At 39.6% G+C, this 66,318-nt stretch overlaps 1 protein-coding gene across 1 annotated transcript; it reads left to right on the forward strand.

Moving 5' to 3' along the window:
• Nucleotides 1-9,054: 9,054 nt before the first annotated feature.
• Nucleotides 9,055-43,710, forward strand: MMP2 (matrix metallopeptidase 2). The gene is made up of 13 exons (XM_042876935.1): nt 9,055-9,402; nt 13,572-13,798; nt 15,549-15,697; nt 17,803-17,931; nt 19,465-19,638; nt 25,737-25,910; nt 27,721-27,894; nt 29,010-29,165; nt 30,863-31,016; nt 36,207-36,343; nt 38,163-38,322; nt 41,855-41,964; nt 43,215-43,710. Exons 1-13 carry the CDS (start codon nt 9,259-9,261, stop codon nt 43,316-43,318), a joined length of 1,992 nt encoding a protein of 663 aa, XP_042732869.1. The 5' UTR covers nt 9,055-9,258; the 3' UTR covers nt 43,319-43,710.
• Nucleotides 43,711-66,318: the final 22,608 nt, after the last annotated feature.

Raw genomic sequence — 66,318 nt, forward strand, 5'->3', positions numbered from 1 at the left:
TAACAGTGTAAGAAAGTTTGAGGCAACAGACAGACTTTTCCCTTCATGACCCTTACAATGACTGGGTTTCCTTTCATAGTTATCTGAGGTGTAGTGCATTTTGTGAAACTAGGACAATCAAATACACCAACAGTTTGTTTTGCCAGCTCTGCTGTCTTTATATAAGAAAGCTAAATACTACTTTTGGGTAAAGCAATCAAAGAGTTGATCAAGGGTAGAAGGTTTGTGCAAGCACTGAGGTGAAAACCTGTGAAGTCTTCTGGAGCACGTGCAATAAGCTATATCCATACATGTTTCATGGGTTCATATTAGCTTATTCAAATTAATAACAAAAAATTGCTATGAATCAGTTCTAATTATATCTGTAATAAACCAGGAAGCAACGGAAACAATGCTGAGACTTTTTCCTGAAACACTGTATTAGGCCAGAGATGCACTGTGATGAGGTCAGGATCTTGTAATCTGCAACACTTCGGGTTATTGGGATTTCATCTGACCCAATGAAAATATATTTCCTTGATTAGAATTAAAACCAGAAGGGTAGGAATGATTTTCTTTTTTCTTTCTTCCTTTTTTTTTTTTTCCTCCATGTCAAAACTTTGAAATCCTGAGATATGACAAACCAGGTAAATACAGCTCCAGCTCCAAACCCTGTGCTGGGAGCCTTAAAGATCATCTTGGAATCATCTCCTCGGTCTTATTGAAAAGACAAATATGATGAACTTAAGTTAAACAAATGTAAATGGAAGTTTCCATAGATACAAGCTAATGTACCTATGATATAGCTTAGCACAGAACAGCATAGAAGTAAAATATTGCAAGATTGAATTAATGACCAACATCCATGCAAATATTCCTTAAAATGGCAAATTCTGTGAAAAATTTGGGTCTGTTCTCTTAGGAGCTGAAAATTGGAAAAGCTAATATGTAAAAATATCTAATGGACACACAATGCAAAAGCTAATATAGCATTGGAGCCGTATCATCCTCCAAACTCAAGTATTATAAATTTGCACAACAGATTAATTCTATCTGCACAAAAGGTATTGGATCCGTTCTTTAAGGAATATGTTAAAGATAACTTTGCTGGCAGTAGCAAATGTCAAGTATTTCTATACTCGGAAGGAGATAGTGGATATGAAGGCTTGGGTCTTGGACCCAGAGTATAAAAAGAACACCCAGAAACAGAAACAAAGTAAACTTCCATTTAGATTTCAGAGTAAAACCTTAAGCACTTTACACCTATCAAACAGAAAACAATGTGATCTACATTTTGTATGGAGCAGTAGCAGTAGTATTTAAAGCTGCCTTAAAATAAGGAATAAAAACCTGTGCAAATGGCCCAGGAATCAGTCTCCCTGATAGGAAAATGTAGACTACTCTATGGCCTATCAAGTTGCTCCTGGAAGTAGTTTAGCCATTTATTTGCCCCCTAATGATAATGGTCAAGCATGAAATAAATGAACACCCGATAAAGACCATAGGAAGAATAATACAAATGTTGAACGACAAAAAGATGGAATTTAATCTCTTCATAGAAAGTCTCATTGACCATTCAAATGCTGCCTTTATTCTGTTATCCCCATTAAGAGCCAACGCAGACCACTGAGAGACAGGCACGTGGTGCTGCTGGTTCAGGCTTTTGCTCTAATGGAGATCTCCTTTGCACTCAATAGCTCCCTTGTAACTATGGAGAGCTGTTAGACTTTCCTCACTTCTCTCCCTTGAGATTCTCACTGTTCCCTTATATTTTCTCCTTTTTGGCATCTTTGAGGTTGTGGCTTTGTTCCTGAGAGCTCTGTGATGGACCAATGATCTAGTATATCTCTTTAAATGAAAGTAAGCTGGCCTTGATATCTAGTAATACAAAGAAGGCAAGCTGCTAAATAAAAGCCATGAAACTGGTGTACTTAACAGCCTTTTCAAACAGTTCCTGCAACACATACAGTGCCTGTAACCACCAGAACTACCTTGGTATAGACACTAAGCGTACTCCCTGCTGATCTGATCTTGAAAGTTTTTTAGAAAAACTTTCAAAAAAAGGTTTTCTAATACGATGCCACAAACTGCTGCTCAATATGACTATGTTGAAAAATAGTGTTACTGTGCTCTTTTTATCTGTTGTAGTTTCCATGGAGATAAATAGGAGGCATTACTTTCAGAGCAACAATCACAGACTGTCCTTCACATGTGGGATGGGGAAATTCAGCAATTCCAAACAATCAACTATTGCCACAGACAGGAAGACCCAGCACTCAGTAGTTCAGACAGCAATCCTTAAAATACTGCACACAGCTGTAAAATCAAAGCCACAAGCATCTTCTAAACCTTTACCCTAAGAAGGCAGAGGGACCAGCAAGACAACAAAGTCCATTCAGAGGACTTATGGAAGTCGGTGCAATAACATGACAACATACAAGGCCCCTAGATAAAAGCGTATTTGAGAAGAAATTTAAGTGGCTCATGGGATACAGTAAGATCAAACTGAAACAAATTGAACTGCCCTAATAAAACCACATTCCCCTGTACTACCTGTTAATCTATGAGCAATGTACTGTTACATATTTGCTCAGGTTCAGCTACCATAACATAGTTGAGAAAAAGATATAATTGATCACTGCACCTCTCTGAATTCATTAAAACTACATTAATTTCCCCTTCACTGCCTAAAAGCAGTGCATTGGACTCGATGATCTCTGGAGGTCTCTTCCAACCCCTACAATTCTGTGATTCTGTGATTAGTTTCCTTTTGTGTGAAATAAGAATTTGCCTACTGCTTTAACAAGTCTTTGAGTGAGTCCCTGATACATATACAGCATTTTCACACACTGTCTGTATAAACATCAAGCAAATCTCTGTCCTTCTATCTTGTTTCTACTAATACAGACATGTAAAATATATGAGCATTTTAGAAGGAGAAAAGGGGAACTGGAGGATGAATCAAATGACTGCAGGCCTTTTGGCCTTACTGTTTTCCAGAGTCTATAACAACAGGGACCAATCTGTTTCAGAAAAAGCCCTTTCTGTTCTCTGACTCTGCTGTGATGAAATGGAATTTGCATTCAGCATACAGCACTGGTGGTCAGAGGGAATCACTTTCTCTATCAAAGATTGTGCACTTTAAATCCTTTGCTAGTTCAACTGCTGTATATTTGATTTTAATTAAAGTTCTGTCATGAATTATAAAAGACCAGATCTTCAAAGTCATTAATTAAAGCCCCTTGGTGTCTGAATACTAACATTATAATGACAGGCGAGATGTACAGTGCCTATCAACAAGCGGCTGCTCAGCAGCAGCAGCAAAGCAAGCAGAATTATTCTGACATGTTTGGGACTGCACTAACTGGTTGTTCCAACAAAGGTATCTCTCATGAAGACAAACAGCAGAGCAGTGGGAATAGCCCAGCTTTGGCATGGCCCTGCTTGCAAGCACTATGCATCCTCCCAGTGCTTGATAAATGGGTCACTCAGCGAGGTACTCCTTTCGAAATCTGAAATGCTGAAGTTACATAGCTCACTACCGTGTGCCTTTGGAGCCCATCCCAAAAACACATCAGCTTAGCTCTCCTCTTATTAATGTGTGCAGTAATATTATGGCTGCCTTACCAGCTATGGGCTGGGCAACATCATGCTTTCTCCCATCCTTCACGACAAGGTGCCTCATGAAGATCAAGAGGGTCACTGACAAAATATGATGCAAGCTAACGTCAATACAGATTAGTGGCAGGATCCAGCCCAGTGCTACTTAAAACCATGCGGAGTTTACCAAGCTTAAGCAAATACATAACCATCAGGACTTCACTCTTCTGTCAAGCTCCCAGTGATGTGGAGCTTTAAAGGCAAGTTCATTCTGCATGCTTTATCCATAAGATCCAGCACATTTTCAAATAGAGAAGCTATTGGCCAAAGGTCCCCCTCTCTCCGTACAAGAAACCCCGTTTATTTTTGAGACACTCACAAAGTGAAATGCAACTGAACACACGATTACTAGCTGTTACAAATCATAAACTCACTTGTAAATTATTGTGTAATTAGATGCTTGAGAATAGGGGAAGAGCTAATAAGTAAAACTGGAGAAATAGAAGTATAACGTCAGGTACTAAAAGTCACTAAGTTTTTCTTTGAAACACCCCAAACTGATGCAAGTGGAGTGCTTGTGAGTACATTGGAAATAACGCAATTTTTCTCTGCACTTCACAGATGCACTGCCTTCAGAGAATCCTGACAACTCAAAACTAAACAAAAAAAAATCCTTACACAAAATCAGTTTGACTCACTTTCCAAAACAAGGTTTCCTCATACTCCTCTGCAACTGAAAGCTTGACACTAAAACCTTGTTCTTGCCTCGCTGCTGAGGGGCAGTTGAACCCTGTTTTCCCTTTACACACCAGAGGGTGCAGGGACAGGCCAGGCCTGCAGGAGCTGGCAAACAAGGCTCTTGAGAAAACCAGAGACAACTTCACACTGGGTTTGGCTTTCCTTGAGCAGCTTATCTTGACCAATCTGATTTTCTTTACATTCAACATCTCTACAAGCTACAAGGGAATTACTTGAGCTTGTGCTAAAATCGTATCAGCACACTATTTTACAATAAGCCAGTCTCTAAACAAACACACCTGAAATTCAGGGAGGATAAGCAGGTAACAATGAACTTCTAGCAGAATTGTTTGAAATTACACAGGTTCTAACCAAATTCATTCAAAACTCTGAACTAACTAGCTAGCAGAATGCTCAGCAACAAGTTTCTAGTGGGAACACATGCAAACTTGGGCTGGGGTTTGATTGAAGTTGTTCAGCGTATTTCTGCTGAACTAATTCACCCAACAGAAGCTTTGCAATGTCAATTAATACCAACTGAGGACACAAGCAGGAATTTCTGGGCTGGGCAGAAGCACAACAAACAGATGCAGTGAAAAATACCTTGTCTAGAGGTAACAGACTTACTAAAAATTCATTTCTAATTTAGTAGTGAGCTAACAAACGAAATCCATGTGCCAAAGGAACTTCACATCTTTGGAAGCTAACTTCCTAAAATGGAAGGCGTGAGAAAAACAAAAGCAAGAATACAGCTATAGCTATATTGCTACCTTATAAGGTACCTTATACTTAATAAAGTAGCACAAGCTATATTGCTACCTTAAATGCTGAAACTCATAACTCCTACCAACTGTTGACCATTCATATATTTTTCATCCTTCTTTTCTCTCCACACGCACACACGTGTGCAGCGATTTCCAAAGTTTAAAGACTCCCTCATGTGGTGGTCAGATACGGTGACTGGGATCACAGGAGTCTGAGCAAGCTACCGAGAGCATATCCAGATAATAAATTATGTGAATATTTAAGGCGTATGCTATGTTAGGATCAACTCTTCACCACGTATCGTAGATCAACTCAGTTGACTGCAATGCAAATGACTTCTTGCTAAATTTATTAAACCTTCTATACCCAAATGAACACTGCTATGAGTAATCATTGCGTCCTGAAGACAAGTTTACTGAAACAGATAAAGTGCTAATATTTGCCTTTCTCTGTCCCTACAGAGGCATACACCTCTATCAGTCAACAGCAGCAAACTCCCACTTTTTCTCTTACAGGTGCAGAATAACACACCTGCAGCTTAGTGTCTTGCCAGCACAAAACACCAGAAAGAATCTGTTCCCATAGTATATTAATACAATTACTAGCATAGACAGTCTATCTTCAGCAGAGGTGCCATTAGGAAGTGGTAGTGAGTAGCTAATCGAGTCATATGCCCTCAGGTTCAGTGGAGCTTCAGCCTGGAACTACTATGGGAGCTTTTCTACTCTTTACTGCAGCACCCTACAAGTCAGACATGTGGCAAAAAGCAATTTAAAACACAAAACCCTGCTATGATAATAAAAAACTTACTAAGAATAAATCCATCATCCTCCTATGGACTGTGTTCACTGACATTCTGCCTAATATATTTCTCTGGAACCTCCAGGAAACCATCAGTTTTTCATATCATTTTGGAATTGACAGTATGAATGACAGTAGGAATTGCTACAGTATATTTCTGGAGGGTTGACCACTGTGTCAACAAATTGCCCAGGACATCATCTGAAGTCTAATTCAGAAACCGCTGAGTGTTCCTGAATCATTTAAAAATAATTATCTGAAAACATAATAATCCTTTGATTAAAACAGCATGTTAGTACATACTCATGTGTCTCTTATCACAGTCAGATCTCCTAAGAAATGTAGCTTACGGCTCAATAACAGAAGACAACATGATTCCCTTTTTATTGTTATTACTGAAGTATGTCCCAAAAAGAGACATATGCCATCTTAGAATGTGTGGTTTCTGCCACACAGTTCTTATTAATGCATGAAAATATGCAATTGAAATGCAAATCTGGCATCATACTTCTTGAAATAGGTGGTTTTAAAGCCTCAGTATAGAGTGATTCTGACCTGAACCTAACATAATAACCAGAGACCAACTTTTTATGATTCAAGAGAGATAATTTAATATGCATATTTCATACATATCCTAAATTATATAGATTTTATGTGCAACATTGAAATATTTTTTCCACAAATAGATAAAGGATGTAGTTGTGGCTATAACTGCATTTACTTTACATAGGTAATCCAGAGGTAGCAACTGTTTGCAGAGACAAAAGTGTTTTGCTGAGTACGTACTAAGGTAAGAGGAAGGAGGTCTACATTATGCTTTCAGCTCTTCCATGAAGTAGGTAGCTGGCCTTACGTTACCTTCTCAGGGAGCCTTGTTCCTCTTTCTCAATTTGCCTTTTTGCTTTCTCCCTTCACTTTTAACTGATTTTGAACTCATCTAATCAGAGAACAAAACACATCACACCATGTTATTTCCAGTTCAGCCAGAAACTAGAAAGGACCATGATGTGATTCAGTCTAGCCGTGGGCTCAGAGCAGTCCTAGCACCTGCACAGCAAGTTGAGTACAGGATGGTCCCATGGAACTCAAAGAGAAATCTATGGAAACAAGAAACGTTTTAAGCCAAATTTAATCATATTATGATGGTCTTCGACTCTCAGCTACAATCTGATAAACTGCTACTAACTGCAGTCAATGTATGAGTTCACCCAGTAACCACCAATCCAATATCCCTGTATGTTTCTTAACTGAATACAACTGCTCACTAGCTGAAGCAGCACCAGGAAAGCAGTTTACCAGCAGAACTGCTGTCAAAAGCAAGAAACAATATCCCACTCTAGGTCTGTATGCTTCTGCTGCGGATTCTTTGAGGAAATGTATCTAAATTTACCTACAGGGACTCTCACTGCCAGCAAGGATAAGTAGTACTGTAATACAGAAATAGAGTGAGATTCTCAAACTGCAGAGACCTCGCAGCCCACACACAGGCTTTCCTCATCCATTGCTGATGCTCTGTTCACAAACAGGAGCAATCATCACAAAGCAGGAGAGCCATTCTCCACAACCAAGTGCAGGTTGTAGAAAAACTTGATGAGATTTTCAGAACTGCCACTTATTAAAGCAACTACCGGAAAAGACGACGACAATCTCAAAGCTGAACCATGAGGGGAAAGTTGTTCACTTTAACTCAAGTGCCATTGGAATCACACGCGGAAGGATTGGAGAGTTACTTGCTTGCAGAGAAAGCCCTGCTCACAAAAATTACTGCAACTCTTTTTTTTTCCCCTCAAACACTAAGGACTGCTTCCCATGGCTGTTCAGCCAGTGGCTGAGCATAGAACTGCTGTGCTTCTCAGTCAAACTGTACGAGCAGCAAAACCTCCTGTGAATGTTTTTTTTTCCTCAAGGTCTTGGCCCACGGTTTGCAACCCTTGTCTTCATATAAGGTTCTTCAGTTCACAGGCAATAGGCTTCAGTTAGCAAAACAACTCAATATTAGTGTAAGTCAATGAACTGTCAATACCAAATATTCCAATTAAATATCAAAGTACTTTGAATAAATACCAAACACCAGCAGAGTATTTACTTTTCATTAACAACACTACTTGGTAACAGGAGTTATACCGAGAAACCCTTAGTTTAGAAACATTCAGTGGAAAGCTGTCACAGCCTCACTGCTGACATAGGGCTCAGAGGAACCCTGATGGCTGGACTCACCTTGAATAGAAACTGTTCTGTGACATTTGGCTGGCCAGAACACAGTTTGCATTCATGCAGAATTGCCAGTCTCCTGTCTTAAAAAGTCGTGAGCCAAGCCCCTAGATTAAGGCTATTCAGCTAAAATAATATTCAGCTTGTATTAACACCTCAAAGCTGGCAGTATTATGAAGGAGTAAAAAGGCCAGCCATGACGAAGGCAATATTTGCACCAGAATTTCAGACATACAGCTGCACCAATGCACCAAACTCATGGTGCAAGCAGACCTGGAATTCTGTACAAAATTACCCTTTACTGCTGAGCATAGTTGCTACTTGCTGCATCTGCGAGATTCTCTCTAACTCCATAGAAAACCAAAAGCGACCCACCATGCCTATTGGTGGCAAAGCTTTAAGTTGTTACAAAAGCTGCACCAAGCCCCAGGAATCTTGTTCAGAGCTCTGGTTATTCCCTGCATAGAGCAGGGCTGGAATGGTGAGTCCCATACACAGACACCAATATGTGCAGCCTGGGCAGGAGATGGACACAAAGCCTCTGCTGCTACACCAGCCCATTCAGGGTCTGCCTTTAACTACGTCATCAAAATGGTCACCAAGAGACACTGTGTAGGACTGTAACCACATCTCGCTAAAGAAATACGTGGCAAGAAAATAGGCTAAAGAATAATACAAACGCTTAGGAAGGAAAATAATGTTTAGGGGTAGTTCTTTTGTTCTAATTTAATTTGTTCTGTTCTGTTGTTTGTTCTAATTTAAAAAATACAAGAGATGCTTCAGCTTTAATGTTAAATCAGGTATTGCCCTTTGCTGCTTTCTGGCATAACTAAAAGATTTAATGTATGCAAATGAGAAGAAAACGTGGCTTCATTCAGCAGTAATAAGTATCTGCCTGTTGCTACCTTAAAATCACAGCAATCACATCTGGTAACTGCCCTTTTCTCATGTTTCCACTAGTTTTCAGACTTCCTCTTGTGGTAGCTTGAGACTGCGCATCTGGATGTTTTAAACATACAAAGGAATTGCTAGAGCAAGCAAAAGAGAAAACGGTGCAGAGAGTTAAGATGTGCAGATAAGCAACTAGTGCACTGTACAGCTAAAGTAACTGACAGCCAGTTAGAAAAATCTTTTTTCAAAGAGGATTGCAAAAATATAGGCAGAATGAAGACTCACAGTGTATTTGGCTTCGTTTTTAAAGTACTATTAATCCAAGTGTATCTTTTTAACAAAACTTTAGCTGCACCGTCACCAATCATTAAGTTCCCTGGGGACAGCACTCCAAAAACAGACAAAGAGCTAGCAGTGGTAAGTGTTGGTTTCATCTTTGCTTCAGATTTGTTTTTCTTTCATAAGCAGATGTTTCTTTCTTCTTTCAGCTGAGGCTAGGAAATGACTGTAGCGCTCTCTCTCTAGTCTCTGCTAGTGCTTGCTAGCTAGCAAAGGTATCAGCTTTCAGAAGTAAAAACTAGAGCCAAGTAATGTTTCTCCTCTCATAAAAAATTTAAAGGCAGCAAAATCTTTTTCTTTTTCCTTCAGTCTAAGTGTACAAAATAATTTCATTAAATCATCGTAACTGTAATCAACAGATTCCAGTGGTAAGAGAGGAAAAGGGCAAATGTCTAATTTTTTACTTATATCAAATAGAACTGTGGGCTATCAAGATTCACTTACAGAAATCAGGGCTTAATGCATGTATCACACAGCTTTCAGGATCTTGTTTTCCAGACTGTTTACTGTGCACTGCATAAACACAGCTTTAAAGGACAATTACAATTGAAAGCTGGCTCGAGTTTCAGAAGGCATCAGGACTGGTTCTGACTTCAAAAAAACCCTCAGAGGTTTAAAGAAATATTCTTTTCCAGATTAATAAAAAAAAAGTTTGGATTTCTGAATGTGATGTTAGCAAATTATAGCTATAAATCTACAGTATTTTATTCTAACCTCATTTTAAGTCCTGTGGACCTTCATAAAAACAACGATCTATGGGGAAGTCCATTTAAGGGGAGATTGAGATGGATCCTAATTTTAGCATGTAAATTATAGACATTTCTCTTCTTCAGCAGTAACTCCATTTTAAGGAAGATTGAGATAAATTATTCTTATTTCAGAATATAGAGGGTTGGAAGTTTGTCACTGTTCTGTAGGAGCTGGTGTGCATCTTGGGAAAGCTTGCCAGGCTCATGGTCTGGGGGAGGGTAGAGAGAGAAATTCCAGATGGGAGCTGTGGTGGAAAGTTGAGGAAAAACAGATAAACTGACCCCAAAAGGGCACTCCCCAGCCTTTAACAAGACAAATTCACCAGAGCTTTTGTCTTGGCAGCACAGCAGCCAGGGGGTGGGGGCAGCACGTGTGGGAAAAGAAAGGGGAGTCATACATGTCTAATGGTAATTTAACCATCCTGAAAGAATCTATTTTCCTTACACACAGTTAGACTTTTACTAAATAGCAGCAATCCACATCTCCCCTTGTCTCTACTTCTTTAGAACAACCTATTTATTACGTGTACTCAGAGGAAAATTACAAGCTGGTTTAACACTGCAGTTCTGCTTTGTCTTTCTGGTAATATTCTTGGGCAAGGTTAACTGGCTCCTTTTCTCTCACACCGTCCATCTGTACAGCCCCAACACTCAGAATCAGAACACAAATTGCTATGTTGCAGCTGGACCCTGTTTCATTAATGGGCTGGATCAAAATTCCAGATCACCACAGCTCCCTGCTGACTCTGGGGAAACTGAATTTTGCAGTCTAGGCCAAGATGTGGTTTACACAGACACTGCATTTTCTTCAAGATTCTCTCCTCATAGAACAGCTGGTCATGTTCATTTCTCATCTTCAGTAAAATCTCCATTTTAGGAAAAACTGAGAGGGGGGTTAGCTTTTTATTCAGAAACTTAAATACAATTCTTTATTGTGCCTCGTTTTCTATTTTGTTCATTGTTTATCATACTTACAAACCTAAAACGGCAAGAGCAGCATCCTCTGTCCTCAGTAAAGTTCAGTTCTGATGGTATACCATCAGAATACATGGTGCATCACCAGCAGATACCATGGTATATCACTGGCAGATACAAACACAAGTGTAAGACAATAGATCAAGCTACATTAAAATTATCATTAGTATAAGAACAAATGCTCCAAACTGGCTTGCTTATGTTCTCAGTGCATTTCACATTAGGCTCTAGGCCCCATTTCCTCTGAGTAGACAGAAACTTGCTGGTAGCAAAGGTGAAACCATTGCGTATCCATTTCTTGCCAGTGCTGTATTCTCCTCAGGAGAAATATCATATCAGAATTTGATGTTATGAAAATTATTAAAACTAAGCAAAATCTGTGCTTAGTCAGTAGGTAGATGGAGGACCTCCTGAAGGAAATGGTGTAACATCCTAATTAAATTATTTTCTGATTCAACTATGAACTATTTCCTTTACAGGGTAAAGTGAGGTACTCCTGGACTTAATGTTGATGAAATCCAGGTTCTGACAAACTGCAGTCATCAAATGACATTTCCTATGTTTTGTTGATGTAGATGATGATTAGATACATAAAGTAAGGTTTCCCTCAGGAATATTTATGGCCCAAAGACTGAAATGCACAGTCATTTCGTCAAGCTTCTTAGAATCTTTGGTAAAAAATAGTTCTGATACATTTACCTTGTTTCTTACATTGGATTTGTACTTAATAATTTGGATACAATACCTGTTGGTCTCTCCTTCCTATGCTGAAGAGTTTTACCAGAAAAATCAGTAACCCACAACCTTTCCATCTACCAGCATCACTGGGAATGGCTCAGCTTTGTGCCATGCTAAACACCGGTCCAGATGGCCTACACACCAGTTTGGGAACACTCGGTGTTTGATGTGGCTCTAGCACTTCTTTTAGAGCTAGATGTAGAATACTGTTAACCCAAACTGCAGTACGGAATTACTGAAAGCTCAAGTAGAGAGAAGGAACAAGGAGAACTGCAAAGTTCACTATATTGGATAAAGCCTGTAAGTCCTGATTGCTAGATTGTTAGTCAAGCTGCGAATGAATGATAGGTAATTATCATTCAAGATGTTCCCAAATTAGCATATTCATCAATCACTTTATCTGCTCTTCATAGGAAATGTAAATTTAGCAATCTAAAACTGTACCTAGCCTAAACAGTGCAACTGAACCTACCCTTGTAACAGTCCAAGCAAAGGCAGCAGCTTGAAAAAACAGGTTTTCTCAAATTTAGTTTGGATCCAAACACTGAATCCAAATCTTCAAAATAGCCATCTGTCTTTGTTTCGGATTTGTTAATTCCCAGATAGGAATAGAGTTGATTAAGATTCTACACAGTTGAAGATATAACTGAAAGTTTTATGGTCTGACTCTTACGAGAGGTCACGCTTTTCTTTTGATGACAATGTTGTCATGACAGGTTTCACCACATGTTACAGACTGCCAGACTACCGGGCATTCTCAGAGGGTGTCTGCCCAAAGACATTCAGTTATTCTGGCACTCAACGCTGAATTTAAGAGGAAAAAAAAATACTAAATCCTAAACAGCTTATGTGTGTTCTACACAGAAGGTGGAGACCATGAACAGATACTTAGGACCACAGCTATTAATCTACAGTTCAAAATAATTATAGAGCTTATTAACACATTTGAAAGACAAGTTGCTTAACTGTAACAGTTGCCAGGGAACAGGCAAACCCACTGGTCCTCTGGGACAGAGGGAGCAGATCACAGCAGGCTGATTTAATACACTGAAGTGGAACCACAATGGTGTGTCTGCAAATTTCATCCAGTAGGTCAAAGGTATGAACTGACAGTGTGTCACATGCTCTTTACCTCATTTATTCCTTTTTTCCCTCTTTTTTTCCCCCCATGCATCCCGTGGAGCTTTTACGTATGCACATACTGTTCAGATACAGCGTTCAGCCAACTGAGATATACCAAAGACTCTTCCTCAGGTCTTTGCAATGGTTGACTCAAAAACAAACACACATGACATTCAAAGAGCTGTTTGTGGTATGAATTAATGATTTTTTTGTGTGCGTGGTTGCTTTGATACCTTAACTTGACAAGTTGCTCAATAATTCACAGAGTCTTCCAGGAAAAAAGTACATGTGATCTAAGACTGTAAGCAGATTTACACATCATAAAGAAACCAAAAGAGATAAACTCATTTTCACTTTGTAGTTCAACATTAAAGGTCTTTGCTTGACTTATTAATAAAGCAATTCCTCAAGCGAAGGTGATGGCTAATAGTGGACTAATAGTGGAAATTATTGTTTAATTAGTAATGTTGTGTGATCAAGGATGGTTTGTGTCAATTGAGGAGATTCTGCTGGCCTCCGAGCTACTAATAATTGTAATTTTGAAAAGAAAACTTGCAAATTTCAGATGGAATGCTAACATGGAATTACAGTATTTATTTGTAATGACTACTTATCTCTTTTATGAATTTTAAAGTCTTTGTTCTGTGCTTTATTATTCCCAAGCAATACCTGAATAAATATTATGGATGCCCAAAAGACAACTGCAACTTATTTGTACTGAAAGATACTTTGAAGAAAATGCAGAAGTTTTTTGGGCTGCCTGAAACAGGAGATTTGGATCAAAACACAATTGAGACAATGAAGAAACCCCGCTGTGGTAACCCAGATGTGGCCAATTACAACTTCTTTCCAAGAAAGCCCAAATGGGAAAAGAACCATATAACATACAGGTACTGTCTGGGTTTTGCTCATACATAACCTGAACACTTTTAAGGACCAACCAAACAAGGCACTTCAGAGTGGAGAAGGTGCTCAGTGGGTTACACAGTATTTCTTGAATTACAGTCTCGTGTTTGGATGACTACTTTACACAAACATCATAAATTTCCATTAAAAAGTTCCAGGAATAATTACCTAAAGCTCAGTTTTAGGGTTTTGGTTGGGCCCGAATAGATTTTGGTTTTGTTCTTTCTCTGCTACAAGCATCCTATGGGATCTGGAGCAGGAGCACATTACTTGCCCATCTCCTTGATGGAGACCAAAGGACTGCAGCAGAAGACAGAGCCCTCTGCAGTCAGCAGTCATAAAAACATTGCTCATCAAATAAGTTATAAAGTAAAATAAACATTTATTATTTATCAGCTGATAATCTTCAACAATCAGGAACCCAACGAAATAAAATTCAGCTTCAGTAGCCAGTCAGTGAGGAAAAAGTTGTAGGTAATAAAGGGAGCAAACAACTAAATAAGGCGTGGGATGAGCATCTATCCACATTAAACAGATGATCTATTCCTACATAAGGAAATCCTCCTATTCCTACATAAGGAACACAAAAAGTTAAATATATTAAATATGCCCATTTGTGTACTGCTTCTGAAAGTATAAAACTTATTTATGACCACAGAACTTTCTAATGACTAAGATGCAATCAAGTTACCACAGTTTGGTAAAGCACCAAACTTTTTTTGTGTTTCCATACCTTGGTCAGTAGCAAACACAGGAAATTCCAGCCCTTATGAAAGAAGGCCACAGTATCATACATTTGTTTGGGCACCTAGGTTGCTCCAAAGTTACCCTACATTTGTCACAGACCAAGCACATACATGCAACCAGCAGCTACTGTCAGGAGAAATCATTTAAAGCAGGACTGTTTTGATAGGTTTGACATATTTTCATTTTTCAGTCGTACTTTACAGAGTCATGAACCAATATAGTTAAATTCAATAATAAAAACATTCCTGTGGATCAGATGGTCTGGGACAAAACATTTAGTAGCAGCAAGAAAAAACAGCAGATTTGTCTTAAGTGCTTGACTTGGTCTGCTGCTCCCTTACTAGTTACAATTCTACATAGTACTCATTTTATGACAGTCTGATGAATGCTGGAAACCACATTCAAGGTCTAGGGCCTTATCCTACCAACACACTGCTGAAGATCTAGCAATCAATTGGCATAAAACAATATACAGCTAACTACCAAAGTGAGAGAGAAGGGCTGCTTTTTTTCAAAAACAATCCAGTCTTGAGACTGTCAGAATTTTAGTGAGCTCTTTATCTGGCAAGTCTCAGAAAACAGGGATGCATTGGCACGTTCAGGTCTAAAGTGACAGTGTGACTTGCAAGCTTGTTAAGTAGTTTACAAGAACACAAATCTCAAGTGTAATGGAGAGAAAGAATGTAAGGTGTTGTCTTGACAGCAAACCAGCACTGATGCAAAACCGAGTATCGTATGCAAGGCCCACCACCATGCAAGCCTTACAGCCCCTGACTAGATAGTTAATGATGCTGTGTCAATTCCAAACAAAAACTGAGTAGCAACTACCACCTCTGAACGCACTTGGATCAGCATAAAGTCTGTACCTCATGTGGAGCAGCATTACTTCTTTAACCAGTTTCAAAGTCTTTTCAGCATTTTGATCAGTAAGCAACATATACTGGGAGGGAAGGTATGTGTTTCTTAATTCTCCTTTTTATGTCTAAGGATTATAGGCTATACCCCGGATTTGGATCCTGAGACAGTAGATGATGCCTTTGCCCGAGCCTTTAAAGTCTGGAGTGATGTCACACCACTGAGATTTAACCGAATAAACGATGGAGAAGCAGACATTATGATTAATTTTGGCCGATGGGGTATATCTTCTATTTTTACATGTGTTTTTGGTTTTGTTCCTTTCATTAATCCTTCACATTGGAATGACTTACCCTCAATAAGGAGGCTCATGAGCCTTTCTGGCAAATCTTGTCCTGGCTTGCACTTGGCTCATGCTGGCTACGATCTAATTTCACTAAGACTTTTTTTCCTAAAATATATATACATATACACACATTAGAGAGAAAAATATTTATAACATATCCTTATTCTATATTTATCTCTGCAAAAGAGGATTATTAGGAGTAACATTTTGTTTTTAAATTTACAAACCAGAAATAGAAATGGGAAATATTGATACAATTTTCAGATGCAAGATGGCTTTTCACAACAGAAGACTACGTAATGCCATCATCTTCATTTACACCTCCATGCTTGTTTTTCCAGTGGTAGTGGCAGAGGTCCTAGCATATGGGGAGACCTTAAAAACAGATTTGAGACTTTCAATTTATCTCCATAACTGGTCTCTGTTCTTTAGCATAGCAGACTGGAGACTTTCAACACATTCTTTGGTCTTGAAGAATTTCTAAGTATGGCTCTTAAGCTGAATCCTGGTTTTAGTCCTGCTGATGATAAGCAACTTGATTCATTTCAGTTGCGCATGCCTTCTCAATTAATTTTGGTTTCCTCTAACAGAACACGATTTTCAGTGTATACCTGGGCATTTCAATTTCTAACAGTCACAGAATTTTTAATACTAATGAAGACATTTCTGAAGCCAGTCACTTGGGAGGTAGACTTTGCAAGTGAAGCAAACGGTTTAAAGAATAACTGAGCTCTTTGTAAAAGCCTCCATTTCGAGTTGGTCTTCTTTGCTTTAGCTACTGATGAGTTGACTTCAAAAGCTTCAGAGATTGTGCACAGAACCCAAAACTTCAGATCCTCATCCAGGCTGGCTTGGTTCACAGGGCAAGCCTTACAAAGGCAGAAGTGTTCCTGCTGATTTTAGCACTTGCAGATTACACTCAGCTCAGAAATAGTGGGAGAATTTTTCCCACAGTCATTCATTCTCATCACCTTATTGCCTACAAATTCACAGGATTTGGGACATCCACAAAGTTGTTCATTTTTCAGCTTCTCTTAAGCAAAGAACAGGAGTAAAGATTCTAAATTCACATCAAACTCTTGCTCCCTGAACAACTGACACACTAGTCTACTGAAATGAATGAACTGAACTAGTATTAAGAGGCTGACAGCAGCATGAAATCAGTGCAACAGAGCAGAGATTCAGGCCTGTGTATTGAGGGTTTCTGTTAAATGGAAAGACATCAGACTGAAAAGCTTGAAATGATGCAACTGGAGATGCTGGCAGCCAGCTTTGCTGCACAGGTCAGTGTGGTGGGAAAGCAATGAATACCAGGGTTATGCCCTTGCCAGCCTGCCTTACCCACACGCAGTGTACTTCCAAGAAAAGCCTACAGTGCAATAACAGGAGAGTTACTTAAAGTGCTGTTGCCTGTGAGCAGCCTGCATCTCAGAGTGGTTGATGTGGGGAAGGGACAGGCTCATTCACAGGACTCCAGGTGTTGAATAAGAGCTAGATTTCCAGAGATTCTCTACTGAGAAGCACTCAGATGATTTGCTTTCCCCAATATACTATGCAAAGAAAATAACACCGCGATCAGAGGTGTAACGGACAAAAGAAACCGCAAAAAAGAAAATCCACCTTTACTTTCAAATCTGTGTTTCAGACTGATGCAAACTCTCTGAAAAAAATACCTCTCATTTGCAATATTTTACAGCTCCTGCTAGTCTCCACTGAGAAATAACAGCACACGTGTTGTTGCACATCCAGTGTACAACATTTCACTGCTCTTCACAGTCTGATTCCCTTTCACAACACTTTTGTTATATAAAATAACATGCTGCCACAACTGCAAAACTGTCACTTGAAGATCTTTGCAAGAATTGGCTTTCTCTTCTCTATTTCAGTCTTGTGAGCCCAGCCCATACCACTCGCTAGAATATCTATTGCAGTCTTGGATGAGAAAGTGCCAGGATGAGAAAATCATCATCATCGTTCATGTATCCATTTTGACAGCTGAGGTCATTAGAAACTGCTTTTTTTGTCTGATTTCTCCTGCAGAGCATGGTGACGGCTATCCGTTTGATGGCAAAGATGGTCTCCTGGCTCACGCCTTTGCGCCGGGGCCAGGAATTGGAGGAGACTCCCATTTTGATGATGATGAACTGTGGACTCTTGGAGAAGGGCAAGGTACTAAACTTCTTCATGTTTCAGAACATACGTCTGCTAACTGTTTCAGGATGTTGCTTCAGGAACTGCACTAAATGTTTTCATTGACACGTCAAAAAGTCTTAGGAGACAATATCACTACAGATGAAAATAAGTTCATACAATTTAAATTGTTCTCAACAAAATGTTTATGTAATTCCTAAATGTTTTCTAGAATTCCCATTCCTGCTCCTCTATCATTACCCCTTGAAAAACTGAACTAATAGACCTGATACCTCAAAGCCTTGCTGAAGGGTGGAAAAGTACAAAGCCATGACTGATTTTGAATGCTTCAGTTCTCAGGTGCCCAAGATGCAATATTGCTATTAGGAGGCAGAATGCTGGGAACTTTTCTACTTGTATTCTCTTTTAACAGAACCTAAGCTATGATTCCAGTCTTTAAAAATTGAATGAACCACCTGAATCATAACTTATGTACTCATGGTATCTGTCAGAAACAAATGAAACATAAACCCCTCGTGCACAATGGGTTAAGAACAACTTCAAGAATCTTTAGTAGGCAGTAATCTTTATAAGGAAGTAACCAAAGACTCTTGTGCGACCTTCAGCAAGTGAGACCAAGCAGCAGTAGCGTGGAACACGTTTTATCTGCTTAAGCTTCACCACAATCATATATTACTAACTGTAATTCTTTCACTGTAAAATAAATTGGGAAGCTAGAAATAAGAATACAAACTCATGTTAGCTTTTCATTTCAAGATCTAGTTTTCCTCAGCTGTCCTCCCACTCAAAGGAAATCATTGAACTTCAATACAAAATAGCCCAAACCCTTCACTTTGGCTTTATTTTATCTCCAGCACAAGCACTGATGGGTACCTGTAAGTAACTGGTAAGCATCCCTGCCTCAGAGCAACAACAGCGAACAGGAGGAAACTTTTTTCCACATGTGCAGATATCCTACACAAGCATCCAATTAGTCACTGCCATTAAAAGAAATACTACAGATATGCCAGTTGTTTGTACAGAACAGAGCACCAGTACTGTAGACTTAAGTGTTTAAGAAATAGAAATAAAACCCAGGATCTGTGTGTGCCTGCATTACCACCAATTCACTCAGTGCACCAGCAGATCTCATTCAAGTCAAACTGCAAATACCAAAGTCATTTATGAGGCACGAGGTATGTCGGATCTCATGCTCAACATGAACATGCTGCCTAGAAACTTTCAAAATATACTGAATATTCTAGATCACATTACCAAAGAAACTCAATTATTAAACATATTAACAGCACGTATATAAGTTTGCATTGCCAGAGTAACACCACCGCATTTATTTTTCTGGGCTGATTTTAAGGACTGTTCATTCTAACACTTCACCATGAGTAATATCTATGTAATTCTTTCAAAATTACCAGTTATTACTTCAGCTATGATCACCTTGCCAATAGAGAGACCAATAACATATAGAATTTCAAAGCAGAAATCCACACTACATTTACACCAATATCCTCCAGTCAGTGACTCATTTTAGCATTGCATCTGTTCTCTTTGCAGTGGTTAGAGTAAAGTATGGAAATGCAGATGGTGAATACTGCAAATTTCCCTTCTGGTTCAATGGTAAGGAATACAACAGTTGCACAGATGCAGGACGTAATGATGGATTCCTCTGGTGTTCTACAACTCAAGACTTTGATGCAGATGGAAAATATGGCTTTTGTCCCCATGAGTGTAAGTAAAAAGTCATTTCTAGTGTTCCTCTTCCTCCTAGATTGTTCCCTTACTTGACTGATCTATCCATTCTCCTTTTACTTTTCTCCCCGCTTCCCTTCTGGTAGATTCAGATTTACTGGTCTTTAGTATCCCCACTGTAATTAAGCAGAATCAATTGGTGTAGAAGAGTATGTAATTGATAATGGCCCAGACCAATTCCTTTTTCTAAACACAAGAAAATACTGAAAATATGCCTGAAGCAATGCAGGCTCCATTCGTACATCAAAGATACAAAGGTTCAATTTCACAATCCAGGAACAAACTACATTAAGGATAAGGTCAAATTCAGGAGTGCACTGAAGGACAGAAATCTCTCCCTGAATTGCAGGCCAGTCCACTGATAATTGCACTCTTTCAAGAGCAGCAACTGCTAAAGTCTGGCAGTTAGGGATGAAATCCATTCAGGCAAATTTCTAACCTCACGTATCAATTTACTTATTTTAGTAACTGGTAGCCCAAGTCAGCCCAGTCTGGAAGCCCTTTTCATGCACTATGACATTATCATCACAAATCATCCTATAAATGCCATGTTGCTGCTTTTCAAAATAAAAACAATTGAATTTCAAGTGGTTATCCATGCTGGTAAGAAGGGATCTTTATGTTAGTACATTACAAATTACTAGCCAAAACAGCATGCACTTTTGTAAAGTTTAGATTTCTATTTTAACGTATGCTTTAGGACCCTTCATTAATGAAGTAGTTCCAATTGCTCGTTTTACATATAGCATCAACACTATTTCAGAGATCATCACTGCATCATCATCTGGGCAAAAATGTTAGCGGGCCTAGGACGGCTAGGATCATACTTAATTTCTAGCTTTTTAGAGAATCCTTGCCTTTACAAGTAATTTATTTCATGTTTGGACTTTTAGGATACAATCATTAACAGACAGGACAATTTGTATTGTGCCGTCATGCTGCTATTACTTTTTCTACAATACACAAAGCATGATTATGATTTTAAAATGAAGTTATAAGCCAACTTGTCCCCCAGTAAATGTTGGGAATTTATTCATGTTCTTGAAATTCTTGATTAATCTGAAATCTTGTGTCCAGTAGATAATTCATTACTGTACAAGTGTTAATTTGATCTCCTTTATATCACACAGTAGGGAGACTTCAGAGAAGCATTACATATAACTGGCTGTAGCCTTGATAAATTGATGCCAGAAGAGAAAAGGATAGAGAAAATAAGGAGCTTTTAACCATTAGCTTTGTTCCAGTACTGCAGTTTCCCATATTTATTTCTGCCCTTTGTACATAACCAATTGCTGTAAACTTCTGGGAGCAAGCAGTGTTTCATCATTCCTATTACCTGACACCTGAGCAATGAGCACACAGCACCACTATAACTGCTGCTGCTATGACAGAGCAAATAATGGCAGTTGTGAAAGAGAGCAAAACAGAAAATAATGGAACTTTCGCTGGACTCATGATAATCATGCTTGGAACAACAGCACTAAGTTTATTTTCAGGACTACACACTTCCCAAAAGAAGATAATATTTCTGTATAAGCAAGCTAACAACTATCAGAGAAAATCTGTTGCAGAATATGAACAGTCTTTTAGCATTTATACGTGTACAGTCAATGGGTGTACAACTGTACAATCAGTAGGTGTACAGAGGTAAGGTTTAGTAAGATTATCATGCTGGAAAGACAACCAAAATAAACAGAAACGCTCACCAGTGTTGTAGGGTCGCAGCAAACTCCACGAGGAGCGATCTCCAAAAGAGATCCTTCCCCACTGGCAGTCAGCTCTTAAATGGGATCTAGGAGAGTTGCAGCCAGGCTCCATCCCTTCCAGTAGCACAGAGGAATTGCCTTCACCTGTGCTCCTGCAGCTGACTCATGGCTTGCCTCAGGTGGTCAATCAGAGGTTCAGGCCGTGATCAACAGATCCCATACAATATGTTAAAGAAAAGTATGCTTTTCTTTCCAAAAACCTAACTGCCCATGCTATACCACATCTAGAGCTGGGATCTACCATGGTGATGACTATTTCTATGGGCACAGCAGATGAAGAAGGAAGAGCTTGAACTTCTGCCAGATTTCAGTTAATGACAAGAGATTCTGCAATTACAATTAGCTACATTCCTTGCAGAACTCGCCTCTTCAGTCTAACGTTTACTTCAGTAAATGGCATGTGCACACATGCACAGAACTGCACAATCATTCTTTCCTTTCCTCAAACTTTGCCTTCTCCTTTACTCATTCTCTCCCCACCCTTCCTCAGATCTCCCCTCTCATAGGTTAATCCTTCCAGCTGGAAAAGAGCAGAACTGGCTTTATTTTTTTAAGATAGCTGAAATGCTCAGAGGCTATATGAATTAGGCCTCTATTACAAGAAGCTGGACAAACAGACATCTGCATACCATGACTGATACCTTTGTAAAATGCTGAAACCATACAAGACAGAAAATATGAGCAGTGAAGCACTCTCAGTAGGAGTTGGTTCTGGAATTTGGTCTTCCTGGAAATGCTTGTATCAAGGTTTCTGAAACGGAACAGAACGATTTCAGCCTTTTGTTTCTGATGTAATTGTTTTGCAAGATCCTTGAACAGTTCTGCACAGATGTTTCTTATTAAATTCAGAGCAGCATTGTTCACTCATTATTCCAAGACTCCATTTGCTAAACCCTGTTAATAAATTCAGATAGGGAAGGATTTACATCATACAGCTTGTATTGGAGGCAACATTCCTAGTTGTCAGTGTTCGTTTGTCTTTTAATTCACAAAATTCAATTCACCTCAATATGCCACAGTGCTCATTTGGAAACATTTTTCTTAAAGCTGTGGTACTGCACTAGGCCTTTCTAAAGTTCATCTCAGATCTGTACCCTCATTTTGCAGGCTGACTCAGAAATCGTTTTTTAAAGAAAAATGGGAAAGCAGAAAGTTGTCTATGTACTACACAAATTTTATACAGCTGTGTAAAACCTCTCCTTTGCCATATGGGATCAAGGGACGTTGAATCACTCTCCCTACCAAAGTCCACTTACACTACAGGGAGTCAAGGTTCCAAATCTTGGCCCTCCAATACCTAACATTACTGCTATCTGTCCTACTCCAGAGCTTTCCACATCAACAAAAGACACATAAGCTAACCAGCTGGTCGCATGTAACAGTTTATTTAACCCAGTGGGGTTCTCCCTGCTATGCCATCTTTAATACCAAGATCTTGATTCAAGGCAGCAGGCTGGACAATGTTCTGAATAGGAGAAACAGAAAAAAAATGGGTTTCCTCTGCAAGTCCCACAGGCCAGATACCTCTCCTTGCAGCAGTCACCACCTCCTGTAGGCTGTCACTGCAGCTTGACTCACAGGTTGGTTACAGCCAGCCTAAATCTGCTGTTGCAACTGTAGAACTTCACAGATTTTGAAACTGCTGGATTTACTATGAAGCAGAACAAGAGACAGGCCCTTTTAAGATCTTACAATCCACTAAGCTCCTTGCTTATTTGTTTTGGGGAAATAGTCCCTTTAATTCTCATTTACATCAAAGCAAAGACTTTTCTAGTAACTGCTGGGGAAGGAGTCCTTGAAAACTTAAACCTCTGATATTACCATCACATGATGTTACGTCAAACAAAATGAAAAACTGTCTTTTGACTGTGACTCAGAAGGACTCCATGAAAAGCTGTGCAAGACCGACTTTCTTTATGTTTTCTGCAACTAAGCCATGTTTTAACCTTTTCTTTTTTTTTTTTTTTTTTTTTTAAAAAAAAAGCTATTAAAATAGAATTTGCCAGATCCAGATTTGGAAGCAGCCCATGTGGTAAATGAGTCATCTCAAAAACTTAGATTCATTTTGCTTTCCAAATCTATCTTTTAAAAAGGTTTTCTCCAATCAGCACAGACACAGTCCTAGTAAATATGTTTCCTATTTTCTTGCAGAATATTAAAAATACAAACATTTGCAGCTTGCTCTTTTGGGGAGGCACAGTGTGTGCTGCCATTACATCAGTGAGCACCTTTTGCCTAGAGATAGGAGCTCTGTGGCTGCCTCCATCTCAAAGATGCAGAAGGACCTAGAGAAAAGCTTGGCCAGATCTGAAGTTCAGAACACCCGCCCACGTGAGCCAGGCCTGCAAGATCCAAGTCCTCTCTGTACTGGGGTAGGAACTCACGTCAGTAATGTAGTGGTTCATATCCTTGATTCTGTGGCCAATTGCTGATTTAAGTGGAAAAGCAAAATGAATCATTTGTGTCACAATATCCCATCGTCAGAGCCCTTCTCAGCTACCCTTCAGCCAGAAAAAAATCTTGGCTTATTATTTATTCCTACTCTAAAAGGTAAAGCTTGCTCATAAACATTGTCTCTTCCCAGCTGTGTATCAGACTAAGCAAAGACATAAACCCTCACAACCTACACAAAGACACTGGGGCTACAAGAGCTATTTGGTCATCAGAAATGATAGCAGCAAAGTTATAAACAACTTGGTAAGCCTTCCTGCATAACATTTGGGTTTTAGCTTTGGATTTATAGCGGGGGAGGAGGAGAAAGATATCCTCCTGGTGATCTTAAAAAGGCCAAATCATGCATTCTTTACACTGGGAATTCACAAAGTTCATAGAATCATAGAATGGCTTGGGGTGAAAGGGACCTCAAGGATCGTCAAGCTCCAACCCCCTGCCACCAACCTCCATATCTGATACTAAACCAGGCTGCCCAGGGCCTCATCCAACCTGGCCTTGAACACCTTCAGGGACGGGGCATCCACGACTCTCTGTGCAGCTGTTCCAGCACCTCACCACTCTCATAGTAAAGAACTTCCCCCAGTAGCCAATCTAAATCTTCCCTCCTTCAACTTAAAACCATTTCCCCTTGTCCTGCTATTATCTACCCTTGTAAAGAGTTGATTCCTCTCCTGTTTCTAGGCTTCCTTTAGCTACTGGAAGGATGCAATAAGTTCACCCAGCAGCATTCTCTTCTTCAGGCTGAACAAGCCCAACTCCCTCAGTCTGTCTTCATAGTTTCATTCTGACGTGCTGTGCTTAAATCTCAAGGAGAAATAGTATGTGGCAGCTTGGAGGATGTTTCTGTCTCAGTTTGGTGCAAGTCTGACCTAGCCTTTTGCCCTGAGGTTTCCTCCGACCAGCACAGGGCATTCACATGGACAATTGTACCACTGAGGATTCCTGCCCATAGAGTGGCTCAGAGAAAAGACAGGCAGATTCAAATCTTTTGAACGCTCTGAACCATCTATATTTTCATGCAATTCAGCTTGGATGCAATTCCAGAAATTTTACTCCAATCCTAGAACAGGTCCCAGGACTCTTGACTCAGTTTAACCTACTCCATCTATGTGAGAGACTTGCAGTTCTCACAGATGAGCCATGGGACCTGTTTGTGTATGTGCACAGACAACAATCAGCCCCTAGAAGATCAGCTTGGGAGCACTAACAAAGCAAAAGGCAGGAGGATCTCCCGGCGTTCAGCTTTGTTAGAGGAATCTTGCTTGTCTAGGGAATGCTTGAGCACAGCTGTGTGGATGCTTGGAAATGAGAAGCAAAGCCTAAGGGAAATGCCTCCAGGATATAACATCTAACTAACTCTACCACAAGCTAGCATCTTAAAGAAGCATGAAACTTAAACAAAGAGCTATTAGGAAAACTGTCCAAGGCTCTAGAGAACATTTTTGATGAAAGGTAAACTAATTAGCAAAGCACTAAGGAACATGGATGATTTTATCAGAATGGTTTTCAGAAACCCTGATTTAAAGAAGATATATTAAATGTTTTATGTAATGGGACAGGCTACAGAGGATTCATACAATCCATACTGCATTCCAACAGCTTAGTAGAGTTTTCTTCCTTCCCAGTTAATTTGTAGTTATTCCTTTCTGCTCTTCATTTCCCTCCTAGTGATACTATACCACATCCATCTCTCTTATCAAAACATTTTTAGTGTAAAATAGAGGCTTTAAGTGAACAGTGCACACAGTGTGTACCTAATCACTGTCAAGACCTCAAACATCACCACTGGCACATTATGATTTCTCACGGATTCTGAGCACTGTGTTTTAATATTTTCCTCTTCTGGTTTCCCAACAGCACTTTTTACAATGGGTGGCAATGGTGACGGACAGCCATGCAAGTTTCCCTTTAAATTTCAAGGCCAGTCCTACGACCAGTGTACAACAGAAGGCAGGACAGACGGATACCGATGGTGTGGAACCACTGAAGACTATGATAGAGATAAGAAATATGGATTCTGCCCAGAAACTGGTATGAGGAACACTGTTTGCATAACAGTGTAATTTGTCATTGTTTTAAATAACAAAAATACTTTTTACACCTTTACCAGAGCATATAGAAGTCAGTGAACCAGGTACGACTTCAGTGTTGGTGGCTATGAGCAATCTGTGTAAAAGATACTGAATGTGGCATGCAGTACTACACTACATCTATCCAAGATACACAAAAGTCATCGAACCATAGGACTAAAAGTCTACCACTGCATGATAGTTATGAGTAGATTACAATTTGTTAATGGCCCTAAAAGAGAAGACTCGTGACAGAATAAAGCATGAGCAATATTTTAACTTGCAACTCTCAATAAGTAATATTTTAACGTTTTCACATGGGAAAAAATAAATCCTGTTTAGTATGGTAAACTTGACCTAATGGATCTTTTTAGCAGATCAGGGGAACTGAGGAAAATGTTTCATACAGGAAAATAAATCTCTGCTTTCTTTACAATTTTTTTAATGCATATATATTTTTAACTTGAATTACATGAACTTTATTACACAAAAGAATAAAAAAATAGCTTTTTGTAGCTTGGCATTTTTCAGTTTAAGGATACTGGCTACAGATACAATTATTTAGACTTAATGAGTTAGTAGTTGTGGTTCTAAAATCTCAGCCTTTTGCTGGAGGCAAGGTGAAGCTATGCTCATGCACAACGGGCCATAAGCCTCTGCGCACAGCTGGCACAACCACCAGCTGAGAGCACACGGGTGAACCCTGCTTTTCCATTCTTGTGAAAATGCCCTACTCATTTGAAATAGGGATTTGTATCAGTGCTTGGTTTCCTGATACTTCTGATATTCAGGAGTAACCTTTCAATTTTACCTTACAAATGATTTACAAAGGAAAAAAGTAAAATTTAAATTAAAGAAAGGATCAAATTCTTTGTAACATGCTACATAGTTAAGAAGATGAAAATCTGAAGCATAGGTCAACAGGCAAAAGAAGCAATAGAATTCACAGCTCAACAAGAAACTAGAATCTATATATCAAAACTCCTGGATAAAGAGTCTCTATTACTGAAGCAATGAAATACATGTTGTTTAAACTTTTTTTTTTTTCTTTTTCTTTCTTTCTTTTTTTTTTTAATTTATTATACATTACCATATATTTTGGAGCTCTGAAAAGATTTAGGGGAAATTTTTTGCAAGTTTCTGCATCAGTATTGTAAAAAAAACCGAATGTTCAATTAGAGAAAGTTTGAAACCATAGGTTTTCAGAATGCGTCTTGCTGTCAACATAAAGCAATTTCTCAATCTGTTAGATATGACCTTTTGACTTCTCCACTGGAGCTTTTTTCTTTGAAAGCTTATATTTCAGTGGGACAACTAACAACCACTTGATGCTCAGTGGTCCTTCAAGTTTTCTGACACTAAGCCTACTGCGAACCTTCCTGAGCTACAGTAAGACATCAACAGGAAATTATCAACAGCATTATCAAAAGGACAACATAAAGATATTTGCTATGCAATCTTCCTCCTCAAAACACTGCTACCCATTTCCTTCTCAAAGCTGTACATATCAGGCACTTCTTGGCCAGCACTTCTCCTTCCCACCAAAACAAATGACAAGTTCATAGCAATGGCAATAGCTAGACATTTCCTTCTTTTCTGTGTTAGAGGATTTTCTTCTTAAATAATGCTTTTAATCTTACTCTTGACATTGTTAAGAGTATTTCAGATTTTCTGCTCACTTTGCCTTTTAATGTTTAGCTTCAGAAAAGAGACATCAGATTAAGCTTACAAATGGGACTCCCTTCTCACTATTTCTCTACCATTTTTCACAGCCATGTCAACAGTTGGTGGAAATTCGGAAGGAGCTCCCTGTGTATTCCCCTTCATCTTCCTTGGGAATAAATACGACTCCTGTACAAGTGCAGGTCGCAATGATGGCAAGCTGTGGTGTGCTTCTACCAGCAGCTATGATGATGACCGCAAGTGGGGCTTTTGTCCAGATCAAGGTAACACAGAGCCATACAATGGTATCAACATTCTGAGCTGGAGACACTGTGAAGATTTCATTTTCATACATCATTCCTGTCTGTTTGACTACTTCCTCCCCACCCAATATCTGAGCAAAACCCTTACTTTGAAATCTGAGAAAAATCTTAAGAAGTTCCAGAGTTGGTCGGCCTGAAACAGATTTTTTAAAATTGTGATGAGAACGTATATGTCTAAAATACAATAACAAAAACATTATAAAAAACAAAACTCAAGTTTTTATTCCATGACCAAATTTTCCATCAAATTGAATATCCACATGGACTGTAGTATAGCTCATTATATAGTATTTCTCTCATTATACAGGAATGAGACTCCAATGCCAGTCAAATCAGGAACAAACACTAAATGTAAAAAATGAATCCATTTGGAACAGATATTGCCAGAGATGAAAGGGGAAAAAAAAATAGTACTGGGAATTGGAGAGCTCTGCTAAGTTTATATAGTGAATACAAGTATTGAAAGTTAATTGTGTTAATCCTTGCCCTTCTTTGTAACATTGATAAAATTAAATGATATAAACAGCATTTTACACATCTACAAACAAGTGCTAGATTCAGGTTTTTGATTATTTTCCTTTTTTCTTTTAGAAGGAAAACAAATGCCACATTTTGGAGACTGTTTGGACATAACTGACAAAAGATGTTCCAATGGCAAAAGATTTTTTAAAACTTAGTCTTTGGTACAACAGGGCTGATTCAGGCTTCGTTTAGACACATGACCTGTTTGAGACTTTCATGATTTGGGATTTAGATTGCAAGTTTAATTCTTCTGTGCTTAAAAAATACGATTTTATTTATTACACTTTCTCGTTTCAAGGAGGTATTAAGATTGTGTTCAAAGATACATGCGAAACTCCAGCAACATCAGCTGTAGAAGAGGTTTTAGACTCTCCTGAAATACCATTCTGGATCTATGTATGACATGCATATTTGGAGGCTGTAAATGCTAACTATTTTGGTTAGGATTGGGAGACTTTTGACAAATGGCGAGAAGAACAAAACAGAGACTAACCTGCATGGTGCCTTTTTATTTAGATACAAGGCAGCTGATACTAACTTGCTGTGTTATCCAGGATACAGTCTCTTCTTGGTTGCTGCGCATGAATTTGGCCACGCTATGGGATTAGAGCACTCGGAGGACCCCGGAGCTCTGATGGCACCAATCTACACCTACACCAAGAACTTCCGACTTTCTCAGGATGACATTAAGGGGATCCAGGAGCTATATGGTAAGTTGTCCCTCATCAGCAGAATTCATCAGGAATGTATGGAGCACAGGTTGAGTTTTGGGTCTCAGAACTCGCAGTAGATGACAATGCACAATACCACAAATGCCAGAAACTTCCTCTGTTTCTTTCCCTGGTTGCTCCATATTACTACCAAGGGTCTTACTTTAAACAAATATCACAATTTAAGGATGAGGAGTCATTAAATTTATTGCAATAACAAGAGCCTCCAAACCCCCCTGACAAATGGCTTTCCAGGACAATGAAATGCTGTGTTTTCCTCTATCTTGAAATATCTGATGTGGGTGTTTTTGTCTACACAACCCTGATCTTCCTGGCTCACAACCCTTCCCCACAAGGGCAAGAGTTTGTTTCCTGTCCCAGCTGGAAAAGAGTTCACGTTGACTTCCCGCTACTCAAGTCATGTAGTCACAATAACATTTGCAGATAATGTGTGGGAGATTACAGCTGTGTGTAAACAAATTTGGAAGGCTCACAGATAAGTACTTTTATGCTGGTATATCTTTAAAATTCATTACTTTTTTCAGACTCTTAGTAAAATGCATAGAAATAATTATGATTGAAGGCCCTTCTTTTATCCATCTCCCTCCCTGTGGAGGCAAAAATATCCTACAGTCAATTAAACAGTCTAGAAAAATGCATTTCATTTCTCTTTCTGCACTTCATGCTTTTCTACCAGGATGATACCTTCCTATGACTACACGGCATAGCACTCAGGACCTCAGAAATTATTATAAGGATACATCAAAATGATTTCCACATGAGACCTTCTTTGTCAAAAAACAGATTTAACTCTTTTCTTGTTTTGTTCTTAGTTGCTTTAATTAACACTGAGAATTGAGACGTGGGCAAGGTTAAGTGAATTTTCTGAACTCACCCAGCATGTCATTGATAGAGCTCAGAATTTAACCCAGTGCTCTCCAGTTACATCAAAAGCCAAGACAAAACTATGATGGTTCTTTTAATAACACTTTGAAATAATACTTAGACAAACTGCATTCTATATAAAATAACTGTTTGGAAAAAAAATAATTCTTCCATTACTGTTACCTCAAATCAGCCACTCGCACATAGTGTTTAACAAAGTTGATCAGTCTGATGTCTAGGGTAAGCCTCATCAACAGAAAGTAAAGAACAAACCAGGCAGCAAAGAGCATGTTCTGAAAAGCACGTTTTCCTTAGTGTTAAAGACACAGGGACCATACACAAATTACTCAAAATTCATCTTTATAATCTGCAAAATATTAGCACTTGTAAAAAGAAGAAAAATTCATTTTGATGCCTCTCTCAGCTGAGTTGCAAAAAAAAAAAAAGAATTCTAAATAGAGGGACTTCAAGGTGCATTTCTCTTCATTCTACAAGTCACTATAATAAAAAATGTAATGTTAACATTCAAACTCATAGTCAACCCTGGATCTTTCACTTAAACAGACAGACAAACAGCTAGGTGCAGTGTCTCAAATGGCATCACAGCACATTCAGGCAGGACTGGAAGCTAAGGCCTTCTCACCTGGACACAGCCACCCTTCTTTATAAGACTTCATTAGACTTTTTTGCTCTTCAAAATCTTTCTCAAAGCTATTCCCTTGTATGAATTATGATCATTCATGACCTCTGTTACGGATGCAGCACTGCATTACATAGTAGAACACCCAGCATCCCCCTGTTCACTCTTGCAGAAGTATCACCTGATGTGGAACCCGGACCAGGGCCAGGACCAGGGCCAGGACCACGTCCCACCCTTGGACCTGTCACTCCAGAGCTCTGCAAGCACGACATTGTATTTGATGGAGTCGCACAAATTAGAGGAGAAATATTTTTCTTCAAAGACAGGTAAGTGAGATAAATTGCTCACTGATGGCATCTGAAGTATCAGAGTTCACCAGAGTCTAGGAAGTTATAATTAAGTACACATTTATTTCTTCTGTATGCTCAGAGATAGCAACATGTCCTCATCAACTCCTAGGAGAAAGAAATGGCACATTCTCTTGTTATGATTAGATAATGCAGCCTCCTGCACACTGCTGGCTCACTGTCAGACCAGTGTTCACCAGGACCTCGCCTCACCAGTAAGTAGTGGTGCTTGGGGCTGTTACACCTTCCAGTGTGCAGGACTTCCCAGCCCATTGTGTCAGCCTGCTTCTGCTGCTTGTTGAGGTTCCCCTGGATGGCAGCTCCAGGTAGCCCTCTCAGTTTTCTACCACCAGCACGCTTTCTGAGGACACGCTGTCCCTTCATCTAGGCCATTAACAAAGATGCTGAACAGTGCTAGATCCAGTACTGTCCCTTGAGGTACACCCGCAGCGACTGACCTCCAAACAGACATCATACCACTGATCACAGCCTCCAGGGCCTGCTCTTCAGCCAGGCTTCAGTCCACCTCACTGACTGCTTACCTAGCTCATGCTTCACCAGCTTCTTTATGAGAATCTTAATAGAGACAGTGACAAAAACCTTTAAGGAGTCCCTTCCCCTCATTCACCATGCCAGGCATTTCATCACAGAAGGTTGGTCCATGCTGACTACTCCCAGTCACCTTCATGTCCAAAAGGTTGTTTGTAATTACAGCCAAATGAGGTAGCTCACATGAGCAATGATTTTGAAATAAATTCATCTTCTCTTAGAGCTACTCTCAAAGAACTTTGAGATTCTGGAACTTTCAACCTCAATTGTGTTAATGATTTTTAAATGATTTTTAACTTATGGCTTCTGTCTGCACTGGGAATATTCATGCCAAGATGTTATGACAGCTGGGGTGGTACTAGTCATAACCAAAACCTGAGCAAAATGCAAGTTACCTCAAGAAAAAAAGATCCTGTTCTTATGGTATCTTCAGCCCAATTTTACAGACTGGAGAGCTAAAATTAATCTTGGTGTCTCTGCAGGCTTCTACAGAGTTGCAACCAGGTCAAAAGTGTCAAGGAGCTGGGAAACATATCCCAACTTCTAAATGTTTACACAATATCTGACCCCCCTCCCACATCTTAAGAGATTTACCATTCTGTAATGTTAATCACAAAATTAGCAATGGAAGAGATGCATTATGCAGTCTATTACCTGCCAAAAAAGGATTCACTCCCTATAAAACATTTCTGAATGTTTCTACAAGGATAGTAACTCAGCACTGGAAATCCCATTACTTTCAGCTGAGTACAGTTGTGGAGGCACTATCCTTCGTTATTTCATTCCACATAATCTGCACTCCAGAGAAAAGATTCAAATCTGATTCCGGGAACATTTCCAATCTGAACACGTCTCAACAGAAGTACTCTATCCAGAACTGGTGACAATAATCTGCAATGCCTCCTCTCTCACAGAGACAATGTTTAAGCAAAACTTGAGTGTAGGCATTACAATGGTCTGGTCTAAAGAGGGTCTGTTTTTCTCCCATGTGCACATAGACACAGTTATGGAAATCTGCCAGCAAAACTGTTCTTGGATGGTTTAGTCCAAAGTCATTAAATAATAGTGTTATGTGGCACACAGCTGCCATAATTACACATCAAAGACACTGATAATTAGAACAGGCTCCATGAGTGCAAAGGCTCCACAGCAGAAGACACAAGAGGCCTTTTTGGTCCAAAAGAACAAATTCCTGATATGTGGTAGGAAAACGAGGCAGCTGCACAGCTGCAGCTTCCGCTGCCTTTGCCAGGCCCTGTATTACCCAGCTGCTCAGCAATGAAGAGCATCTCCTAAAGACTATGAGACTTGGCATCACCGTGCTTGAAATACTCTAAAGCTCTACTTTCCCTTCCGTAAATCAATGCCTGGTTGATTCATTCATCCTCAGTTGCTGAGAACATTCTTCCAAAGCAACCAAAGATCTAGGACCGTGTATTTTCAGTGTGTATGCTCAAATCAAACATCATTTCCTTGCATATATAAACATACAAGTATCTCAGACCAACACACTGAAACTCACATTTTCTTTGCTCCTTGACAGATTGTCAACAAATCAAAAATAATCTTTACTGAATGCTTTCAGTTTCAGCAATGCAGAGGCTGTGATTATGTTATTGTAACTGGGAATTATTAATGTTCCCCATTTGTATTACAACTACTATAAGCAAAAAGGATTTGTTCATTACATCCAGGGGGCTGAGTGCAATACCTTCTGTACTGAGCAGGCTCTTGCAGCTGCAGGCTCCTTACAAGCCAGTCATCTGTAATGGCTAGAAATAGCCCCTGCTTGGCCAAGAAATGGTCCCACTCTAACAACAGGCCAGCTTCACAGAAAGCCAGCTCTGGACCCTTCCTCCAGTAAGCTGCAGAGCTGGCCTCAGTACCACAGCCTAACAAGTTTGCCAAAAAAAGTGTTCCCTTCTGTTAGCATACTGAGAGAGCTAAAGTATTCACCTCAGCTCAGTGCTTTCAAAAACAAAAACACATTCTCAGAGCAGTAATAATCCTTACAAGTTCCACAGCATCCTTTGGCTCACCTGTGGGCTTTGGCTTTCAGCCAGGACCTTCACCTCGCTTCTGCTGTTGTGAAGCAGTAACCACACAAGGCTTGATTCAGCAAAGAACAATTTTAAATCAATTTCTAAATCAGCAGAGCAATTCACTACTCTTTGTAATCTGAACAAAATAGAAGCATTTTGCATTCAGATCCAGTTGGTCAAAGAACTATGCAAATACAAGACAGTCTGTTCATCTGCCTCACTCCTGATCTAACATTCAGCAAAAGCAGACAACTGTTTAATTGTTTTGCTCTGGAACAGATTTGCCTGTCAGTCTTACGGCTTTCAAAATATCGGGCAAGCAACATTATGATTCACTTTTGGAATTCAAAAAACAAAATGTCTCTTTTGTCATGTGACTTCTATGATTCCCGAAAATGATCCCAGCTCTCACATAGCCGTAAGGGGCAAGTAGCAAAAAAGGAGATCAGATCAGATGAATTCTCTCAAAAAATAATTTTTTGTTTTCCTTCAAGTGGCATCTCAAACCAAATAAACAAATGGGAATACACAGAGAACCACTGAGCCTTTCACTGGGACAGTATTTTCAAAGCAACCAGAATGTTTGACTACAACCCACCAGTTTGGTCCCTCTGTATAACTGCATATAATAGTAACAGTACAAGTAATAATGGCAAATATTGTGTTGCAGTAGAATGTAAAATACTGACCATAAAGAAGTGCAGAATGTCTATATATCTAATACTAAAATTTAACATGAATGAATTTAAACATTTCACAATTTTCAAAGAGAAATGAGAAAGCCAAAGAAGTATTTCCACCATTTCCTCAATAAGAGGAGTAGAAATAAAAACACTTTTTACTCAATCCAAAAACAAAAGGAAATACAACTTCAACCAAGTTTCCCTTTCCAAGAGAAAACCTCACCATTCCAACGAGTCCCTCAAAATGTGTGCTTTAAGAAAAGCTCCTGTGTTCAAGTCTCCATTGGCTCTAAAAAGTTTGGAACTCATGCAGATAGCAATTATTAGTGCTGACTCAGCCATAAATCAGAATTAGACTAAGAATCCTATAACCTGCATTCTTAAAGGAGCTACTTTTATGAATGCAGTGTTGGAAAGATTTGTTATGTGGATTTCCATTTTATATCATATTAAATCTAATTTTCTGTCTAAAACAAGATGCACAAAATAAATTTTATCATTACCTTTTACAGTATTTCACATGCACTTTAAAACTGTCATAAGAGTAATTAACTAAACACTTTGTTTTTCTCCTCTTTTCTTAACAGAAGATTATGAGATATGCTGATATATTTTTGTATACACTAAAAATACATCTGTGCTTGCAAAATGAGAGTGAATTGACTTATTACTACATTAATTATTAGTACCATATGTCTGATTTAATTAATATATATTTTTAATGGAGAGAGAAAAAACAATGCACTTTGCCAGCTGCACTGTTCCTCATTTCAAACATTATCTTAATTCAGTACACGGCAACTAATTATACTTGCAGATGCATTTCAAAATGATTTATTTGTCCTAGCTAATACTGTTTGTTCACAGTCAAATGTCTGTTAATAAAAACACAGGAATTTATCACACGAATTTAGGAGTGATTCTCCAAGTTTTTGATTAAAATATATAAATAAATCACTTTCAGCTCTTAGGGTTCTGAAAGGTTTAATTATTCTGGTTAGGAATGGGTAATGATAACTTATTCTCTGCAAAAAAAATCGTATGCCAGTAGCACCTTTATCTTTGGCAACAAAATAATAGCGAAAGCTGCTTGACCTGAGAATTTCATAGCGACAGACTTGGGGCAAGAATGATTCCACAAGCCTGCTGATTCTTCATTTTATGACAATGGCAAAACTTCTATTTTGCTTAGGAAAAAAGCTGCTTGTTCTGTGGAGGAGGAAATGGCAGTGCCATTTTGAGTACCAAAGGCCCTCAGCATAAAGCTTTGCCATTTGAAGATAATTAGAGCTTTTTAAAGTTTAACTCAAACGGTGATCCTACTTACACAGAAAATATCCAATAAATTATCCTCTGCATTTCTCTAATGAGCATTTTTAGAGCTAGCAGTTTCTTTTACTGCCAAGCTCACTTCCAAGCAGACTGATACACCGCTGATAAATTTGAACCTCTAGTCACTACAATAGTAATTGCAAGAGCAATCCATGGAACGCCGATCTCTGCTTTTGTCAAATGCTCATCCATCTGCTTCACACACAACAGCAGGAGAGCTCTAATAGTTTAAATGCTCTGTAAATGAGTTTATTTGTATAATCAAAGCACAGAATACATGTTGTTCTGATGCAAAAAGCAACATGTACTCCAAAGCAATCAGCATAAGCAATGTAGTCTGCAGTCCAGCTTGCAACTTATTATGCAACTGTTTTAGCAATACATTTCTAAATGATTTGGTTTTGCAGCCACTGCAGGAAAGCAATTATAAGTGTGTGCTGCTGCTAACGTGTGTGCATGTACGTGTATACATGCACATGTGGCCTTTGTCAGAAATGATGAGAAACAGATGTGCTGGTGAATTAGTTCATTGTAAACCTCGTACTATTCTGTGTTCTGCTCAGATTCATGTGGAGGACTGTAAACCCTCGAGGAAAACCCACAGGTCCTCTTCTTGTTGCTACGTTCTGGCCTGATCTACCAGAGAAAATCGATGCTGTCTACGAGTCCCCTCAGGATGAGAAGGCTATATTTTTTGCAGGTACTGCTTTTAGTTTTAAAATATAATTACGCATTTGCATAAATGCTGCATTGAAGTTCAGGTTCCTCTGAGTTGTAACTGGGCCAGGGAACAGCCTGCTGAGAGTAAGCATAGCCAGCGGGTATGGATGGCAGATATCAAATATCCTACGCCGAGGACATCGCAACAAAAGCTGCATCTGAAAGGCTCCGAACAGCATACAGCCCCCATTACAGCAAAAGGGAGCCAGCAGCACCCAGAAAGAAGCATTCAACAATAAGCAGGACTAAACCACAGTTATTGCTTCATACACAAAGCCACCCAACAACCATTCCTATGTTTTCTTTCTGTTTCCTCTCATGATAAGCTAATGTCTCTGTGCATGTTGCTTGGGAATATTACATCTTTTGTTCCCATGCTTCTCCTCCTCTTCTCCTTTGCCAAACACTGACTTCTACTCTGGCATCCAAGGATCTGCCTTGGTGGCTCACCAGCAGAGGACAAAGGGGCCGTGCTCACTGCCTGCACCAGAGGAGGAGATCAGGCAGCACTGCAGCACTGCTCTGGCCATCTGGAGTCACACGTATGGTTCAGCTGTACCAGCCAACTTAGCAGAGCTGGGAGGCTCTATGAAAAACTGAGCCAGCAAAAACTAGGCTCCAGTATCTACCAAAAACATGACTAAACATCTCCAAACATATAAAAACCACATGGCCCACGCTCCTGTACATTTTCTGTACGGGACGGAAAAGAGTAATGGTAATCTATTCCATATATCTCAAAGGCTATTTCCTTTAGTTTACATGAGAGAAAAAAAGCTTTAAGATGTTTTATTTCAGCCAAGTCAAAACGCTTTAAAAGTTGGGTATACTACACATAATCCTATTACATGTGCATCTCTCTCCCTTTCACTATATTTTCCAGGAAAATAAATATAACTAACCTGCTTTAAATAAGAACTCTTCAGACCATCAAAGACTGGTTTGAAAGTGGCCTGTAACTTAACTATCTCAAAATGCTTGTGAGTGAGAACCCTCCTTTGCTTCTGAAGTGGCAACTGCTCAGGAGCTCAAGTGCTATACTTTATAGTTTTCTTATATTAAATGCTTTCCTTCCCACTATCTGTATCATAGAATCCAGTAAATCTCCTTTCATGAACCAGTCTTTCCATGGCTTTCAGTGAATCTTATTAGGTATTTACTAAGTTACAAATCTATGTAAGGAATGTAGAAATAGACCTCTTCCACCACAACGTATTTGGAGAGAAATTAGAAAGTGTCATATGACAAAAAAGACAACACAAATATGAATTCTGGGCAAAAACATCCTGGTAACAGCTCAATAAAGTTGCTGAAGAAAACAAACCAAGGAGACAAATTGCTGAATAAAACAAACAGGATGAGCATGAGTTTCTGCATTTGATCCATGTTGATCCAAGTCTGGTTAACAGTGTGTGATAACACAGATTACCATATAGTAACTATTTGTTTTACAACACTCAAACTATACTTTTTTTTTCTTTCTTTCTTTTTAAGGAGCTGTACATCTGGCAATCTCTTTGGCTCAGAGCTCAGAAAAATGAAACAGACAAGAAATAGGAAGCAGAAGCACACTGAAATGATACATTTTACTGAGAGGCAAAAACAGAAATTGTGATCTCAGTACATCTGCACTCTAATTTAGTACTCTAATTTACTTTAATTTTTTCTGTCACAGACAGAAAAATACTACAAAGTCTAGTAGTACAATTAGCACAATGAAAACTGCCATATCCAAGTATAAAAGAAGAAATATTCCTATGTGCCTGATTAATAAGCAGTTTGTTTTTTCCCTTTCTTAGGAAATGAGTACTGGGTTTATACAGCCAGCAACCTGGATAGGGGATATCCAAAGAAACTCACCAGCCTGGGACTACCCCCCGACGTGCAACACGTTGACGCAGTCTTCAACTGGGGCAGAAACAAGAAGACATATATTTTCTCTGGAGACAGATACTGGAAGTAAGAGACATGGAAGGGATGGTATGCTGTTAGACAAAACTATATCTCTAGTGTTGAATGCACATTCAGGTTTGGGAGGCAAGAATTAAGCTGATCGTTTTCATCCCTGGCCAACTCAAAATGAGGGCTGCTGGGACAGCACTGACAGTGGAGTTGAGCAAGGGTGGTGAGAGAGGATGCTGACCTGAGAGATATGGCCAAGAGAGAGCTTCCATATGGTAGCAGTAGGTTAGCATGTAATTGAGGTAACAGCTTCCAAGAGGAGATCTGAGTGTCCATATCAGTCTGCCCCCCACTAACAACTTATCCCCCTCAAGCCCTGTGTCTGAGCAGTCACTCCAGTCAGTCCCAGCTCTTAAGAGGGGCACAATGTCTCCACAGTCAGTCCAAATCTGGTGGGAGAAAGCTCTGAAAGGACTTCCTAAACACTGGGGTGATCATCAGCCACCTGAAACTAAAAACTGGATTGCCTTCGAAATTCTTGCACTAAGCCAAAAGGTTTGAAGGCACTGCATGCGAAAGAAACAACAACCTGTGACTAATAAAACACACTGCAGATGACTGCAGGCCCATTGGCAGTTGATGTACCAGTCACTAATGCATCTGTCTACTAATAGAATTGGCACTGAGGAGATTTGAACAAACCACAAAAAGTCTGTTAGTACTTTGGGAAAAATCTAGGCTTCTATTTGTTTTGACCATCTTTGCCATCTTTTTCATGTTTCCAGTCCATCTCAGGGAAGCTTTGTTGCAAGTAAGACCACAAATATTCACGAAAGTCTTTACATGTATATTTGGGGTAGCTCTCCTGTTCAAAAGACTGTCTAAGATGCAAAATATGATGTAACTATCAACTAAGCCCTTATGCCATTTTATTATCAAAAGAATTCTTGGATTGCGATGGAGACTAAACACCCTAATCAGTATGGGATCTAATTGTGTTAGTATAACCATCAACAATTTCACCAGAGGCTTCATGTTTTAGGTTAATAAGGCTAGCAAGGGCCTATTTCTAAGGAAGGAAATAAGATGCATGGACTTGCCTAAGGTTATACAGCAACCTGGGTATTGAACTACATTTATCTAAGTATGTAAGTATTTCAGGGCACCCAGACTGCAATCGAGCTGGCCAGCAACCTGCTGCAAAAACACACTGTGCAGGAAAGATATCAGACAGAGATGAGGAAAGAAATGTCAGTATCTTAATCACTAGGAAGATGTGGCAAAAAAGATCATTTTAAAAAGCAGACACTTTGGCACTTTGAGGAACTGGGTGCTGCCCATCAGAATAGGGTGAGACCAGAACAGAAACACTAACTTCAGCATTCACTATCAGAGATCTCTTCCTGAAACAGGACTTCACACTAGGAATGCAACCATTAAGCAAAGGGCAGAACGTTGAACCACTCATAAACTGACAACATAGAGAAAAGTTACAAATCAGAAACATTAACCATGAAAAGATTCACAAGATAGGAGTCCTTTCTGAGACACAATCTATATAAAAATATAAAAGAAAGTATAACTGAGTCCATTTTCCATAAACATTAATTTCATATTATCATCAAATTGGATTACTGTCTTTCTTATAGCCTATTGGCTGGGGATTCCCATAAGTAAATAACATATCATTTCACAACTGCCCATTAATCATAACATTATGACAGAGCACTGGAACAGGTTGCCCAGAGAGGCTGTGGAATCTCTTTCTACAGAGATTCAAAACCTGTCTGGATGTCTACCTGTGCAACCTACTGTAAGGAACTGCTTTAGCAAAGAGACTGGACTCAACGATCTCTTGAGATCCCTTCCAACCCTTGCAATTCCATGCCTCTGGGATTACTTTGAAGATTCTTATCCATTACCTCTAGGAAAAATGAAAACTTAAAAGCTAAAGATTTTACTCACTTTATAATGTTGCAGAGATCATCTTGTTAAATGAATTCAGGCAGTTTTAATACAGTCATTTGCAGTACTTGCAATTCCTAAAAAGAGCTACAGACTATGAGTTAGCAAAACTGCTGGTCTGTATCAAACACTGTTTTGATTAACTGTACTCCAGGGCCCCCAGGTAATTAATCATTCTAGCCACAGACTGTATTCCTCTCAAAGTACCTTATCAACTGCAGTCACTGCAAAATGCATAATTTATTAAGAAATAAGAATAACCTGAGATGATCTGTATCTGTTTAAAGATGAAATCAAAATATTTGAGGAAAAAATACATCTAACAGATTCAATAACATTTGAATCTTTTTTATCTTATACAAGGACTCTGCCACAGAATCGAAATAGTGACATACCATAATACTCTCCTTGCTATTATCACGCTTGCTTTAAATGGATTTTCCTCCAGCCCCAAGCTGTTTGAGTGTTATTATAACAACATTATTGAGCAAAGTGAAGTTATGTGAGGCAGAGGAAGAGAAGCTGGCTCAGGTTCCACACCTGAAGTTTTAAAGCTATGTAGCAAGTAACTGGATTTTTTTAAAATATCCAAAGAAAACACAGGAAGCAATTTAAATTAATTACACAAATCATTTTTAACCAAGATGCTGCTCATTTGTAGCAGCGTACCATGGGATACAAACCAAGTACCTCCAGGTGGGAATGAGGGAAAGGTGACCAAAAACAGAAAGATCATACACACCATACACACTTTCTTCCCTCCAGCGTTAGCCACAGACAACCTCTGTGAAATCTGCTGGGTTTGAAGAGATGCTGCTAGAGTGACTGAGGCTTTGCATGCATTGGAAGCCAAACTACATCCTGTGTCACTGCTCCCTGGGGCAACCCCACCTTTCAAACTCAGCACCGACTCCAAACTTTAAGTCAGAAAAAGGGGGAAGCACCTTCTGCAGAACCCCTGATCATCTGCAGCTGCAGATACATGCAGGCCCACTCACTTCTGCAGGACTTCAGCTACAAGATTTATTGAAGTTGTGTGGATTTGCTTCAGATGAGGTTTTATCTTCAAAGCACAGTGTGAAAACCATTGTGTTTTCAAAGAGATGAATATATTTTTTAACATGGCTTTTATCTATTGACTGTCACAAAGAGTAAAAGAACTGTGTGAAAATAAGAGTTTTTAAATGAAAAGTTAAGGAAGGTAATTTGTAATTTAGTAACAATCCATCAATCAAGTGGTGTACAAGCATAAAATTTCAAGTAGGATTGTTTTTAAACCCACATTAAAACCTTCACATGTTGGTTGCTGCTTGAAAAGCCACCTTCCCTGGAATTTGGCATTTTGAAGCTACGCTTGAGAAAAATGTTTTGCTAAGCAAAGTCTCAGTTCAGTGAGAGCTGTGTTTTCAGAAGAAGAGATTTCACAGAGTGTAACGTTTATCAGGAGTAAGGACAATGAAATGGAAGCAGTGTTACAATCTCAGTTATCATTTCCACTGGATTGCTTTGCACAGTCACAGGAGGACTCCCTGCAAAATTAAGTTACATTTCTACACTAAGTACAGATCTGTAAAATTTCTACATTAAGTACAGATTTGTAATGTATGAATATAATTCACTTCAGGTACAATGAAGAAAAGAAAAAAATGGAGCTTGCATCCCCAAAATTCATTGCGGATTCTTGGAACGGAGTTCCAGATAACCTCGATGCTGTCCTGGGTCTCACTGACAGCGGTAAGCTATCATCTTATTTAAGTCACTAACTCTTTTATTAGCCTCCTGTGACATTACTGGATACTTCAATTTCTTGTGGTCCATAAATAAGAGCCAAATTGCCATTCAGATTTGCAGGCTTCTAATTCAAACTTTATATTTTTCCACTGAACATCAGTTGATAACTACATCCTACTGATCACAGCTTAAGCTTTTTGAAATGAAACATATACAGAACACAACTTCCCCTGGAATTTTTTTTATCCAAACAAGTAATAATAGTTTCCCTAATATCTCTTTTAACAAAGCTTATTTAATTTCAATTTAATCAATTTCTATCAGTTACTTCCATTACACTGAACACTGTGCAAATATTAACAAGGCAAGAAAAAGTCTTTAGGAGAATTTTACCCCTATTCTTTCCTTCTATTTTCTTAACAATAGTAACAGCCATAATAAGGCCATATATGACTTGTTAAGGTGCTTTCCATCCATATGCTGTTTTGACCTAGAAACCTCCTACACAAATGTCAGGCTGTTACATAAATGAAGAGCTACCCATAATAGAGTCACTTTGAAAAACTAAAGAAAACCTGCATTTGAATCTGTGACAATTTGACATCAATTTTGGCATGGGGAAAATCAGCTTGCAGGAGAACTCTTTATCTCTTATAGCTTGAGAGAACAAATAAGTGGCTTCTGCCTTCCAGCACCTAAGGCACAGGATGTCTTAATGCCAAAGGCCACGATCAGGCCAGGCCCAGCTGCTTGAAAGTTTCCCAACTTCTTGACTACCCTTCAGGCATGCAGACCCAGCACCATTTCTGCATCACCCTCTTGTGGCACAGACAGAACTAGAGCATGATATTCCCTTGATCACAGACACAAACAGGTGGCATTTTCCTTCCCCCACTTCCCAATCTTCATTTATTTATTTTATCCTATCAATTGCAGCCGAGAGCTTGGCCCAAGGTTCCACATGGCCTCTTATGTTGCTCAGATAAGTGTCAATATCTGGAAGCATCGCAAACCTCACGAGTCCCAACTTGATTACAGTTTCAACATCAATTTTGCCAGCAAATATTTCTGCCTGGGAAGTTCTGGCTCACAGAGTGGTTTTAAAAAAACAAAATACATTTTTAATGTGTGTAAATATTCCAGGAAATAGCTCCTGTAGTTCATTAAGATTTGTGAAATTAAACAAAAAAGCTTTGATCAAAGATTTTGTGCTCTATAGTTGATTGAGTGTATCATTCTGTTTACCTTCACAGGGTACACCTACTTTTTCAAAGACCAGTACTATCTACAAATGGAAGATAAGAGTTTGAAGATTGTTAAAATTGGCAAGATAAGTTCTGACTGGTTGGGTTGCTGAACTGTAGAATATATTAATAACCAAATATTTACTTTCTTGTTATATACCTTATCTGTAATTAGAAATAGATCTGAATGTCAATTACTGGACCAGTCTGGTACTGGCACCAAAACATTAAGTACCAGTACTGTACACATCTGATAATTTAAAAGTGTTTGCCTCCTCAACATACAAAAGATGTTTACGTATGTATTCTGGTACAGTTTTTCAGTTTTTGTGCTAGTCGTAGCAATGCTAGTAACAGAACATACACGGTTCTTTCTTTCCCTGGTGCTTGAAGAAAGCATTGAAACCATTGGAGACTGGATCAGGCCCCTGTGTTAGATACATCTCAAATAGCCTCAAGTAAGATGTACCAGCAGTGCACTTTGATTTTTTTAATTTTTTTTTTTAATACAACTCTTTTATAAATAGATGGTTTGTCTTAATGTTTTTAACCCTCTTGCGAGTTTGATCATTACTTCCATTTATTTACATAATGATACAGAAAGACTGTCAAAGGCACAGGTTGCCTCGGGATTTGATTTGTATTGATGCATGATGGAATCATGGCAAGAAACTGTATTAAAGTATTGTTTTAAAGTACTTTCTATTTTAAAACCTTAGTTCAACTTAGCAATTTGCTTCCTGCACTTTGTTACTACTCTATAACTTGTCTATACAGACAGAATGACTCAGATTTTTTAAGTCAATGCATTATACACAGAAGTCAAGTATTACTGTTTACCTTGTTTTATTTTTCTGTTCTTTATAATATTGAGTTTTTGTTTGGTTAGGCTTTCTGCTTACGCATTGGGAACAGGAGTTCTTTTCACATTTGATGGAATGTTTCTCATTTAAAAAAAAAGTAAAAATAAATTCAGAAAACAATGTCCCAAACATGAAATGCCAATGATACAAATAAAATTAAATTACACTGCCAACACTTCTCATGGCTGTGCTTCCTCGTATCATTTGGAATTAGAAATTCAGAAATACATTACAGTGAAATAGCTGTCGAGGGATGGGCAATATAGGATATAACTGTGTACTGGATTTATTTAGAAATCTAGGTTAGCTTTTCTATCACTACAAAGCCCTCTGCCTTTTCAGAACAGCTTACAGCCTATTATCCACACTTTTCCTTCTTTATCAGCAGGCTACCCCACCACAACATAGAAAGATACAATCAGAATACAAATTGTATGCATATCTTACAGTGAACATAAATTGGAGAAACAGAGACTTAAACCTTTACTCTGCACATGGAGCCAACGCTGTTTGGAGCTTAACTAGCTTCATGAACACGAAGCACTGCACACAGATATAGGCTGCATCATGCACGTGGTCAACCCAGCTCCACGGGGTTCTCTCAGTGAGAGACATTCTCAACATGTCTCTGAGTTCACTGAGATCATAAAACTGGCTAGTAATCAGCTAATAATCAGTTTATAGCTGATGTCCTCTTCACACTCAGTGCTTCCCTTTTATAACTAAAGGATTGTTTTTACTGTTGTTTTGTGGGTGGGTTTTATTGTGTTTTTCTGTTTGTTGTTTTTTCCAACCGTATTCTGAGAAGATACTGCTTCTAAACTGGCTGCATTTGCCAAATAATCTGCACTGCATACTATCCAGACATAAATCTACTTACAGAGAACTATCACGCGGATGAACCGTTACTATTTTCACCAATGCCAAAAGCAAAGATAGCTGTCTCCTGAGAATCCTTCTTCTCTGTAGCCTTCCCAATTAGTCCTGCACCACAGTCAACAGCTGTTGTTCCTTGAGCTGAAGGAAATTTTCCACCAGTTACTCCCAGGACAGGTCCAGTGCACTCAGTAGGACAGCTCCAATCCAGTGGAGTAAAGGGCAGTGGTTTAGTAACCATTCTGTCACAACACATAAAAGGCAGCCAATGCTTCAGTGAAATGCCACGATTTAAACACCAGTCTGAACTAAGAATCACGTGTTATATTTTGTAACTCACTAACACTATTTTTTGTTTAAGATGCATTTTCTTCCTGCTATTTTGTCATGACTTAACAGGGCAATAATTACCTGTAAATGTAAGCAATTAACAGCAACAGTGCTGTTCTGTAAATCAGAAGAAAGTACATCCTTTGGGTTGATTTTAAACAAATTAGTTCTACTTACAAACATAAGCATGCATGTTTTTAGCAGCAAAGAGAGAATGAAAGAACATCCTTCTGAGTTTGGAAGAGGCTAAAGCAACAAATGACCAGGCACTGGGTGCTGTGGGATCTCTGCAAGTGGAGAGATGTCTACCTGCAGAAGCAGTCCGCTCCAGACTGGACATATAGAAAGCTCTGAGCACTAAGGTATTTCAAGGTAGCAAATTGTAGGAATGACAGAAATATTGAATTGAAACAATCCTCCCAAACCAACAAAAAACAGTGACTCTGAGATTGACAGAAATATAAGGGAGGGTCGAGCAGAACTGGAAGCATCTCAAAAGCTGCCAAGAAAGTTTCTGCAATAGCAGAGCTTGCCTCATGTGCTGTTACTTATTATATATCTCCCTCCGGCACTACCATTTAAAACACAAGTGAGAGCAAAAATGGCAAACCAATATGACAGTGGGAAAAAGAAAACAACTAAATGCCAATCAACCTCAGTAACCTGCTCAGCACAAAACTTCCTCATAAAATACACCATATTCTGTGCAAAAGAAACGTATTCCTGAAATCTAAAGTATGCGTTCTTCCATGGGAGCAGTGCTGGAGATAACAACCAAGAATTCAAGATTTCAAGACTTGGGAGTTTACTTATCCATAGCCACAGTAACTGAGCGTGCAGCCATTCAACAGGACACCGCAGCTTCTGCATCAGCTTAACACTAGGAAAGCTTTATCCTCACAGCCTGCTGATAGAGCCTCAGGATCATCCTTTCACCTCTTTTTGCAAATGCCCAGATTCCTGTTACACTTCTAACACTTCAGCCAACTTGCCCATGCTCAGACTAACAGACAATCAACAAACCACTCTGAGAAGATAAGAATGAAAGACTGCACGTCACTACAGTTCCATGTTTCCTCTGCTAACCCTGCTGCAGACTGTCTGCACGATGAACTGGAGGATGACAAAACAAATCTCATGAGCTTTCTGCTCTCTGTTATTGCCCAGTGCTTTCCTCTAGGTTTCTCAGAATTACTCCTGAGTGACTAACTCACTTGGACAGCTAAAAACTTCAGAATACTGCCAAAATAAACTTAAAAAATTAAGAGGATAATTCTTTTAATCTGTATTAGCCTGGAGCTTGGCAGCATGTTCCTGGAGTTATCTGGAGGTGGTCTCCTCTTCTACCAGACAGGAATTCACAGTATTAAGCTGAGTGGGCTTATTTGGGGGGTTTGTAAACACTGCTTTAACCATGGACTGCCTCACAGCCTTATTCAGTCTTCCCCATGCCCATTACAACCACCATAACACTGCTGCCAAAAGGGCTGAAGCTAGAAAGCAGCTCTGCATTCTGTATTTGGAGACTAGACAACAATGAAGAGTGGGTGCCTTGATTGCAACAAGTTTCTGATCACTGCTAGCCAAAGAATTGGGAAATTCAACCATAGGTTTTCCACCCATTGTCACATCACAGTCAGTTAAGTCATGGAGACATTATTTCTCCTGTGGTTGAATTTATAACAGACGATTCTGGCCACTGTCTCTCTCCATTGTTCTTCTTTCCAAGTCCCTCTATTAGTCCTGCACTGGATCTCACCACAGTAGAGCCCACTGCCACAGGACAGCAGCTGACTATTGCATTAGGAAGCCAAGCCGAAGTAATTTATGCAGAGGCAAGCCTTGAGTATAGAAGGAAGAAATTCATTCTGCTTTCTAACTGTGCTCTATGCTCTAACTCTTAATCTTTTAAAGAAAGAGGGTGACTTCCCACTATTTGAGGCCTATTTTTACATGGATATTCTGTATTATGGATGGAAAAAAATAGGAAATTGGTAGCAAGACTGGTAGGGTCCATGCTTGATTTGCTGTATTTGTATCTTAAGTGAAACCAGAACATTATTAAATAGAGCTTTTTCATTTCAATCTCAGTACTCCCTTGGCTATCAATAAATGCTACACAGTTTACCTTTCAGTGATAGTTTGCTATAGCAAAGTACCTACAACCTAATAAGTGTTTGAGCCGGAAAGCCATGTAATCATTTAAACTATAACTTCATTTATTATATATTTCTCTTAGTAAATATACATAGGCATTTATAGAAATATTTAATATATGCAGTATTCATTTAAATATGGTGTAATTGTATTAAGCAGAAGTTCAAAATTTTAAGTGGACATGCAATGCCTGGTAAACAGACAGCAAGAAATGTCAATGTGTCTGAAATATTAGCATCTAAAATAACTACAACCGTGTTGCAGAAAACAGAGAAATTAGGTATAGTAGGGCTTAGACACTTATTTTATCTAAATCTCACAGAAAATCTGCTACAGGCATAGGAAATCAGTAGCACATCAGGATTTAGGTCACATGTTCTAAAATATTTAGGAGCCAAAAAACTGCAGATTAGCCTAAACTAACCCACATAATCACTTCCTGCTTAATCCCATAGCATTTTACAAAACGCCCAGCAGGTATCTAGCTATTTTGCCACCTTATTTTTGGCTATTCTATACATCATCACACATACTGATGTGGTTACATTAAACTGAAGACTTCTAAACAAGTCTACTTTATATCCTTTTTAAAACCATTTACTCTTCAGCATATACTGATGCTTTTCACCACAGAGTCATGCTCCCAGTAGGTACTCCTCACTTTATCTGCAATAAATACAGCATATCATACAAATGATACACAGATGATTTTGAGGCAAGCATGCTTTTCTAAAACATAACCAAGCATAAAAAAAACTCGAGCAAAAATCTACAAGATCATCGTATGAAATCACAGCTGAAGTCACTAATGAACTGACAACTTCTGAGCTTCTGATATCCCTGATATCCTTCTGATATTCTGATATCAAGATCTGAATCTGCATTTCTTCTTTACATTGCAATCCCAACTGACTTTTAGAGGTGAGAACATAGAAAAGAGCTGGATCCACCACTCCTCATGTTTGGGATCTGAAGAGGAGTGAACATTTCCACATGAAGATGACAACAGCATGCATGAGCTGATTTTAGCAGGGAAGTGCAAAGCAAGTTTTCTTTTCCTAGTAAATAATCAGAAATTTGGAGCAATATGAACACATCATCATATATCCTTTATTTGGGATCTCTGCAATCATAGATAATAACTACACACCAGTCTCATAGACACCTGCAGATTGTATTCCTATCAGATCACCTTCAGTACAATAAACACAATTGATTTTTCTACTGTCTTAGCAATCCTTCGCATTACATTATTGAAAGCCCCACTCACCAATCCATCCAGAAAGCTATCAAACATGGACTGGTGATAATTCTATCAGATCTTTATTCACTCATGAGATAAACAATGTGGTGGATTTTAACCTGTTGAAAGCTTAAGTCGTTTAGGGCTAATAACCAAGCCATGCAAAAGCATTTATCAGTTCTCACAACAGATTAAAATAGCAAACAGAACTGGACAGGCAGGGTAAAACTCTGCAGCACTCTTCCGGTCCACAGTGGGAAGCTTGCCTGGCGATCTGACATCACTCAGTGCCTTTGTCTATACCATCACTTTTCCAGCTGTTAAGGTAACACCAACAGTTCTGAGCACAAGTGGTTTTGCAGCTGTGCAATACTAACCTCCCACAACATAAAAGAAACAATTCTTTTTTCCCTCTTTGAGAAGAGTTTTTCTATCAAGTCTGGCTTGAGACTGCACATTTGAAGTCCACTTTTCTTAAAGCAGGAGGAAATCAAACAAACAAAACCAAACAACACACTGGTAGCTGCGAAGTTGGCCCAGATGATGTCAAACAACCCAAGCAACCATAGTTTCCTCTGGCTTTTGCATGTGCAAAGGAATCCTATCATGCTACAAAGAAAGAAACACATTGTTTTGGAGAAAAGGGTTCCATATAACTTGTTCCCAACATCCCAGAAGGGAACATGTCCCCCAGACATCCTTACCAGACATCTCTGGAGAGCAGGCCCCAGGTATCTGAGACTGCCTTGGTCCAGTCACAGCTTCTACCAGCACAGTGCTGCCTACTGGGAGCCACGCAACAGGGAACACCAAGAACAAAAGTTACACAATGAATTCTGTTGCTAAACCACCATTCAAAAAGCAACCTGAAAAACAGTTAAGCTGAACTGCTGATGATACTTTGCAATTAATGCAGGCCAGTGTGACTTTCTCGGAAAACTCAGAAGCATGAAAGTCCCAGCACACTTTGCTTGAATGTGACAAAATACACTGGAGACACAGCTCTGCAGGCAGTGCTAAGTAGAACTATTTGCACTCACTAAATAACTTCGGAGAACTTATTTGCACTAATTGACAAAATACGTAACTCCAGAGTTAAGTCTGGATTCAATTAGGAGGAAAATCCCGTAACTGGAGTCAGGAATGTGAAAAGTTCCTGCAAACACAGGAAAGAATACTCCCAAAATTGAAAGGTTTGTGGATTTTGTAACCTCACAGAGCCTCTGTGTGTGAAAAATGAAAATATTTCTTTTTAAATAATCTTAGTCCTTCAAAAGTTCTGCTCCATAAATTCCAGCCGTGCAAAACTAGATGTGGCCTCTGGAAATTAAAACTATAATCATAACAAATATTGTTAAAATATACTATGTTTCTGGGGCACACTGGCAGCTTTTAGTATTCCTGAGAAAACTCTGTGTCTATTCAAAGGCTGTTGCATGCACACAGTGATGTTCTGAATTCATGGGGATTTTTTCTTTCCTTTTATGAAGCTGAAGTGCTCAAGAGTCAAGGGAATGCATCCTTTCTCTCCTTTCTCAACCTTACAAGTAAACACTAAGACTAACTCACCTTCCTCATCTCTCTTAGGAATATTGAATTCTTCTTCATTAGTACTTTACTCACTGATGGCAAAGGCTATGCTTTACAGAACCTGAAGGGCTTAAGAACATACATGACACAACACCAAATTAGTTGTTCATTTCTGAAATTAACCAGTTCTTCTCACATATTGAATTGGTACTGATTTCTCTACTTCAGAAATTAAAGACAGTGATTAATACCTCCTGTGTAAGCATACAATGAATCCTGACTAAATACTTCAGTAGCTATGTGCATAGGTCTCTCAGTGCAGTAAAAGAATCCAGACTGCAAGCTCCATATTCCTTCCTCAGCATAATGCAGCCTCATAGGAAAACCACCTTCCCACATTTCCTAATCAAAATTTTATGAGAAAAAGGACCCTCCTGAGCTTCACACTTTTAATGGGAATAAATTTTAGTACTGCAAAAATGAAAATCACCCCAAACAGACCAACAAAAAATGCTGTTCTCAGGTATACATGGAATGTGCTATATACCATACACGGTTAGCAAACTACTCAAAACTTCTACTTAATTTTCTCTTTGAGAAGATCTATCATTAAAATAACTGCAGTGGGTAAAGAAGTAGCCCCAAGAAACAGCCACAATGATTTAATACCTGTATCCTTACAAATAATGTAGCTCCCTTGCTTGCCAATGCTAAAATTCTTAAGAATCATATTTAAATGTATGACCTGAATAACTGTGGCACAAGCTGACCTTAATGTAGTCCACTGTGAAAATACCATAGGAACTTCTGCAAAAGTTACTGAGAAAAGAATATAACTGAAGTTCATTCAACTTGAAGAGCCTCACTTTTTCTCAAGCTTGGAAATAGCTGGCATCGTCCTAGACCCCTACATATAATCCCAAGGCAGGCAGCTCATTCAGAAGGGCACTTATGAAGTGTATATGTAAACTGCAAGCGTCCCTGAAGTTCAACAACAGAAAAGCTTTTGCAGTGCAGAGAAGCATCCTTACAACAATTGATGGGTTTAGAGCAAACCGACGGAGAACTACCGCAGTTGACACAGCATCGCTTCTAGCTTCATTTTATATCCAGACTCAGCACGCAGGCTGTCACATACAAACATTCGGAAAAACAAGAGTGATGTTCAAATATTTCAGCCGACGCGCGGCTTCCAGCTGAGCCGGACCCCGAGGCCGGTACCCGGGCGAACGCTGCCGCCCGCAGGCTGCAGCGGGTCACTGCACGGCCAGCGCGGCGCCCGGAGCGCAGCGAGCCTCAGAGCCCGGAACGGCTGCGTCCCTCCGACGCGCCTGCACTGCCAGGGGCTGCCAAGCAGCGGGCTTGCAGGATTTTGTTCTCTTTGTGTCGGTGATTTTGGGGTAGTACCAAGCTATTGAGGAAGACAAAGGGTATTTAGAACATTAAAAGGAAAGCATATTTTGTTGGGAATAAGTGTGAAAAGGCATTTACAAAGACATCGCTTTAAAGAGAGGGAAAACGGTCACACCGCCTTCCACGACCCTCCCATACAGCCCCATATACACTCCATACCCACGCAGGGGAAGCGTTTCCCCCAGCTCGCTCCCCTCCCCTGCTCATTTTGGTACCCAGCCGCTCACGCCAAAGCAGGAACGGCATCCAACACCCCGCAGCCCCCAGCCAGGAGAGGGCGGGGAGGGGCCGAAAGCTGCTGCAGGCATTTCCTCCTCGTGGGAGGTACGGCCCGCAGCGCCGCCTGCCAGCCCGAGGAGCAAAGCGGGTCTGTGGAGCGGCGCGGCGTGCTGCCAGTAAAACTCTGCGTCTCAGCAGTGTCCCAGCCATGCTCTGTTTGTATTCCAACCCATTATCTCTAGTTGTTCTTCCAAACGTGCACGCTGTTAAACTATGTTTTAAACAGACACCGCCTAAATGTAATGTTAACCGGTCGTCTACCCAAGCATAATTCAACATATGATACTGATTAGTTCACTCTAGAATTGGCCTTCCAAACCAATTCCAAAGGGGTTTTGGTTTTTGTTTGTTTGTTTAATAGAGATTTTGGCACGTGACTAGTGTGACCAATGCTCAGCCTGGAAAAGAGAGATTTAAGCAGGCTGTGCCTTGGAACGGAGCTGCAGCAATTGATGGCTGCTGCACACTCACTCACACCCCTACACACATCTTGGAGAACAGATGAGGGCAGGCAGTGCCAACACAGTTTTGGATTCAAAACAAAACTCCAGAGTTACAGGCCAGTCGCTCCAGAGGGTTTACCAAAACGTACAGAGGCCATAAGTGAGGATACTGTAAATGGCAGAGTGCATCAGCGCCCTAAAGCAGCAGCCACGTGGTGATCTCCATAGACATGATGGCTGTTTCTTCTTTGGGAAGCCAGTATTGGCCTCGTCTTCCCAGTGTTGCCCCACCCTGTCCATCACTCGGCCATGGATCCTATGGGGAAGCAGCTCTTCCTCTGAAACCACACAGCTGTCCCTGCACTTACGTAGACTGCAACATTTGAAGCATCGCAGAAATGCCAAGATTAATGAATTATTGACAGGATAACGTAAATACTCAAGCAGCTCAAAACTTGAAGATGAACTACCTTATTATTAGGCAGGAAATGCAAAGGTCATCTTTCTGCTTTTTATGCAAGAAAAGAAAAGAAAATCACCCGAAGAAACGTTACAGATGAGGTAACAGATAACATACTATAGACTGAACTACTGAACTCCACTCCAGCATTTGGGCACATTTCACACAGTTATCATGATAGAAAATCAATTCAAAGCATGCTCCTGGTAGGCTCTTTACTGCAGCACGTTTGTCAATGAACAGAAATGTAACTGTGTCTCTATGGCATTTCATTATTTGGAGCTGAAGAATGCCTCTAAGTAGTTCCTTCTCACACAGATTAATCTATTCTCTCCCAGTTTCTAATATCCATCGTGACCTAATCTACATCAGTAAGATGCCTTCATTTCCCAGATGAAATGGGTACATTCTGTTAACGTGTTTTATCAATATCTCAGTCCTGGTGGCTATTTGCAAACATACAGTTTACCAGCATGCAAGGTTCTCTTATTTATTAGGGAAAAAAACACTGACTTAAACACCACAGCCTTACATTACAGAAAAAGGTCAGATGTCCTTCCTTTCCATTTGCATGGCACTTTAAAACAACTCAGTTTTCACAACAGCTTTGGGGAAGGAAGGGTTAAAGTGAAGGTGTTCCCCCCACCAAGTCCTTTAGAATACCATGTACCCATTTCAACATAAAGTGCTTCATGAAATTCTAACTGTATTTGTGCTGATTATTGGTTTGGTAGCTTTTGCTCATGAAGGAATGTTGAGATAATTTAGCCTGAACTCCTTCACTGACTCCTCAAATTTCAGCCCACTGATTACTACATTGTTGTCACTTTTAGATAAGGGATAACTCTTGATTTAAAGCCTATAAAATGTCAAGAACTTACCACATCCCATGACTTCTCCTTTAAGCAGCTCTGTTTCCACAATGCCATGAACAACAGCTTATTTTTTTATCCAACATAAAGGATATGAAGAAACCACAGGACATGACTGGATTCCAAATCCTGCTGTTTACGAAGTATGTGTAAACATACAAACCCTGGTAGCTGAGCATCTATCCAAAGCCCTGTATCACATCTCAACAGCTTAAGAGTTATACTGCTTATACAGAATTTCATTTCAAGTATAGACTTTGCTTTCAGTGAATTCCTTCATTACACACTTTTTACCTTTCCATATAATTGTCAGCACATGTATTTTAAAACACACTTCACTTTAGTTGGTTGTTGGCAACTTTGTTTGTAGAGTATTGGCTAACTCAGGTTCTCAGTGGTGCCTTAAGCAGAAGCTACATCTTCCTGGAACCAAAGACTAAATAAAGCCAACTTCACATTCTCAGCTCAGGAGATGGGGTGGGGAGAAGGTAAAGAGGGGATGAAAAAGAAAAAAAAGAACACTTCTACAAATCTTCACCACAATTACCAAACTAAAGCACTTCTTTCTGCCGTTTATGCACAGCTTGACTTCTAGCAGCTGAGCTGTGCTCTCAGACCACGAAGTAATTGTATTTTGGTGCATTATGTACATGTTAGATAGGCGACAGCGTAGCATTATGTTTTACAGCACCATGTGCTCTGTTATTCAGATTTAATTTATGCTAACTTAGCAGTACTACCACTGAACTAATTAATCCTCAGGGCGTACCTGGGGAGTCTGCTGTGGAGCTGAGGAGGCTGAGACATCTGCTAATCTTCAAGACTTGAGTGGCAAGCCATGGACAAGGCATGGCAGAAGGGGTCATAATCATCACTTCTCCAGAAAATAATGGGAACTTCAGCATCCGTGGCAGTATGTTCTAGCTTATTACACAAGGCATTCCCAAGTGAATGACAATCAATCCAGCATGCAACAGTGCAGCTCAAGATAGCAGTCAGCTTCTTCTTTATTTCAGCAAGAATTCTGCCCATTCTGTACCACAGAAATACTTAGCAGTATTTGATCAGCCTGCTGTGTACAGGACATCAGCAATTATTCACATTGCTTTTTTTTTTTTAAATGGAACACAATAAGTTGGGATGTTATTGCATGACTGCATGCTAAGATCCATGACTTTTCTTGTAGAAGTTCCTTAAACATGATTAGCTTCCCCTCCTTGATATTTTAAACTTGGCCAGAAAGCTCGAGCTCAGCTTTGCTACAAGAGGAATTTCCTCATATTTGGGAGAAGCTCTGCAGTTCAGGCTATCCAGGCATCCTTAGAGGTCCTGATATATACTTCAATTTGTACATGCAAAGACAGAATGTTTGCTTTCAGATAGAGAACAAGAAACTGAAATCTCAAAAAATAACCTGAGACTTTTCCGGTGTTTCCATCCCTCCTTCACTCAACTTCATTCTTCTACAATTACATGCAATCTGCTTTAGGTCTGTGTGAAAAACAAGCCACTTGGCTTTCATGGATAGGCACTGCTGCAATGAAGGATTTGCTAAACCAGCTTGGGAATCGATCCAACCTCATAAAAAAAAAAATACCCTCAGATTTTAGAAAATGACAACGCCAGGCTTTTTCAGTCCCTGAATAACTAAGCTGTCAACACAACTCTGAACACAATACAGGTAGCAATATTATTATTATTGTTATTATTATACTAGCTTAGTGTTTTTCTCTGGAAAGAATAAGAAGGGGAAAAGAGCTCAGCTTAACAGATGAAGGTTGTCTCACCTGCAAAATTACACAAAAGCTCTCAGATGCCATGCAGAGGAGGGCAGTATAAAAGCACCAGCTGAATATAAAGCTAAAATTGAGACTGTGCCCTTCATTCTGAAAGTATGATTCAAGTGATACTTCTGCAAAGAAAGGCGTCACAAATTCACCCTGTTAAACTCTGTCCTCTTTACTTGTCATCCCACTTGCTCCTTCAGTTGACCCTTAAGAGATCTAAGTGAAGCACACAGAGATGACTGCCAGACAAATTTGCAAACATTTAAAATATATCTGCAACTGTTCCACAGATGTTCCAAGGATGTAAGCCTGATTTCTTGGGAAACCAAAAGCTGTGACTGAGAAAGTTCAGGAGAGTTACTGAGGGAGATTTCAGACAAGGACAATGCTGGCCTTGCACTTAGAAAAGTCCTTTGACACCAGAGATAGAAACTGAAACACAACTGGCAGCAAAGCATTAACACCTCCAGCACCCAACGTGAATGCATTAATGATTACCCTAACCCTTGCCACCCTCTGAGCAGCGTTCTAAGTGGGTAAAAACGCTATCAAGGAAAATGTGAATAGAAAGCATTCTAATGGAAAAACTTAAATGCCTTTTACTAAGGTGCGATAAGCACTCAGACATAAATCTTGTGCTGCACCACATCTGCTAAAAGTGAAGCTATAAAATCTAGAGTAAGATGTTAAATAAAAAAAAGAGGGGGCTAAATGAGTTCATTAGTGTCCTTTAGAAGTTATTGGCTTCCTCCCTTCTCTCATTGTCAAACCTTGAAGGTACATAAAAACTTAGTGAAGATAACTCTCTATGGCATTTTTGCTCTATGGCCATGAATGGCAGCCCAACAAGTATAGAGAGAGATTTCAGATATTGAATTCCATAACTCATGGCCCATGTGTTTTAGTTTGCTTGTAGGGGATTTACCACTGTGGTGAGAATACTTTTTTTTTTTAAAGAAAAGGCAAACATTGCTATTTACATTGAGAACATAATTCCCTGCCTCCTGAAACGTGAGCTCTTAAGAAAAGCGTTCATTGAAATCTAAATGCAATAAGGCAGGGGCTCTGTAGATTTCAGATATGCATGGCAGTGTGGTTTTCTTGAGAGGTTCTTTGTTTTGCTTTATCATTTTTGACATTTCATATAGCAATTTATGAGCTTTTGCAGAAGAACACCACTTTCACCAGAGCAGCACAAAGCACAGGGGTGGGAGAGGTTCATGTTAAATATTATTAAAAGATCTTCCTTTCCAAAATAAGAAATGAATGCAAAGGTATAAAACCATCTGCCAACACAGATCCTTTACAAAACATCAGAAACATGGGATACTCTGATACTTAATAAGAAAGTCACCTGTACATCAGTCCAAGTTCTACTTGTTTTATGGGTGTTCAGTGGTCAGATGAGACACCCTGATTTAACAAGACAGTACACAGAGCTTAGAAGAACTTTCTGGATTTGTCAGTCATTTGTATGGCAAAAGAATCCAGCTGACATGGCCAAAGCACAGCTTTGCAGGTCCAATTCTGAGGAGTCGGAAGCCCCCATCCCAAAATCAAAATCAGATTTTAAATATTTACATTAATATTCACTTTCATAGCAACACTGAGATTAACATTACTTTTAAATCATGATAAAGGCAGCTTCTGGAAGTGATTTGTTGCTCTGCCTCTCCAGCCCATTTGGTGACTGCTTTGATATATAAATTGTTCACAGATCTACATACCCTGAAATTCTTCAGAGCGAGAGCCACGTTTCTTGTTTGACTTGACTGTCAGAGACATACCCCAATTATCAATACATATTAAACTATACTTATGTTGGGATAAATTCCTACAGATTGTTTTGCTGTTGTTTTTATTATTTCCTCTCCTTTTCTTTCTGTTGAGTTTCTCCCCATCTACCATTGCTCCCAATTTCTACATCAATGATGCGCAGTATTTGTAACTCCTTTCATGGATCCTATGATCTATTTTAACTGCATACATATTTCTATCTTTTGTTCACTTACTGCCAAAATCTCTATAGGCTGTTCAAGTGTTCTTCACATGTTTTTATAGCTGGAAACAGCACTAAACATAGCAGTCTCCTTCAAATTCTGGCTTAATAAAACCCTGAGTAATTCACTAACATATTGAGCTCTACTGCACATAGAAAAGTCCTTTGACACCAGAGATACTGGAGTACTGGAGCTAGGACTGGCACTGCATAATGTAGCTTTTCAGAAATCCTAGATCTCTTGTTTTGGAAACTCTTTCATTTACTTAAAGCTTCCTGATAAATGGCTGGATCGTCTTCAAGCTGAAATCAGTGACAGAATTGCCTCTGACTGTACTAAGAACAAGGCTCCAACACCACCAACCCAAGGCTTTATGATTTTCAATGGCACTGTACAAATCGCAGGCATTAAGAAATGTGTCTCCACCTCAAAATTAAATCCTTTGGGTGTGCAGCAGTAGATAAAACCACTTTGCACTGAGATAGCACTTTCTATTTCAATACATTTTACAATTGATTATGCCTTTGAATCCATTCTGCAAGATAGCCACATCATACTGGAAAACCAGCACAGAGATGCTGTCGTTTACCCACTGAAGCATGGGTGAAATTCCAACACCCAGCCCCTGTGGGTCCGTGCCCCTTTGCTGATGGGAAGAAAGCTCACAAGTCTCTGTAACTAATCATCATTTCTCTTTATGACAACAGAGCCACAGCTCCATAATCCTCTGTTAACATCCACATTTGTGATCTGATTCTACTGGAGAAAAAGAAGTTGTTGCTTTATTGTTCGAGGCACAATTCCAGGCTGTTGAACCTGCCTCATTTTGCAGCTTCCAAAAGCTTTTCCAAGCCATCTGGAGAGAGTTTAAGCAGTGTTTCTAATCCTAATGCATATTTCCAAGCTGAAGCCTTATTTGAAATAAGCAGCACCAATGCAAAGCACCTGCAATCAGTATCTGTAATTTCTCTGGCACTTGCACACTTTTCCATAGAGCTTCTTCTGGCTTTTGGCATGCCACAAGCTTCAGTTACACTCAACAAGCAGCAAAATTCTTGCTGTCAACCTAGCAACAGGTTCCTGAAAACCAACAAGTTCTATTGAGCTCTTTCTCTAGTCTTCACACCTTCTTTCTTGAAAGAAGTACCCCAGTATTAACAATACCCCTCTACTACATGCTTTACAGCAAAATTCTAGTCTGGACCCTACATAAGATATCTTCCTTTCCCCCCTTAATTATAGTTATGGTATCTTACTCTTCTAGATACATCAAGTGAGTCGGTTGGAAATACTTGCTCTTGCTTCTTCTTCTCTCAACTACTAAATTTCTGTCAAATACACAAAAAGAACTGGCCTGTTTGTATACTTGATCCCCTACGATCACAGTGCACTTAGAACTTCAAACATGACAAAAATATGCATCTTTCTGACACGTGGATGGAGTTCTGCAGGGCATATAGTTGTGGTGAGAGCCGTTTGTTTTCCTTAGTTGGATACACACAAGCTGTACATTACAGTGAGGCACATTATATTTGCAACTGAACTTGCCTTATTTGGACTTTCATCTTCTCAGATGCAGAGCAGAATTGTGACTGCATCTGCCAACTAGTTATGGTGTGGTGATGAAGCACACAGAACTTTGCTGCTTTCTGGAGGAAAGCTGCTGGTAAACCAACAGGCAATCACATATTTCTGTTGTGTAATTTTGGTTTTAACTAAAATGGCCAAAATACCAGACTGTACTGAGAGAATCTCTGTTAAGCAGCTCATGTTTAAAGTGGAGTTTATGAACTTCTGTCTGTGACAAGGCAGCCATTAAAACCCTTTGGCACTAGAGTCAAGAAAATACAGTGAAGAGGCCATATCCTTTGTCTGGTGCTTAGGAAAAAAAGGGAAGACTAATTTCACTTAAACAGAGCAAGTGAGGCCAGAGTTTTCTCCCAGAACTCCTCTCTGCTTCTCTTCCAAGCACTGCTTGTTGACTAAGCACTTACCTTTTGCACTGCAGTTATCAGTAGTGCAGAACCGGTGCTATGCTCAAGGACAACTCCGCCTTGCAGCATGCAGTCCCTGTAGAAACTAGGGCTGAGGATGGGGAAGACAGTCAGCAGAGGTTTTTACAGGCAGGATAATAACAAAAGAGTTAGCTAAGAGTTAGCCCCACTTTGTCGTGGCTCCCTTCTAACACAGTCCTGAAGTAATCAGACTGGGCAAGGGGCCAGACAAGCCTCTGGATTCCTGCAACCAAAGACTACTAAAAGCTGTTGAAAGACAATATAAAAGTGTCTTAGTTTCAGGTGTCTGAGACAGACCTAGAACTCCATTCAGACTGTAGTCTCAAGAGCCATGGGTTTGTCTATCATTTAAAGGATATACTGGAAGTCACATCATTTGAGGCACTGAAGCTCAGCTGGACACTACTAACACCTCAAGCAAATGTCTCCATGTGCTGCTGGAGACTTTGGACATCTCTTCATTTTTCACATTAGGACACAGTGAGAGTATTCTTCAGAGGCCATACTGTACAGTAAATTATTAAAAGTCATTCTAATACTGACAGCTTAAAAATTGCATGAGCTGGGTTGTTGGAACTGAAATCCAGCTCCTTGAAATAAGTGAGCTGGAAGAAACGCTCCAGTAACATCAACAGATCCATAAAGTAATTTACTGTTCTGAACCAATTCTTTTTTTTTTTCCCCCATTATTCCTTATTCTACATGAACTTCCTAAATCTATTCTACTGTACAGCAATAAACAGAAACTACTGCAGGGAGACAAAGTGAATAAATCTACATATTTCAAAGGATAATAACATGTTAATAAAATTCTCTACATAAAAAGAGAAATCACGGTGCTTACAGCAGTTTCCCATGCCAATATTTTCAACACATTAAGGCTTAAAGTTGTGGTCCTTGCATTTAGGTAAAATATCATTGCATTTAAATGAGTTGTAACAGAAGAGATACTTTGATGGAGGCAAAGGATCAAAGTTAATAAACTGAAAATTCTGACTTCCAAGGACTGTTTCACCGTGAGGAAGAAATAACACAACAAAGTTTAGGATATGGGAAACTCTCCAAGTACACTGAAAATCACATTATTTGAGGCATTTGACATGAATCTGAATGTAGTCCTTGTAAGTATACCACGAAGAAAACATTTGTGATGGGGGCAGTCCTCTAAATAACCTTTCCACATGTAGTTCGTACTGCCAATAGGATCTGCAGTGGTGTGAAATGACCTGAGCCTAGCCTGGACTTCCCATAGAACAACAGAAAAGGTGTCACAATATTTTATACATGTCTCTCTACATATCAGTTATCAGACAGCAAGATGCTTGTTGTGCAGTAACTACTGAGCACTCAGTAGCGGCTGAGTAACGATGACTGGGGATTTATCGCCCTCTTGTGAATAGGAAAAAAGCTGCAGTCTTTTGGAACACGTGTGAGCAGTGCTTCGTACTAATGATGCTGTGATAAAAACACATCTGTACATTAAAGACAAATTTGGATAGCTCAGAGGGCCTACCTTTAACAGTTCAAAGGCTGCTGTCAGCTTCCTCTTTAACTTGGTCTGCAATGTAACTGTAAGCTTTCCCAGGCAGGCACAGGCCCTTCTTAAGTGCATGCACAGCACATCCCATGTTAATACAAATTAATTCCACTTTTCTATCACCACACCTAGCAGCAAGATGGCTTTTTCCTGTAGTTCTTCAACAAAGAAATCTTACCAAAATTTTCTCCTGAGATTATTATCAAGCTCTTGTATCAACAAGCCGACTGCCATTTAATCATGAACAACAGAGGTCTCTCTTCATACAGAAGCAGGAGTAACAGTTTTACAGTAATTTAAAAACTTTTTTTCTTGGCAGTGCTGCCTTCTTTAATGTATATTAAACAAAGCATAAATCCTATCCAAATGAAGGCACCCCCAAGTCCTCCCAGCACAACATATTAACTACTTCCACAGAAAGCTCTGTATTACTACCACTTAGCATAATAAATACTTGAAGCAATACTGCAGTGAAGAATACAAATCCACCTATGACTTCCCTGTTCTTCATACTGACACTTAACCAACACAGCTTTATAGCTACTATATTTAAATGCAATTAGTTCCATACATTTCCAGCTTAATAAGAAATAATACATATTCATTTCTGCTCATTAACAGTCAGTATATAATTCGTAGCTAATGAACATTCAATTATGTTCCCTGAATACATTGTGGGATAAATTCTCTTTTTGTTGCTCATATCAGTTCACTTCAATTCATTGGCTTCTAATTAAAATTCTTTTGCCTCATGTAGACAAAACTGGTTTTTTTTTTACTCCCCAGAGACTTCTTTAAGAGTTGTTTTATCTTTATGTACAGTCAGCTCCCTAATTAATGCTTTAAATAGGGTAAACTTTACTGAGGCTCCTGGGTTCAGTTCAAAGGGAAAAAAAACAGTTAATTTTATATCTCATTCTCACGCAATTCACTGGAGTCACTCTTTTTCTTGTAAATCTACTTTTTTCTTTTGTTTTCAAGTGAATTCAATAATCAGGGAAGGCACTAGTTTGGGAGCACTGGGATTTGGAGATCCCCCATCATTAGTCCAGAGCTTTCCTTACCCAGAGAAACAGAAGAGAAAATCTTGTCAAGTTGTCCAGTTTTGCAGCCACCACAGGTGAGGAAATTTTTTGGAAGGATTCTCCAAGGGAACAGCCCCAGTGGATTCCCTGAGATAAACACTGCCTTTATTTTCAGACAGCATCAGCAAGACACAATGTTAATGTATTTTTTCCCTTAACTCGTTAGCTGAGCTAGCTCAGCAATCTATCTGCCAGACTAGGACCTAAAATCTAACACAAGTCCTACTTCACCAGGATGAACAACATGCAAGGTAAGCATTTATTCAAGTGCCTGCCTTTGTGCAGGACTTTATCCAGTGTAACTCGCAAACTGAAGTGGCTAGGTTCTTGCCTCTCGTGTTACTCGTCTTCCATCAGTTAAGCAATGTCAAAAGAAAGCAATTCAGTAGATGCAGCTTCAGGGAACTCTTAGCACGAAGCTTCTCTCTCTGATGTAGCACACCAGGACATACTTGTAGATTATTTTATGTAGATTAGGGAATGGGCTGGACTCCTATCCTTCAGACTGGGTACAGCAACTTCCAGTTAATAAAAACAGCTATAAACAACTCTCAAATGTGATGAATCATTTGAAAACTTACCAAACATTGTATGAACCCTACACGCACAATTCTAGCACGTAAAGTCTAACGTTTAAGGAACAAGGGGAAGTGGAAGAGAAAGGAATTTCTGTAAGAGAATATGTCAAGTAGCATCCAGGAGGCACGTTAGCTTTAGAGGTGTTTCAGTTACATTTCATATTAAACAAAATCCAAAGATACATTTATCTCTGCGACTGACTTGAAAAGAGAAAAGCAAAGCATGGGGCGGTTGTGTATGCATGCATGCACATGCATGTGTTTGCTTGGATGGATTATGCATGCCTGTCACTACATCCTCTGGTCCACAAACACTTGAGTGCTGTGAAGGAACAGGCCAGAACTGCTTCCATGGTTTACAGTGAAACAGAAACAATAAATTCTACTGAAAGACATGCAGAGCTAGATTCTCAGCAGTCTGAAATCGATTGATGAAGTCCTAACAAATTACATTGTCTGTTATCTGGCCCATTGAACATTCCCATGGATGGCATTTTTTACTGAGAGTTAAATAGATATTAGTTATAGAGACTGTTAAGTAATTTTTGTTTCAGTTCCCTTCTACAATCAGATCTTATTTCCATTACTGTATACCACTTAATTAGTCCTTTATCAGTACTTGAAAAAGTGATTTTGATTCCTCTTTCATGCTAAGTATGTTGTTCACTATTGCAGCTGCTATTAACGACATGACAGGCCATGTTTACCCCTGTGGACATCACTGGGGAGACAGGTATGTCCACACTGCTTAGCACTGAGTTTGGGTTTCCTTGGCGACTCATGCTGGCTTTCTGATTCTCAGATACAATCATCAAAAAAGCCTGTGGCTTTTTAGTTTAAAATATCTGTGGCAACCTGCCACAGTGCTATTAACATAAGCACACCACAGAGGTTTTGTTGTATGGCTGAGGTATGAAGACCTCTGAGGATACATGACTTACCAGGATAACACTGCAATGCTGTCTCAGGTGGAGAAAAACAAACTTGATGCGACTTGCCATTCATGCTATTTGGCTTCACTGGACAGTGGAGAAAACATCTGCCATCTGCACCCAGGTTTTCTCTTGGGAGGGATCAGTAGGCATTGCTCCAGGAAGGGAGCAAAGAACAAACTGGTGTTAGTAGATCATGATCTGCAAAGAAAGAAAGGATAAGTTAAACTCACAATGAAAACACACTAGAAATCTATTTCTGATTTCATACCCATTATGTAAAAGTAGCTCACAATCAATACCACAGAAAGTAAGACAATAATCAGAACGACACTTTGCATGAAGAAGTTTTGTAGTATTCCTCGACGAAGGGTCGTGCTTTTCCTCACATGTAGTTCAGATTCTGCCCTCAATTTTCTGTGCAGCGGCATTACACAATTGCGGCCACAAGAGGGGGAATGTTTGTCAAGAGCAAGCAGGGAGCAACTCAAACACGAGGCGGGATTTCCATTTCCGTGTTAAAAATGCCTTCGTGAGTGTTTTATAAAGTTAAGACAACAGGCCCAATTGAAGAATTAAATATGAAAATACTAAAAAGGGAAACTATTTAGAGTACACACTGAAGCTACACCTGCTCTAGAGCCTCATTTTACAGTACAAGACAATCCAGGGTAAAGCACCTTAGGGAGAACATCTACCTTCCTAGGGACCTGCAGAAATAAAGGTGGGTGTAGGTTCAAACATGGAGAAAAAAAAAACAAAAAACACCTAATTGACAGCAAACTAATGCTACTGCTCCCATCTTGCCAATCTGTAGTATCAGACGCCCTGTTGAGGTAATGGTAACTGAAATGATTGCAGAAATCAGTTTCAGTTTTAGTTGTTTCGTATTAGAGGAACGTGAACCAGTGTTCATTCTACCATAGACTGGCAGACCAGACAGGAATTATTATGCAAGTGTGACTGACGTCAGTTTAACCAAAGGATCACACCTTCACACATTCTGAAGATTAGAACATTTTTGTTGCACTGTTCATACCTCGTAACCAGTGAAGTTAAGCCTTTTTGAGGTCACTATGGCTAATCAGCCTCAGATAAGTAAATATTTATAATCAGTACAATTGTCTTTTAACAATTCTTCTGCACAATAAAAGCATCACATTTGTAAAACTAGATACTTTAGTATCCCAGGTTCTAGAGGCAGGATTGGATTTGATAAGGACAAATGCAGTGGCTTGTTCTTAGAACTTCACATTTTAAATGACAAGTAATTGTGCAGAAATGCATCTAAGCGTTATCGTGAATCACAGCGTGAGTCACAGAGCCAGGGCAGTGAGATAGAAGCAGATACTGTATGGGGATATATAAACTTGGCAGAAAGTAATCCTTCCTGCCCAACCACCAGCACTGGTCAGTCCTCCTGGGGAGAAGTGCTTCCAGTTTAGGCACCTGAAAGGTCTGGAGAAAAGCCAGAGAGAAGCACCAGGAATAGTCAGATCTTTAGAAACTGTGACCTGGGGGAGAAAACCTGAAAGCACTCAACTGCTGAGTGTAGTGAAGGCTTGAGAGAATCATGAAAGCACTGCAAGGGTATGCAAAAAGTAACCGCAAAGAAGAAAGGGAACAGTTCACATCCACTAAGAAAATGGATATAAATTGCAGAGAGAAAGGCTCTACTCAGAAAATATATTTGTATATATGGGAACAGATTGGCTAGGAAAGCTGTGGGATTTTAGAAAGAGCTTGTACAATGATCTGTTAACGAGGGCAGAACTGAGCCGCCTTCTCTGGGGTTCCCTCAGCCTTATCTTCCACACAGCACCGGTTCCAAGGACCAGTGGTCACTGGGTGACCCTGGAAACCTGCCAAGGGAAATCCTCCACTCACCGCATTTCTGTGACGCGCAGGCTCCAGTTAACCCAAGGATATCATTAGGACTATTCCTTCAGCACACGCAATTCAAACCACGGATAATTTTTAGTGTTTACTAAAACTATATTTGGTGGAAGCAGCCACGCCAAACCGGGAACTGAACCATAAGATTTATGTGATCTTTTTACAGCAATACGAATAGTTGGTTCAGCAACAGATTGATGTGGGAAGAAGTGTCAATATTTTCACTGAAGAACAGATGTGAGATAGAACAGAACACCACAGCAAAACACGGTGCCTGCATAGAGAACAGATGCCACTGCTAAGGCCAGGTCTGGGAGCAGCTCTGCAGACTGCCGTCCTGCTGGCTCACCCGCAGCAGCAGATCAGTGCGTGAACCCAAGCGCGTGTTTCCTAACCGCGGTCAGGCTGCAAGTTCCTTTAGCAGAGGAAGCAGAAGCGTCTTGGGGTGCAAAGAAAGGCACGTGATGGGAAACAAGGCTCCGTGCAGCTGCCACAGCTCCTGAGCCTCACCCAGCCCCTCTCCAGGGCCGCCCTGCAGGCGTTGCACGGTGTGACCCGGGGCCAGGTGTGAGCCCAGCTCCCGTACGGACCGCCCTCGGCGGATCTCCGTACCTCGTCTCATACTACGGCTCTCCGCAGCACGCGAGCGCCATCCTTCGCTCGAAAAGGGGCTTCCGTCGCACACCGTGAAACGCCAATCTGTCTCTTATCTCTCACATGTCAGCCCTCGTGGATGCCGAGCACCGCTCGCGTTCACGGGAACGCCAGGGCTCAGCCTGCGGCAACCGCCGCCTCAGCACCCAGCGCTGCGATGCCG

The sequence above is a fragment of the Lagopus leucura genome, unplaced genomic scaffold (assembly GCF_019238085.1).
Source record: "Lagopus leucura isolate 7727_CA_CO unplaced genomic scaffold, USGS_WTPT01 Super-Scaffold_100017, whole genome shotgun sequence".
Classification (NCBI taxonomy): domain Eukaryota; kingdom Metazoa; phylum Chordata; class Aves; order Galliformes; family Phasianidae; genus Lagopus; species Lagopus leucura.

Bases quoted from the DNA above. Each gene is read 5' to 3' on its own strand.
- MMP2 (XM_042876935.1), top strand. From the start codon at position 9,259: ATGAAGACTCACAGTGTATTTGGCTTCGTTTTTAAAGTACTATTAATC. The intron at 9,403-13,571 runs GTAAGTGTTGGT...ATTATTCCCAAG, and splicing joins CAGACAAAGAGCTAGCAGTG to CAATACCTGAATAAATATTA. The intron at 13,799-15,548 runs GTACTGTCTGGG...TTTATGTCTAAG, and splicing joins AAGAACCATATAACATACAG to GATTATAGGCTATACCCCGG.